The sequence below is a fragment of the Dipteris shenzhenensis genome, chromosome 9, assembly GCF_047967505.1.
Source record: "Dipteris shenzhenensis isolate YYH24624 ecotype China chromosome 9, Dip_SZ_1.0, whole genome shotgun sequence".
Lineage (NCBI taxonomy): Eukaryota > Viridiplantae > Streptophyta > Polypodiopsida > Gleicheniales > Dipteridaceae > Dipteris > Dipteris shenzhenensis.
The window spans coordinates 38,715,433-38,787,177 of record NC_141604.1 but is presented as its reverse complement, the minus strand read 5'-3'; the positions used below and the strand labels follow the sequence as shown (position 1 = coordinate 38,787,177).

At 44.8% G+C, this 71,745-nt stretch overlaps 2 protein-coding genes across 6 annotated transcripts; one reads left to right on the top strand and one right to left on the bottom strand.

Moving 5' to 3' along the window:
- Positions 1-13,553: 13,553 nt before the first annotated feature.
- Positions 13,554-42,489, bottom strand: LOC147898611 (PGR5-like protein 1B, chloroplastic). Of its 2 annotated transcripts, XR_015541495.1 has the most exons (12): positions 42,163-42,489; positions 30,885-31,003; positions 30,570-30,666; positions 30,327-30,427; positions 30,094-30,150; positions 29,889-29,965; positions 29,670-29,721; positions 14,755-14,865; positions 14,550-14,647; positions 14,182-14,272; positions 13,740-14,032; positions 13,554-13,673 (listed from the first exon to the last, which is right to left on the bottom strand). XR_015541495.1 is itself a non-coding variant. In XM_087378883.1 (11 exons), the coding sequence occupies exons 1-11, from the start codon at positions 42,398-42,400 to the stop codon at positions 13,985-13,987; spliced, it is 1,089 nt and encodes a 362-aa protein (XP_087235009.1). In that variant the 5' UTR covers positions 42,401-42,489; the 3' UTR covers positions 13,554-13,984. The 2 variants fall into 2 exon arrangements, 1 of the variants encoding a protein (XP_087235009.1); XM_087378883.1 differs by having other exon boundaries at positions 13,554-14,032.
- An 11,314-nt stretch (positions 42,490-53,803) lies between these two features.
- Positions 53,804-70,356, top strand: LOC147898610 (transcription factor E2FB-like). 4 transcript variants are annotated; one of them, XM_087378890.1, is made up of 14 exons: positions 53,804-54,153; positions 66,159-66,333; positions 66,457-66,513; positions 66,639-66,724; positions 66,840-66,928; positions 67,067-67,121; positions 67,524-67,576; positions 67,685-67,735; positions 67,845-67,896; positions 68,093-68,158; positions 68,298-68,374; positions 69,067-69,289; positions 69,376-69,442; positions 69,559-70,356. In XM_087378890.1, the coding sequence occupies exons 2-14, from the start codon at positions 66,159-66,161 to the stop codon at positions 69,684-69,686; spliced, it is 1,179 nt and encodes a 392-aa protein (XP_087235016.1). In that variant the 5' UTR covers positions 53,804-54,153; the 3' UTR covers positions 69,687-70,356. The 4 variants fall into 4 exon arrangements, with proteins under 4 accessions (XP_087235016.1, XP_087235018.1, XP_087235017.1 ...); XM_087378892.1 differs by having other exon boundaries at positions 66,144-66,333; positions 66,846-66,928; XM_087378891.1 differs by having other exon boundaries at positions 66,144-66,333; positions 67,848-67,896.
- Positions 70,357-71,745: the final 1,389 nt, after the last annotated feature.

Sequence of the window (71,745 nt, the reverse complement as noted above, 5' to 3'; positions counted from 1 at the left end):
ATTTTTTATCTTGTATTGAGTTCCTTTGGTGATATATATTTCTTCTTCAGCTATCATTAGTCTTCAGTGTGGTTTTATTTGTCTCCAAAAACTTTCTTTATATGGTATCAGAGCAAGGTGTGCCTATCGACACCTGAGCCTTGACCTGGAAAGCTTGGAAGATAGATCATCAACTGAAGATGTCTTCTCCTTCTTCCCCGAAGCGATCTCAGCCCGAATTGACCTCTATTCAACCACCACCCTCGTCATATGTCGAGAGAGAGTCTGCAAGGATCGAAGGTGATGAATACCTCTCCAAACTCTTTAAAGAATTTGCTGAATTTCAGAAATGGAAGAAACTTGAAGCAGGTACCCGCACACCTCGTGCTTCTTCTTCTCCACATTTTCCTCCGATACGTGAACAAGGACCTCTATTCAACTCGGAAGAAGCTGAGCAACATCTCAAGTTCAGTGCCAACGAAGAACAAGTATACCCTGACGAAAGAGGACAGGCTAGCATGAGGACAATGGGTTATTCGACAATGCCTATCCCACAAGAATCAGTGCAAGGTATGTTGCCCTATTCCCTTGGTGCAACTCCGTCCGTTATGAAAGGCATAGGAACAAGTAATCACGAGGACACTGATCCATACATGCATGTGAACACTCAGAGACAAGAAAGGAGAAATGCGTCAGACAATGAGTTTGCTTTTAGTTCTCATTCTTCCTTCCCTCCCATCCCTCTCATATCTTCTGCTGCCATCTTTCCTCCAGTGGCTTCTCATCCTCCATCTTCTCCCATGCCACTGGGCTCCTATAGTTTATTTCCCTCTATTTCTCCTGCTGCCCCTTTTTCCCCTCTCATGTCGTATCCCACCTCTCATGTTTATCCCTCCCCCTCATGGCCTTCTCCGAATCCTTTTGTTCCTCCGGTGGTGCCGCCTCTCCCTCCTTCTCACTCCGCTCCTGTTCTAAGTCCTCTCATGCATCCACCGGTTGCTTCTCCCTATCATTCCCTTTCTTCCTCTCACCCTGTCTCTGCAACAGCCAAACATGCTTTTACTGATATGACTCGTTTTAACAGGTCTAATTATACCACATGGTCAAATCTCATGCGCCATGTGCTTGATTCTCAAGACCTATGGGAACTCGTTCAAGGTACTGAACCACAACCCGATCCTCATGTTTATCCTTATCAGGTAGTTCGCTTGTAACGACAGCGTAATGCCACTGCCATTGTCAAAATCATGCAAGGTCTTTTGCCTGAATTTCACTCTCAATTACAGCATTTTGACCTTGCCTCTGAGCGATGGGCACATCTCACTGACCGCTATGCAGCCCGAGATCATACTCGTCGCATCAATCTTGACCACGATTTCTAACAATTTCAGATCACTGCTGACGATGATCTCAAGGTCAAACTGGCAGACTACTGACGGTTAATTGCTGAATTTGCCACAACTGGTCCTCCCAAATCCGAGGATGACCAAGTTACTTTCTTTTTGAGCAAACTCCCGACCAAGTATTTTAGTTTTATGCTGCAAATCATTTCTCAACCCTCCCTTCCTACTTTTTATGAGTTCGAATGTCAACTCTTGCATTATGCTCGTCTCTACTCTCAGGTCCACCAAAAACATAGTGTTCCTGCTTCAAAGAGGGCTCTTCTCTCCGGGATTCAAAAAGATCAACTCAGATCCAGGAAGCCCTCTCCCACTCCTGACTCCAATAACTCCTTTGGTATTAAACCCGCCTGGCACAACCTTCCCAAAAAGAACCGGTTTTGTCAGCATTGCCAGAAAGTTGGGCATGTTGATGACGAATGTCACTCCAAAGCCAAAGGCATTCTCCCACAGCCCCCCACCACCACTCCTCTACCACCTCGTTGGCACCCTAGGAGTGGTCCTCCTCCACCTAACACTGGCCTTTGGAGACCACAAGGCCATGTCACTAATCATTTCACCCCATCCCCTCCTTTCATCACTCCCGAAGGCCTGTCTGACTGGTCCACTGGAGATTCTCTAGACTTCACTTCTCAAGCGTTGATCCATATCACCGAGCTTGACTCCTCCCCATCCATATCTGGATCAGCATTTCATACTATTCCATGTGGCCCTAAAGCCCCTTGGATTGTGGATAGTGGAGCCACTCATCACATGACCCCTCATCATGATCTCTTCATTTCTCGCCAATCGGCAACAGGGGGAGTCCGTTGTGGCAATAACTCTGTCGCTCCTATTCGTGGCGTTGGTTCAATCACATTTGATATACCGATAAAGGCCCCAATCTTGCTCAGTTGGATCAAGTGTTTTATGTCATCCAATTAGGGGTCAATCTTCTTTCCGTCCATCAACTTTGCCTCCTTGGCCGCGCGGTTCTATTTACAAAGATGCATGTCGAAATCATAGATGAGACATCAAGACTCCTTTTAGCTCGAGGCGAAGCCCAACCTCATGGTCTGTACCTCATAACAATTTCTTGAGACTCCCTCCAATAGCGGCTCTGAGTTTCATCGGCTTCATGGTCTTGCTACCCTGAAAGATCCAACTGACACAGAACGATTGTGGCATTATCGTCTGGAACATTTGTCCTATGACTCTTTATATGAAATGTCTCGAGATCATCTGGTTGATGGCCTACCTAAATTATCGCGAGCCAAAGATATTTGCCGTCCATGCCAATTAGGCAAACAAAGCCGAACTCCTTTTCCTTCTCATTCCACTTCTCGAGCCAGTGAGATATTGCGTCTAATCCACCTCGACATTAGTAGCAAATCTCATGTTCCTTCATTGAAGGGCTCACAATATTTCTTCTTAATTGTGGATTATTACTCTCGATATCAATGGGTGTTCTTCATGAAAGAGAAATCTGTTACTTCTTCCTTCTTTGCTACTTGGGCTCGATTGGTCATGAATCAAATTGGGAAGCTTATTGGGATTGCCCGTAGTGATAATGGTGGTGAATTCATTTCCCATGAATTCACTCACTTCCTTCACGAGCATGGTATCCAATGCCATCTTACATCTCCCAATTCACCCTCCCAAAATGCTCGTGTCGAACCGAGACAGCACACAGACATGAACATGGTAGGTTCCATGCTTTTTGCGGCCAAGTTGCCTGAACGTCTCTCGCCAGAAGCTGTGAATACTTCTGTCTATCTCCTTAATCGTTGCCCTACTCAACCCATCCTGAACATGACGCCTTTTGAGGCCTTCTATGGCTATCGACCCTCTATTTCTCTCGTGCTGAACTTCTACTTCTCGTTGGCTACTTAGCGGAAGCCAAAGCTTATCGCTTATTTGATCCCTCCTCGCACAAACAAAGTTTTGGTTCGCCGTGATGTGGTCTTCGATGAAAGAGATGTTCTAAAAAATTCCTCTATTCTCCCTGCTAATGACGCACCTACTCCCGTTCCCTCCGAAACCTCTTTCTCTCCCCCCGAAACTTCTTTCTCTCCATCCATTGCTTCTCCCGTTCCTCGATCCTCTTCTCACGACCCGCTGCCACACTGGTATCGACAAACTATGAAGGATTCCGGGATTGTTCCCTTAGAACTTCCTCCTCCCGATCCTCGACGCTCTACCCGGATAGCTTCTTCCACTACCACTGCCTCCATTTTTACCACAGCCTATATCATACATTCTGAACCTGCCACTTGGCAGCAGGCAGTTCAACATCCTGAGTGGCATCATGCCATGGAACAGGAGCTTGAGAGCATTGATGGCAATGAGACCTAGATTTTGGTCGATCGACCCTGTCACAAAAAGATCATAGGAACAAAGTGGATCTTCCGAACAAAACTCAAAGCAGATGGAACACTGGACAAGTACAAATCTTGCTTAGTAGTGCAAGAATTTCGCCAAAAACATGGTATCGATTATGAGGAAACCTTTGCACCTACTGCTCAATTAACATCATTTCGCCTTCTCCTCATCCTAGCCGCTCATCACAACTGGTCTATCTATCAAATGGATGTCAAGAGTGCCTTTCTCAATGGCTACCTCGATGAGGAAGTCTATGTGGCTCCCCCACCAGGTTTTTCTCCTCCTGGCCATGAAAATAAGGTATTGTGTCTCCGCAAAGCTCTTTATGGGCTTAAACAAGCACCTCGGTCCTGGTTCCACCGAATAGACACCTTCCTCAAAACTAATGGGTTTCATTCCACTCCTTTTGATCCAAATTTATATATACATCAATCTTTAGAGGGGGTCTGCTTTATCTTACTTTACATGGATGATCTTTTGCTTTTGCACTCTACCACCACCACACTTCAATTCATTAAAACACAACTCAGCACCACATTCGAGATGACCGATCTCGGTCCTCTCTCCTATTTCTTGGGCATGGAAGTTGTTCAGCATTCTGGTGGTATCTTTGTTTCTCAATAGAAATATGCTCTTCAACTCCTTGATCAAATCATTCCCCACGAGCCTAAGCTAGCTGCCACTCCCTTGGATCCCACAGTCAAGCTCTCAAAAGACTTGGAGTCTCCTCCCTTTGATGAACATCTCTATCGTCAGGTTGTTGGCAAGCTGCTCTGGCTCATTCACACTCGCCCGGATCTTTCTTACTCAGTTTCTATTCTCAGTCAATACTTTAATGAACCCAAGCACACTCATTGGCATGCATGTATTCGTATCTTGCGGTTCATACGTGGTACTTAACTCTTATGGTTTAGATTTCAGACCAGGACTAACACTACATGGATACACTGATTCCGACTGGGCTGGCGACTCGGACAATCGCCATTCTCATGGCGGCTACATTTTCTCGTTCGGCTCGGCACCTATTTCTTGGTCCAGCCATAAACAAGAAACTGTTGCTGGATCTTCTACTGAGGCTGAATACCGAGCCTTGTATGATTGTACCACAGAGGCCATATATCTCCGGCAGTTTCTGGCAGAGCTACACTTTCCTTGTACTGAACCAACGGTCCTCTACGTCGACAACAAAAGTGCCATCGCTCTCATCGGCAATCCCATTTTCTCCAACCGCACCAAACATGTTGGCGTATACTTTCATTTTACTCGCGAGCAAGTGGAATTGGGTACTATTTGATTGATATATGTTCCAACTACCGATAATCATGCTGACATTCTTACCAAGCCAGTTAACTGACCTATTCTTGAGCATCTTAGCCCACGGCTTGGGATTGGTGTACCGCCTCCTTCTCCTTAGCAGTATTTGTATACTTGTGCTTAAGGAAGTGAACAAATCCCCTGTGACGGCACTCCTTAAGTACCTCTCTTTTTACTTTCTAACTGTACCATCACTACTGGGCATTTAGCGAAGATGAAAACCTACTTTGTAGGCATCTCCATCTAAATGAAAACCCTCTTGTAAAAAAAAAACAAAAGGCTGATGAAGAAGATAGATCACCCCTGGAACCATTTTTTACCCCTGGAACAATTCTACCTTAGACATTGAGAGGGGGTGTTAAAACAGGCAATCTCCAAATGCAGAGGCCAGGGCCAAACAACTGGCTAGAAAGGCCAAAACTGGCAAATCTCCAAACACCAAGGTCAGGGCCAAATAAATGGCCAAAAAGGCCACATCTGGCCGACCAGAACTGGCTGACCAGAACTGGCCAACCTAACCGACCAGATAGGTCAGGCCTATAAAAGACTGTAGCCCCCTAGCTATTTAACTCACCTTTTCTAGAACAGGCTGCTGCATACCTGCGCTCCAGTATTGCTACTGCTGCCTCTGTTTCCTCAGCCTCCACTCCTGCATCCTCTCCAGCTTCCTCTGCCTCCACTCCTGCATCCTCTCCAGCATCCTCTGCCTCCACTCCTGCTTCCGCTTCAACATCTCTGCCTCATCTGCCTCAGCTTCAGCATCTCTGCCTCCTCTACTTCAGCTCCATCATCCTCTCCTGCTGCTGCTCCAGATCAGCATCGTCTTATATCTCTATTGCTGCTGTATTATTTTCTCCAGATCTGCAGCAAACCTTTGCTCTTCTGGCAATAGGTTACTGACCCAGATCTGGTTCAGTTCCAGCTAGTGGAGCTAGTGCAGAGCCCACTTCAGTTGGCTGTTCTTGAGGACTGTTGTTTGCTCCCTCCACAGTTTCTTTCTCAGATATTTCTTATCTTGTATTGAGTTCCTTTGGTGATATATATTTCTTCTTCAACTATCATTAGTCTCTAGTGTTGTTTTATTTGTCTCCAAGAACTTTCTTTATAGGTGGCATTCCAGGCTCTCACAAAGAGCAATGAAAAATTGAAGGTAGAACATACTGCCTTGCAGCTGCAATAAGAGGAGGATGAGAAGTTGCTTGATATGGCCGAGCAAGAATTAATCACCGCAAAGAGAGAAATCGAACCCCCACTGGCAGTGAATCAGAGACTTGGAAGCCACTCCAGCGCACTGACAAACACAGCTTCGAGACCACAAGGCTCTAGGCTGAGATTGGGGAGCTTTGGGAGCTCAATCAAGATTTTGAAGACCACCTCCACATACTCAAGAGGATCAAGAGGATGCTCCAAGTGCTGCATGATGAGCATCTTGGCAAATAGCCACAAAGGGACCCAACAGCAAAGATGACTAAGCGCATCAGGGAGGATCAGCCTTGGGCACCCCCTCTGCAAGACGAACCCTAGGGAGGACTACTCATACATCCAGGTCAAAGACACTGGCCTCCCAACGAGCTCCAACTCCAGGTGCTACAAGGGCTCATTGTGCGTAATATGTTTCTAGAGCCTCAACAACTACCCATGCCTTGTTAATGCTAGATGAGCTAGAGACCACCGAGCAAGTGTCCCACTGAAAGGGGTCTCGATTGCCAATAGATTTCTCATCCACAAGTACCTCAAAGCCCCCTCGTCCTTTTGCAAAGCCCTGTCTCCTCCCTTAGAAGTTTGTCCCATGGCTCTATATATGTCGTTAGATATTCTGCGCGTCATTCTTGGCAAAGAGGACCTCTGGGTCACCTACCAGACCCTAGATGTGGCTGTTGAAACTCCCTTCCGAGCCCCAATTTTGTACCAACCGCCAGCCCGCATCATCCCTTTAGAATATCTACCAACAGATTTTTCTTTTTATCGCCGGTCTGCACACGAGTTTGAGAAGCAGGTGATGACCAAGGCAGCCAACCAGTGGGCAACATACAAGATGGAGTGTCAAGCTCTCATGCACATCATCTTGTTCTTACTACACCCGACTGCCTTACCTCTGTCGTAGTATTTTGGGTCCCTACTTTTGGTTAAAAAGCTTACTAGAGATGGCCATGACTCAGAAAATAGGACTGCGGTGGCCGCATTTTGTACAGTGTGCCAATCGCCAATTACTAAGTTTTTTGAGCTACAGGTGCAACAGAAGCGGTATAAATATAAGTTTGCACACTTAGAAATCACAAACCTAGACGTGGTCTAGGTGATAGAATAGTGAAAGGAAGAGTGGTGCCTCCACTCGGATGAAGTTCCCATCAATATTAATGCCTTACATCTGTGGCCGCTAGCTCCAATACCCAATCATCTCAATCGTCTTCATATATATCTTTTGGACCAGGATGCCCCAGACCCTCCTCACTTCAACCACCACCCTCGGTGACCTTGCCAAGCCCGGCACCTTGAAAATGTAGAAGGTACATTCAACGATACCCCGAGCCTCACAAGTCATCCAATTTTGAGGATCGCTTGTCACCATTACTCTGTGAAGAGATCAACATCCATAGGGACATTGATGAAGCTGGCTAATGTGAAATGTTGACCCTTGGTCAACATGCAACGTGACCTAGACGCTTGGCAACCAGGCACCTTTATTGGCCCAACGAGCAACCAAGCACCAAGTGGAGGATCTCTGAGCGGCAAGTGCAGGCAATAGGTCACTAGCAATGTGGTCCAATAAGATTTAGTGGTTTAGAAAGGTTATTAGGTAGGATCTTAGCAGGCTGGTTCCTGGAACCGCCAAGTAGAACGGGAACAATCTATAAGAGTCATGATGTATTAGGGAGACCGGCTACCTTAAATGACTATTTTATTAATCAAATACAACAATGCTTGGTGGTCCACATAGAAGATAAATTGATTGCCAAGTAAATAATGCCGGAACTTCTGTACACTATAGACCATGTCAAGTGCCTTTGTCTTGGTGAAACTATAGTTGGACTTGCCTTGGGTCATTAGTCTGCTTGCATAGTAAACTGGGTAAACTAGTTTACCCTCTATTGTGCCAAGATAATTCCAATTTCGTGACCAAATGCATTACATGGACATGAAAGATCACATCCCATCTGAGTTGACGAAGGAGAGGCGTCTTAGTGGCCCACTTCTTCAAGTCATGGAAGGTTGTAGCTAACTCCTCGGTCCACTAGAACATGGTATCCTTCTTGGTTGGAAGGTGCATTTCCGCAACCCAAAAGGCATGACTTTTGTGGCATAAGCGCCCCATTCCTTGATGAATGCCATTTCTGATTGAACTTCAAGAGCAATGGATATCTGGTTATAGCCATTCTTTCCATTCATGAATGAGTACATCTCATGTTTTGCAACTTGGTCCAAGATCTCGTTTGTAAATGGAATTGGAAATAGATCCGAGCCCCAGCACTGTTTCGGCATTAAGCTTTCAATAATCCACACAAACTTTGAGCTTGCCATTTTTCTTTGGTACCACAACCATTGGGAATAGCCAATCACTCCGATCAATGGCATAAGCAAACCCTGCATGAACCAACTTATCTAGACCTATTTGGCATATTTGGGATTCATTCAATATCGTTGTTGTCGAACAAGCTTGGCATCTAGAACGAGGGGTATTTGGTGCTGACAAATTGTTGGTGGCACTCCATGTAAGTCTATATAACACCCTGCAAACGCATCCTTATATTGTAGGAATAAATCCTTAAGCGCTTACAGCTGATCTCCAGTTAAAGTGTGTACTTACCATTGTCCGAAGATCATCCTCACTTCCCAGATTAAGTTCTTGTGTTGGCTCTGGAATTAGATAGTCCAAATCAATCCAAGTAATAGTGACTTGCTACTCGGCAAGTTCTCTTTTATCAACCATGTCCTTAGTGAAATTGCTTGGATAGCAATGCTGCTCTTCTTCTTGAGCTCGACGGTAACTTGGAAGACATCAATCTCGCATATTAGTAGTGATTTGCATCTCCATCGATCGAGTCTCAATGTGTTGCAAAAATTGGTTTGGTATTCCCAAGTTTATTGGACGACAACTACTAGTATCATACTTGGATTTCAGCATCGCCATTTTGACAAGCATCAAAGTTGAGCCTCGATCATGCATTACCTTTGCACTTTTAAGCCAAGATCGACCTAACAAGGTTAGGTACCCATTCTCTTCCATGGGTATGGCTAATAGACTTACTGTATAATAGACGTAGTGTAATAGACTTACAGTGTATGACTAATAGACTTACTGTGTAATGAATTCCACCAATTGTAATTACAGCATTGTAGCATACTTTTTGGCTCAACCGGTCATTGATATCTTGAACGGTGATGGTTTTAAGATGAACTCCAGATCCTCCATCTACAATAACACCACAAACAATCTGCTTCTTATTTTCCACTGAGATAACCGGTACTTGGTCATCTACCACCGGGGTCCACTTCCTGTCTTTCAAGGCTATCTTTGAGCATTTTAAGATGCTCTTGCCACAGTTTGCATTCGGCTTGGGTATGATTATCACTACAGCAAAAACATTTACCAGGACCTTTATCCTTATCATTCCTTTATTGTTGCTTTGCTCGGGTCTGGGTAGCAGTCCTTTGGGCTTGGGGTCCGTTGTAATTTGGTTCACATCTGCAACCTGTTTCTTGGCAAACCAACACTCGGTCTCATCATGGCCCCACTCGGTACATACATTGCAATACTTTGTGTGGCAGTCTTCTTCTGTATGTCCCTTCCTTCTTGGAACACTTGTTGCGCCACTTTCCGCTAGAGCTTGGCTTTTCCTGGTAACCCATCTCCTTCAAAGCCTTTTTTACAGTAGACTTAAGCTTGTTCTTCTTTAGTGAATCAGCCTCATTATCACTATTATTCTTCTTTTTCTTCGGCTTGGGACTTGGCTCCACCACTTTTCAAAGCCACTGCCCGGTTAAGCAAGTCTTCATATGCCTTGGTAGGATTTACAATTTTCGGGGACCGGATATCTACCTAGGACCTGCCAGAAGCTAAGCACGCATGGACTTGTCATCGAGCACGTGCTAAGCTGATTGATCAAAGGCCCGCACTCTTAGGACAAAACTCCTGTATGGAGTCGCCTTCCTTCTGTTTGACCTCACTCAATTTGGAACGTACATCCTCATCATCGATTTCCTCTCTGAAACGCTTCAAGAAGGCTTCCGTCATACACTCTCAAACCAATTGGGAATTGATTATACCACCTCTGAGCTATTTTTACCAAGGTGCAGGGGAACTAATTCATATAATCGTCCTTGGTCTTGGCCCCATTAACAAGAAGCTTTGCAAAGTGAATCTACGGGTCTTCCTCATCTGTTCCCTTGTAATTATAAAACTTTACCTTGATTGGTGGAGACACTTTGGGCTTTACAACCACTGGCTGTGGCTCTGGTTCTGGTTCTGGTTCTGGTTCCTTAGGAAGGTCTTCATCTTTCTCGTACTATTGATGAGATAGACCTCTGTGTCAAATATGAACATGCCAATAGACCGGTGGAAACAAATCCTCGCGTCGATCTCGCCTTCCACCCACTGGTATTGTAGGCGGGACTGGATGGCATGGTGTTCTTCTAGCTCGAACACGCACTGGGGAAGGTATTGGGCTTGGTGCTCGTCGCCGAAATCCTAGTATAATAGGGCTTTGGAGTCCTTTGCTTGGGTACTGCAGCCTGGTATGACTCTCGACTTGTCTTGTCAAAACCATGTCCCACTTCCTGGTCGGAAGTCCACCTATTGCTACAGTCACGTTCTCATTCTGTCTCTGACTTGCGATGGACAGAACCCTTTTGTCATTCTCGGTTCGAAGCTTGTCCTGCCTCTGCTCTAGTCGCTACATTTTAGAGCCTTCGGCTTGACCTGAGTATGGGTTGTCCGAACTCCATGGAGACTTTTTGTGGATGACGGATCAAATTCTTCCATCCACCACCTGAAGGTTGCTTCTTGATTGAAGACTTCAGGCTTAGACAGCTTCCCATAACCGGTTCACTCTTGGTATCAATGTAATAACCAAAAGCTGCTCCTCTTGGTCCACGACCGGTGCTTCGTCTAGATTGTCGAGAGTTTGCAGCTACACCATGCCGACTTGCCTGCTCATCCATACCCGGTTCAGAATTCATTGCAGCCTCTTTGTCTCCTAAGTCTTGTCACCCTCTGTGGCCTCGCCACAGGTATTGCTCTCCCCTGGCCGCGTATAGTTGTCTTCTCTCTGCACGTGAATCAGACATCTTCAATCGCCTAGATTATACGAAGGGCTGCCTAGGGGCACTCCTCGGTCCAAAAATTAGTCCTCAAACACGTCTATAAGTTTCTGAAATCGACAACCGACACTCAGAGAGATCTTTTGAAATATTGTGCTCGACCAAGTAACAACCTTAGCGCGTCGTCGCTGGTCAGCATAAACTATTTCTTGGAGGTTTTGTCTGTAACAGGACTTGATACTCACACAAGACACTTGCGAGCCGTCTTCCTAATACATCATGACTCTTATAGACCGGTTCCCGTTCTACCATGTGGTTCTAGCAACCGACCTGCTAAGATGCTACCCGGGAACCTTTCTAGACCACTTACTCGAATTGGACCACAATGCTCATGACCTGCTGCCTGCCCTTGCCGCTCGGAGATCCGCCGCTTGTTGCTTTGTTGTTCGTTGGGCCAATCAATTAACACATTCATGCATACATCATCAAGAAAAATGAATTTCAACAATTGTAGAAGCATAGTCTTCAAGTGCCCAATTTCGTGTCGTTTGGGTCGTGTTCCATGTTGATCAGGGGTCATCAAGCACAATCGAGAGTTTCATTCATTTAATCTTAATAAATATGTTCATTTTTTAGCACTTGAACTACATGCACAACTCTGAATCTTGGCTATCATTGCTACATGGAAGCATCAAGGTGATGATGCTTTTTGGCACTCAGCATACCCCTTGAAGGCTGTCAAGGGGGTTCAATCCTTGCTAAGGCCTTTGGAAGTGCAATACATCCACCACAAATCCAACCCCTCATTGACTATCACTTTCAATATGATGCTTTTGAGGGAGAACTTACTAAAATACTACTGCAAAAACATACTATTCATGACGGCATAGGTGGAGACTACATACCTCTCTTTTCTGCATTCACAGAGAATGCACACATTCACAGCTGGTGCTGCTCGAGTTAGCTTGTAGCTACAACACCACCTTTTCCATGGAAAAGAGTTTTCACCAGTTCTCTTCCTCAAAAGATGAGGCAAATAGCAATTTCGACATTCTCCTGCCTAGCTTACCACTAGGTTGGTTAGGACTAGGCTATCACTTACATGTGAATGAACAAAGATGGTCACCAGAAAATCTTCAATCAAAGAAGAAAATTCAAAAGACCCAAACATTCCTTCCAAACAGTCCTGCACACTTGATGCAAGGAATACTAAAAAAAGAGGTTTTCTCACACTGCACATTGAAACCAGAGTATCATCCACCTCAAAAGTATGGCTTTTGTTAGAACCAAACAATTGCCATCCTTCTGCACGCATAAAGAAAATACAGACTTTTTTATCTAGTTTGTCCTTCACTTGCGATCTCTTTCATCTTTAATACTCATTTTCTCAAATAATCTGCCTTGAGAAATAGAGAGCGAGAGAGAGAGAGAGAGAGAGAGAGAGAGAGAGAGCTAAGTCTCTTGTATTCTCATTGTTCTTATGACAGCCTTTTGCATAGAATCTATAGAGCTACTTCTTGGAAAAACTCGATCCACCCTATTGTTGTACAACCTCTCAATGTTCTTGCAGTTCTTTCTTTTCCTCACTTGATGCTTCTAGCTTTATTGTGGCATATCCTGCTTTGTTTAGGAGTCTAAGTGTTTCTTTCCTTGGGTACTCCGGTTGTGATTTCTTTCTTCTTCAAAACTCCATATTTCTTTCATTGAGTGTAAGCCATATGCTTCTTCTTGGCTTGTACCACAGCATTAATGTACAAACGTAGCATCATGAGAGAGTAACAACAGAAACTTACTGCCAGAATTTCTCACTAGACGATAGTTACCAGCCAGATTGAACCTTCGTAAGCCCATCATGCATGACAGACACTGGCTCTATAACATCCAGCCCAGAGAAAAAACCCTTTTAAGTCAAAGCTGATGGACCACACAATGCCAAGAGTACAAGGAGTTACCACTATACCAATCCACTGCAACTTATACAGACAACCAGACATAAATTTAATTTCAAAAGTCCATGATGAATAACATGGGTTTTTACAGTTCAACCCTCTCATTAAAACTTATTTAAATTAATGATCTTTGGACAACACCAGTTGTGCCAGATAGCATGCACGGCCAGACCAAGCATGACAAATCTAAGCTCCTAAGAAGCACGAGATTTTTTGTTTTATGGTTTATCCCGAGAGAGTACAAGGCTCAACTGCTAATCTAACATAAGTGTAAAGGGGGAGCACCTGGAAAGATCTGAAAAACAATATGGTAATTATTGTTGGAAGTTTACCTTTGTGCTATATTCTTCAATTACAGTAGGCATATGGCATCTGATACGAAGATACCAAGGCTACAACTTTTGCATGTCATCTCTTAGGAACAAAACCAAGGTTTGTCACCTATAAAAGTTCACTCATTCTATGCTGTTACAGCGACTCCACATTAACATCCTGTACCTCGACATCGGTCAATCAGTGGTCCCATATGGTACACATCAAAACTCTTTCCCCATCTGGACATTGATCACCATTGGTCTTGTGTTGAATATGTCGCATAAGGTGGTTCCCAATAGCATGTGGCAGCAATTAGGATATTTCATTCAACAATGTCCCTCACCTTTACTTATTTAAGCACTACTGCTGTCAGAAGTTTAGAGATAGTCTTGCACTACTTGAAGGAGCTCAGTTGACACTCACACGTGGTGCAGCAGCCTTTTTGGTCTTTGGCTCCTATTCACAGAGGCATAATCTGTTATGTTAGGTACCAAGAAGTACCAGTGCACTCAAAAACATTTATATCCAGCTATGCAGATGAGGCTCCCAAAGGTTTTAAGCCAGAAAAAATGATACAATCAACAAAGTGTAGTGATTGAATTTACATTAGGCCCCTTGGATCCCTTTCCTTCGGAAGGTGTGCTTTCTAGAGTAATCAACCGTGTATTCAAATCAAATTTCAGTATCGAAGTACATCTGCAGCATCAAGTATTGACACCAATCAAGTTCTTCTGTGATTAAATGTAATGTTCCGTGCAGGTACCAAACAAATGTGCCTGCAACTGTATGCAGACGAAACAAAAATCTTGAACAAATTGTAATCATGGCATGCATGCATATTGATCTAGAACGTTGTCCTAGCAAAAAAACGAATTGTGAAAAACAAGAGCTCCAGCTCTAATCTTAAGAGAAGCTGATACCAAATACACTTTATGTATAGATATTAGTAGCAAAGGGCAACCAGTCCACTTACTTCTCACACTTCACCTCATTAGTGTCACCTCCACTTGGTATCGTCAAGATAGTTCCAAAAAAAGAGTTGTTTGATGCCCCACAATTAGGGCATGGACCCTACAACAAAGGATTTCAGAGGAGATAATAGTAAAACACTTAAGAAATAGAGTAAGCAAATAATTGGAGGGGAGACGGGGGTAGTACAAACATGCCAACATTGTTACCTTAAGGATGAGAAAGTCCTTCAAGATAACATTGGTAAGACTTTGTGCAATGACGTATGTAACAGGTAACACCACAAACCACGTGACTAAAAAGCTGTATGGCTCTGGCAACTGCACACGAGTCCAAGCTGTGAGCACAGTTTCAAGTGAAAACACAAAAGAGAATTCATGAATGCATAGAAATACCAATGCATACTCAAGGACCTATGCTAGGACAAAACAAAACAAGAGAACCCATGTCCCTCCACACCACTTGAGATGAGCAAGTTCTAGGGGAGATGCATGTCATTGTACTCCAGAGTGTCATCCAATCCATTTTAGTTTTAAAAAGAATCATATTATTTTTCATTTAACACAACTCAAATCTCAGAAAACACTCTCTTCCACTGAGACCTTGAATGAAACATTAGGTGAAAACTTTCAAACTTGAATCCTTGGATCTACATTGTGGATAAGTAACCTTGAAAAATCCTAGGGATCAGAAGCTAAGGTCAGCGCCCTGCAACTGAAGCTCCTCAGATCTATACTAAAACCAACTGACTTGTTCCCACTTGATTTTGACTCTCAAAGCCAAACACTACCCCCCCAAGGAGAGCCTAACCTCTCTAGGCTCTTGCTAAGCCCTCCACGAACAAGGTTTGGGAGAGTAGGAAGGCCTCCCCTGTGCGCCCCCCTACAAGAACCTGGCTGAAGCTGCATGAGTAAAGGGCAGAAATTGCCCACACCAATGGTCTGAAAAGGCCAGCCTCCACATGGTGGAGGGCCCTCCAAGAAAGCCCAATCCAGCATGTCGTACGCCTTCTCAAAATCCAGTAAGAGGATAGCAAGAGGCTAGGCCTTCTCTCAAGCCTAATCCACTAACTCCCAAAAAGGGAAGACGTTGTCCAAGATGCTCCTCTCTTGAACAAAACCTATTTGTGTGTTGTGGATGATGTCACAAAGGTGTGAACAAAGCCTCAAGTTCATGACGAGACTAGTGTGATCAGCATCATTGGCAGATGTCACCTCGGCCCCCCCTTTTTGGATCAGGCTGATCTAGCCGTGCCTGAAAGAGAAACTATCCAACAATCATATTTGGAAGACACTATGAGCTGTCTCAAAAGCAATCATGTCTGGAAAACATTACCAGCTGTCTCCAAAAGTGCTCTCTGTTGTTGACGAGTGGGCGCATACACCTTGAGGATCCCTACCCTGGTATCCCCCATCCTCAGTCCCATCCACACTACACGTCTTGCTATGAACCCATTCTAATCATACACCAAAGCTAGGGCTGATCCCATTGAAATGTAAACCCCCTGCTGCCCCTTCCAGGTAGAAGGCAAGTATGTTAGTGGATGTTCACGACTGAAAACATGTGCTCTTGGAGCATGAGAATATCATTGACTGCCCAACAAAGGCTGTATGCAACTCTGGCTGTGGTGCTACAGCTGTTGGCACTCTATTTTTTTGTTTAGGGGCCTTTGGGTTTTTTGTTTTCTTGGATTTTATGTTTTTGTGGTGGGTTTTTCCCTAAAACTCACTTGGACAAAGCCACCATCGTGCACAACCCCTTTGCTTGGCAAACCAACCACAAAGGGGTTAAGTCGCTTATGACCCTAGTAGGGTACAATTCCACTCAATGCCGTGGGACCGTCCCGCAAAAGAACCCATAGGGGTTCGAGCTAGCAGTTCACCTCCTGGCTGTAGGCTCAATACATCGAGCCACCACTGAGCCCGATGTCTAGACCACTGTGAGAGATAGCCAACCTCGAGGTCAAGACATGAGTCCCATACCACACACCCTTTCCTCTAGCGACCACTCCCAAGCCAAGAGATCTATGTCCAATGGAGGCTCCAACTCCTCAAACCTCGAATATTAAGCCCTGACTCGTACTTATAGGCCTAGCACTAGCTATCTTTAGCAGTAACCCCTAAACTTAGACTGCACCCATTACTTTACTGGGGGCATGCTTTTCCTCATAAGCTCTGCTAATCAGGAACATAAAATCAAAGAGAATTGGAGTCTAATATCCTCTGTTGTCACCGCTAAGTGGGTGGAGTAGGACTGGGATCATCAAGGCGAAAGGGTCAAGGCCCTAGGCGCAACTCTCGTGGGAGTGACTGGCCTGGGCAGGGCTTGTGGCCTGGCAATTGGACCAGAGGAACCGAGTCTAGGAAAGATAGTGAATCAAGTCCTGAAGAGGAGGAACTCAATGAAGCCTGGGCGCTCTGAGATAGAGGGGGGAGGGAGGGGCGGGGATTTACATTTTTTAAAAATCGTTGCAGGCTTGGAGAGGTGGTTTGCAGGTTTAGTAGTCATGGCAGAATGGTGAAAATCGATGGCAAAGGCCCTAAAACAGGCCAAAAACTAGGCTGGTAGCAGTCCTAAAAACGGGCATCTAAGCCCTTAACTGGCTGTCAAAAGAGCCCCTCAAGGGAATGGGGGCAGCAAGATCAGGAGTGAATAAGGCGGAAAGGTGTAAGAGCCCCTTGTGAGAAGGAAGCTGATGGAAAAATGGAGGAAGACACAGCCCAAAACGGGTTGGCACAGGCCCAAAAACAGGTTGAGCAACAGGCCCAAGCGGGCTGTGAAAGGAGGGAGCCAGAAAAGGAAGGGTGGTGAATAGAACAGAGGGGAGCCGGATGGGAAGAGAGGTGGGAAGGGAGGATGGGACTAGCAGGGAGGAGGCAGAGCTGGCAGCAGGGTGGCTGAATAGAAAAGTTATTCCTTTACCCGTTGTGCTGCTTCCTCTTGTTGCTGTTTGGGAAGATGATACAAAGCCCCTTGTTGATGGCCTTGCTGCCAGGCTCCAAGACTATGGCATGGTCAACATCTCTCTTGGGAGATACAAAGAGGTCATATGAGAAAGAACATAGTAAATTCTGAAAGTATCAACATAAGATCCTAAAGTTGTGGAAGTAGGATGCCCAAGTGGCTGCCCATGTGTCAACCTACATGCTGCCCACATGGCATCCCTTGTGATGGGCCAGATCCATAGTGATCTACCCTCATGGGGCATGCATGCCTTGTTGGGGTAAAGGCACATTGCCAACCCTTCATTAAAGATAGGACACCTATGACTGTCTTAAGACAGTCATAGGGTAAACCTAATCCTAATAAAACACAACTGAGTTTGTGGTGTGGCTCATCATTCTTCACACCCGCACTTGAGTGTCACTCTCTCTCACTCTCACTCTCTTGCTCTTCTTCCCCCTTCACTCCCTTTCAACTGGTATCAGAGCCTACCTAGCCTACCTAGCCTCCTCTCCCTAGCCTACCCAACCATTTCCGTACCAGAAAAGTACAGCAGGCACACAAAATTTTTTGCAAGAGGAATAGTACTGAAGCACTCTGTTTTGTGCGTGGTACATGCATGTACGCGCAAGTACGGAAGTACATGAAGCGTTCCTGATGCATTCCTGAAGCATTTCAGCTGTATACTGTGCATCTGTTGAGGTACAGCAGGTACTCTCGTGTCCCTCACGTTTGAGGTGACTTGTGCCACAATGGTGGTGTTTGCGCAGTTACTTGTCATTCAGGAAGGTCAGATGCTTGTTTTGCAGAGGCTTCTATGCATTTACTGAGTGCAATTCTCAGTTTTGGGTGACCATTTCAAAGGGCTTTTGCCTGGATGTGTTTGCAGTATATGCCTTGAGGCAGTGTGTAGCCAGGGAGCACACATTTGCTTTGTTTCCGCAGTGCATCTGGTGACATTTGTTGCAGGTCACATTCTTTGTACGCACTTTGAAAATCTCAGTTGAGCCACGCTTGGTCAGGGCGCATCGAGTTTACTCGGTCCCTAACTGCCCATCGTTGACAGTGCTCAAAAGATTTTCTTCTTGGTGTTTGTACGTTGTGATTTGTGTTGTTACTGAGTACACAGGGGCAGTATTTGCATTACACTGGTGGATAATTTTTGTCAGAGAGATTTTCATATTGCATGCTACCTCACTGTTGAGGTGCCCTTCACTTGGTTCAGGTGTCAGATCAAGGGGCTTTTGCCCAGACCTTGTTTCATAGCACTTGGGTTACCGACAGAGATCTTCAGATGCATTTTCTCCCCTTGGTATAAGGGTGATTGCTTGGGATTTATCCCATTTACTGTTGCAGGTTTTGTGACAGGCTGAAGTGTCATTTTTTTTTTGGTGTTTGCCAAGTGGTTTATGCATATTAACTCAGTGCAATACCTCATCTGAGGTGGGAGAAGTGATCAGTACAGACAGTACAGCAGGGTTTTCAGACAGTACAGCAGGGTTTACAGCAGTGTTTGTGCTTTGTCAGATGATTATGCACTGTTAAGCACTTGTTGAGCAGCTGCAGCAGTCTGAACTTACTGTCTTTATCAGTCTGAACTTACTATCTTTATGCCTCTTTGAGCACAGTACAGTGTGTCAAGAGGTACAGTATTTGCAGGGTCATTTACTGTTTTGCTGCAGATTTTTTTTTCTGACAGTAAAAAACAGCACCATTGAAAGTGCTTCTGGCTCTTGAATAGAGCAGGTTCTTCTGAGAAATCAGAATTTTTATTCAGTCTTTTTTTTACTTCCAGGGAGTCAGGTACTTTCCTCATCTGATATGGCATCAGGGGGAAGTGATTCTTCAATTCTGAACATAAAGAAACTGGAAGGAGCACACAACAATGCATTATGGGCAGAACAGTGCTTGAATGTACTTCTGTTAAAGAAGATTGCTAAGCCCATAAGGGTGAAGGGTGTCAAGCCATCTGACATGGCAGCAGATGACTGGGAAGAGCTTGATTTGTCCGCAAGGGCAGCTATCATGCTCACTATTTCAGACACTCTTGTGTTCAATGTACAGGCTGAAAAGACCTCTTATGGCCTATGGCAAAGGCTAGAAGAATTGTATGCCCAAAAGAGCTCAACCAGTAAGGTTTATTGGTTGAAGAAGCTGGTTGATCTTCGCATGAAGGAAGGTACAGCTATGACCTCACACTTGAGTGAGTTCAATGCCATCTTTACACAGCTGATTGCACAGGGGTTGAACCTTGATGAGGAGTTCAAGGCTACTTTTTTGTTGTGTACCCTCCCCAAGAGTTGGGACACTTTCAAGACCACCCTGTCTAATTCAAATGTCACTCTTATATATGCTGATGTAGAGAGCTCTCTCCTCATGGAGGAGATGAGCAGGAAGAATAATGCGGGCAGCAAGTCTTCAAATGCTTTGCAGGTACAAGATAGAGGCAGGACTCAGCAGAAGGGGAGATCTGCTAGTAAGTCCAAATCCCGCAGTCAGTCCCGTGGCAAAAAGGACATTGAATGCTTTTATTGTGGCAAGAAGGGACATGTGAAGTCTAAATGCTTCAAGTTCATTCGGGATCAGAAAGCCAAGAAGGCTGAAATAAAGGATGCAGGAAATGCAAGCAAAGGCAAAGGCAAGGCCAAGGCAGATGACTTGGATGCAGTGAATGTTGCAGCAGAGGACAGTGACAGTGACATACATGATGTTTTATGCTCTTCTGTTGTAATAGCACATGCTTTGGTTATTGATGGCCATGACATGCACACCTGGCTCTTGGATTCAGGTGCTTCTTTTCATGTTACTCCTCATAGGGAGTGGTTTACTTCCTACACAGGTACTCATGGAGTTGTTCATCTTGGGAACAACTATGCATGTCAGATTGCAGGGATTGGCAGTATACAGATAGTATTTCCTGATGGACGCACATTCATGCTTGATGGTGTCCGCCATGTGCCGCAAATCAAGAAAAATCTGATTAGCACTGGCTTACTGGATGACAGTGGTTACCACACCACATTTGGGGATTCCAAATGGGTGATTACTGATGGCCATACTGTAGTGGCTGAGGGTTTTAAGAGTGATACCTTGTATCCTCTTTATGTTTCCAGTGTGGGTAATCATGTTGTTGCCATAACCGAGCTGCCAAAGGTTTCATTGTGGCATAGCCGGTTGGGACACATGTCTGTTAAAGGAATGCAAGAACTGTCACGTTTGGGTTATCTGCCGCCTCTTTCTTTTTCAGATTTGCCTACTTGTGATCATTGTATATTTGGCAAGCATTATGTGACTCCTCATAAGAGGAGAACTCCCCAGAATAGAGCACCACTTGATCTAGTGCACACTGATTTGTGTGAGATGCCACAGTTATCACTAGGGGGTGCAAAATATTTTATTACTTTCATTGATGATGCCACACGCAAAGTGTGGGTCTATTTCTTGAAGCATAAGGGAGATGCCTTAGATGCTTTCAAGAAGTTTGTCGCTCACGTAGAGAATCGGACAGGTCGTAGGCTGAAATGCCTCAAATCCGATAATGGGCGTGAGTATGTGTCACATGCTTTTGTGCAGTTTTGCCAAGCTAAGGGCATCAAACAGGAACTCACAGCCCCTCATAATGCATCTCAAAATGGTGCAATTGAGCGGATGAATCGAACTATTCAGGAAAAGGTTCGATGTATGTTGTCTTATGCTGCATTACCCCATGGCTTTTGGGCAGAAGCCGTGCAAACAGCAGTTCACATTATTAACAGGTCGCCAAACAAGACTTTGGAGTTGAAAGTGCCAGAGGAGGTGTGGTCTGGCAAGCCACCCTCATATAAGCACTTGCGTGTATTTGGCTGCGAGTGCTTTGCTCATGTACGCAAAGACCTACGCACCAAACTGGATCCAAAGTCTATCAGATGCATCTTTATGGGTTATGGTGACGAGGGTGAAATGGGGTACAGGTTATGGGATCCCGTTAAACAGAAGATTATACGCAGCAATGATGTCATCTTTAAAGAAGATAGTGTACACAAGGAACCCGTGCAACCTGTGGAATACAGGAGGGTTATTTATGATGATGTTGGACAGCAAAGAATGCCCATTTATATGCAGCAGCAGCCTGCTGCAGATAACCCTGTTCAAGAGGGTATACAGGCTGAAAATCAGCCAGATAATTTTGCCAATGATGCACCACTGGATATGCCAGCAGATGAGGCTGTAGAACAGCCAGATATGGTGGTACAGCCACCCGTCATGCATGAAGAACAGGCTGGACAGCAGCCTAATCCGGAACATTTTGTTAGAAGGAGCACCCGTGTACAACGGCCTCCTGCCAGGTTTGTTCCAGGAGCCAATAATGTGGCTGATTTTATCATGCTGACAGATTGTGGTGAGCCTTCCAGCTTCAAGGAAGCTATGGGAAGGCCAGAGAAAAAGAAGTGGGAGAAAGCCATGCAGTCAGAAATGGTCTCCCTACTTCAGAATGATACATGGGACTTGGTGCAGTTACCTGCAGGCAGAAAGGTTTTGCCATGCAAGTGGGTTTACAAAGTCAAAGTTGATTCAAATGCTTTACCTAGGTATAAGGCCAGATTGGTTGCCAAGGGATTTAAGCAGGAGAAGGGCATTGACTTTGATGAGATCTTTTCCCCTGTAGTCAAGATGACTACTTTGAGAGCAGTGTTAGCTCTTGTTGCTCATGACGACATGGATTTATGTCAGATGGATGTGAAAACAGCTTTTCTTCACGGAGATCTCCATGATGAGATCTATATGAGTCAGCCAGAGGGATATGCTGTTAAAGGGAAAGAGCAGCTTGTGTGTAAGCTCAAAAGGAGCTTGTATGGACTCAAGCAGGCACCAAGAGAATGGTACAAGAAGTTTGATGCCTTCATGCAGTCCCAAGGGTATCATAGGTGTGAGACCGATCATTGCTTGTACACCAAACGGGCAAAGGATGGCAGTTTGATGCTACTCATTCTATATGTGGATGACATGCTTATTGCCAGTAAATCTCAGCATGAGATTGGTACTTTGAAGAAACAACTGCATAAGTCTTTTGACATGAAAGACTTGGGTGATGCAAATCATATTCTTGGCATGCGTATTACTCGTGACAGGTCCAAGGGACTTTTGTTTCTGTCACAGAAAGAGTACATTGACAAATTACTGCAGAGGTTTAAAATGGAGGGGGGGAAGTCCATTAGTACCCCGTTGCCTCCACATTTAAAACTCAGCAGTAAGGACAGCCCCAGATCAGATGATGATACGGCTGAAATGGCCAAGGTTCCGTATGCGTCTGCAGTTGGATCTTTGATGTATGCCATGGTTGCCACTCGTCCGGATATTGCTTTTGCGGTGGGAGTCATCAGCAGGTACATGGCAAATCCAGGCAAGCGGCATTGGGAAGCAATGAAAGGTGTCTTGAGGTATCTCAAGGGTACCAAAGACTTGTGCATATGCTATGGTAGGCAAGATGCATTGGTGCATGGTTTTACAGATTCAGACTATGCAGGGAATGCAGATAACCGGAAGTCTACTACCGGTTATATTTTCACATTTGCAGGAGGTGCTATATCATGGGTGTCTCGGTTGCAGAAATGCGTTGCACTGTCAACCACAGAAGCTGAATATGTTGCAGCCACTGAGGCCTGCAAGGAAGCAATATGGCTTACTCGGCTGGTGGGAGATTTGGGCATTACAGGAGATATGCCAGTTTTGCATTGTGATAGTCAGAGTGCTATCATGTTGGCAAAGAATCCGGTCTTTCATCAGAAGACCAAGCACATAGAAGTGAAATATCATTTCATCAGGGAGGTACTGGAAGACAAGCGACTTGAGCTTGTGAAAGTGCATACTAATGATAATCCTGCAGATTTGCTCACTAAGAGCTTGCCTACAGAGCGGTTTGCACATTGCCGCCACATCATGGGATTAGGATGAGACCATTCTTACTTTATGGTCTTGTATACAGTAACTGTATATTGCTGTAATTTTTATTCTTTTCTCTCCTTTAGGCACATTGGCCTTTAGGTGGGAGGTTGTTGGGATAAAGGCACATTGCCAACCCTTCATTAAAGATAGGACACCTATGACTGTCTTAAGACAGTCATAGGGTAAACCTAATCCTAATAAAACACAACTGAGTTTGTGGTGTGGCTCATCATTCTTCACACCCGCACTTGAGTGTCACTCTCTCTCACTCTCACTCTCTTGCTCTTCTTCCCCCTTCACTCCCTTTCATGCCTCATGCAAATCATGCCCACATGGTGTGTACTGTCTCGTGCCCCCAAACTATCCACGTTTAACGTCCCCAACAGCTTGAAAGCTTCTATTACAATATGGAATCCTTGAGAACATCCCTAGGCATGGGAGAACTTGAAAGCGCTCTCAAAAGCGAATCTTTTATGGAACTCTATCATTGGGAAGGGTTCACAAATAACTAGGAGCTTGATAAGAGTATGGAGGCAACTTTGCTAAGTTCACTAGGACAAGCCCACAATTCAGTGTCAAAATAGAGAGGCGACCGTTGATCTGCCGTTAAAAGTTTGAAGGTCCCACTGTTGGAATGGTCACCTCCCCATCTGTAAGCCCCCATATGAGGAAAGCATGGGGGAGGTAGACCTGGAGATATTGGGGCTGTCACATGGGCAGCACATGAGCTGCCATGTGGGCAGCTGTCAAAGCAAAAGGCAGAGGCCATGGACCTGCAGAAGAGGCAGCAGATGAGCAGGCTGGAGGCAGCCATGTGGCAAACTGTCTGGCAGAGGATATGGGCAGGCTCGGGGCCTGCATCAGGCCTGACAGACTGCTTGGCGCAATAAATGGGCAGGCATAAAGGCCTGCAATAGGCGCAGGAAGAAGGGGCAAAGGCAGCATCCCAAAAGGGGACCTTGTATAGGGATGGTTGGACCAGCCAACCATGTCGGCCAGCAAGCAGACTGGTCGGCCAGGATGAGGCTGGCTGGTCGGTCCATTCAAGGGGGCCTTGTGCCCTCCATGCCCTCATTCTATATCATCTTCTGGAGCAGCAAAAGACAGGCAGACAGGAGCAGCAGGAGACCTACTCTTGGAGCCTATTCCCTGAGGACCAAGAGGAGAAGGAAGAGCTGCAGACTGAGCTTGGAGGGTTGCCTACCTAGGCTGACATTCAGGGCAGCAAGGCTGAGGAGAGGATCACTCTAGACAGAGAGTCTACATTTGCTCGAGGTGGAGCACGCAGGCTCAGAGATCTGAAGTGCTTGGCATCTAGTAGGAGAACCTTTTGGTATTGTATCTGAAATAATCCTCCCTCGTAAAATACAGCAGAGACACTCTCATTTCTTTATGCAATCGCTAGCTCTCTCGTGGAACCTCACGCTCATAATTTACTGCAGAAACACTCATAAGACCTCTCTCTCTCTCTCTCTCTCTCTCTCTCTCTCTCTCCACACAGCTAGGGCCCAGGACAACATGTCGGGCTGGACCCCCCCGAAGGTATTTTATTTCTTGAAGAGAGAAATCTATTACAAGAGTTCAGCGTAGAGCTGCCTGATACATATCCAAAACGTGAATTAATGAATCATTACATGAGCTCTCAGGCTCCCTTTCTTGGCAACGAGCCACTTGTCAATTTCTACATTACTTTCCTAGCTACATGCCACTAAGGGCAACTCTGCAGTCTTCGAAGCACTTGGTCACGCGAACCGCCTCCTAGACTCTGATTAGGCTCCCATAGCACTTAGGAAAATAACTCTTCCTGGTACCTGCAACAATTAATTAAAGCGCACCACCATGGCACCCATTAGTTGTTGGCGCTTTGCATGCAAATAACACACTGTGGACTAATTCTAGTCACGATGGGCGTCCCCACTAAACACATGTGTACACATAACAAATATAAAAATATATATTTATTCTCTAGTTGACCGAAGTCAACGCTCTTGATCATAATTAAGGAGCTTTGACCAAGGGTCGATGTGCCTTAATTATAGCAAGGTCTCTCCAACCGAAGTTGGCACAACTCTCCAACCGAAGTTGGCACATCTTGGTTAACAATGGTTAACCCTCTTGGCGCATGCCAAGTCTCGTTGACCGAAGTCAACACTCTCCGACTCTGTAGTTCTCTGGTTAACCGTAGTTAACCCTCTTGGTAATAAACCAAGTCTCCTCGACCGAGGTCAGGTTTACTTGACCATAGTCAATTATCTTTAACCATTAAAAGAACTCTTTGACCATAATTAACACATATAAAACTCTTAAATTATGATCAAATAAATGGTCAACTATACTTTGACTTAGGATATTTACATTGTGGTGACATCCCCTCGGCTTCTATTCAGTTGACCTCAACTGAAAAGCTTCCTTGTAAACATCCAAAAGCTGTGGATGATCGGATAACATGTCTTCGTCCATCCACTTGGCATCTAATGCCGTATAATTCTTGAATTTTACAAGATACATGTAAAACTCCTTGCCCTTAGGGCCTTTGCGTACAGTATGGTACACAATTTGCTCTGGCTGAAGGACCTCCTCCAGCTCATCCACTTCTAGAAGGTGGATCCTCTGACACTGGCTCTACAAATGTGTTCAGTGAGACGCCCACTGTGACTAGAATTAGTCCACAGTGTATTATTTGCATGCAAAGCGCTAACAATTAATGGGTGCCATGGTGGTGCACTTTAATTAATTGTTGCAGGTACCCAGAAGAGTTATTTTCCTAAGCGCTACGGGAGCCTAATCAGAGTCTAGGAGGCGGTTCGCGTGACCAAGTGCTTCGAAGACTCCAGAGTTGCCCTTAGTGGCATGTAACTAGGAAAGTAATGTAGAAATTCACAAGTGGCTTCTTGCCAAGAAAGGGAGCCTGAGAGCTCATGTAATGATTCATTCATTCACGTTTTGGATATGTATCAGGCAGCTCTACGCTGAACTCTTGTAACAGATTCTCTCTTCAAGAAATAAAATACCGTCGCGGGGATCCAGCCCGACATGTTGTCCTGGGCCCTAGCTCTGTGTGTGTGTAGAGAGAGAGAGAGAGAGAGAGAGAGAGAGAGAGAGAGAGCTCTTATGAGTGTTTCTGCAGTAAATCATGAGCGTGAGGTTCCACGAGAGAGCTAGCGATTGCATAAAGAAATGAGAGTGTCTCTGCTGTATTTTACGAGGGAGGATTATTTCATTGGTATCAGAGCGTAGGCTCATGGCCTTCTTAGGCTGTGACAATTCAGCAAGGGAGCAGAAGGAATCACCGTTAATTCACCGAGGGATAACTGTCATAGCGTAAATGCTGTGTGAGAAGCTCTCATCGCAAAGAGTGATGAAGCCACTAACGATGGTGTGGACCCGAGAGGTGCTAGTTGGTAGGCATGGAGCTTCATGACAGAGACTAACGTAACGTGGACGGAGCGCTGGAGGATAGCTCAACTTAATCATGCGCCAAATAGGGAGGTTCTCAAGCGGCGTAAGAGCAAACGGGGCACCCTTTCTCTGGATTGTGTGGGTGGTCCCGTCATACATTTGCGCAGCAATTGGCGAGGCCTTAATGCGAGCATACATGGTGTAGGTCCGTGGCTCGACGGAAGGTTCATTCACAGAGGCCAACTACATTGAGCGTTGACGGGAGCGCTGCTGAGAGGTTTTTTTTTTTCTCTCTCTCTCTCGTCGGACGAGAAGGCATGATGCGCGAAGCTCTAGAGAATTCTGCCATGCCGCAAGCGCGATGCGCGACACGCATCAGTCAACCAAGGTTTGGAACCTTAGGCTCCTGTTGATGTGGCATATGACACGTGGCAGAGGTCTTGCAAGGTGCTGATGTGGCACACGTGTGTAATCTGACATGTGGCAGGTGACATGGCAGACACGTGTGGATGCTGACGTGGCAGCTAGCTCAGTGGATTACGTGGCAGGACATGTGGCAGCTGACCTGGAGTGCCAGCTAGACAGGTGGCTGAGGTGGTAGACCCGAGGTTAAGCTAATCCCAACTCAATTAGTTTAACTCTCGTTTAGTTAGTCTGGCCTAACTTGACTTAACCAGTCTAGTCTGGTCACTGTGACCAGTCCAATATTATCACTCTTCCGCTGATACGCACACTATGTGAGCTCTTGGGCAATATTATCACTCTTCCGCTGTGCGTACCCTCTGTTGGGTAATTTCTAACATGGTATCAAAGCCCAAGTAGGAGGCTCACAGGTGTGGGAGGCTGAAGGCAGGGACCTTGCTGAAGCACGACCTTGATTCACAAGCTCTTGGGAATCGACTTCCACAACTCGAGGACAGTGCCCTTTCGAGAACGAAGGTGACTCAGGTTCAATCATGTGCGTTTAGAGTTCTGGGCTACTGAAATTTGAGTTTGGTTGACTTTGCTGTGTGGTATAACAACAGAGATGTCACCCGCTACAGCCTCTTCAACCCTTGCTCTCCCTTCCTCCTCTCCCAGTTTTCTCTCATTCATTATCCCTAACTTCAGAGAGTCTGGGAGACTGGAGGGGACCAACTACCTGATCTGGAAAGTGAAGATCCGGAGTCATTTAGTGGCTCGGAAGCTATGGAAACTGATAACAAGAGTAGAGGAGAAGCCGGAGGACATGGTGGACAGGCAAGGGAAGATACTCATGGCAATAGACAAAGAGGAGCTCAAAGCTTGGGAAGACAGAGATGTCCATGCCCTAGCGTTAATCATAGGGACTACGGCGGACTCTGTTCTTCCACATATCCAAATGGCCGAGACATCAATAGAGTCGTGGGTCACTCTAAAGGATCTGTACGAGACGGACAACACCTCCCGGATTTTGCTTCTTCAGCATCAACTCTACAATCTTGATATGGAAGGGGCAAAGGCAGCAGCCCAAAAGGGGCTGCCAAAGGCCCTTATATAGGGCTAGTTGGACCAGCCAACCAGGTCGGCCAGCAAGCAGACTGGTCGGCCAGGATGAGGCTGGCTGGTCAGTCCATTCAAGGGGGCCTTGTGCCCTATAAAAGGAGGGCTTCCATGCCCTCATTCTATTTCATCTTCTGGAGCAGCAAAAGACAGGCAGACAGAAGCAGCAGGAGACCTACTCTTGGAGCCTATTCCCGGAGGACCAAGAGGAGAAGAGAGAGAGAGAGAGAGAATGGACAAGTATGGAAGCAAGAGAAATGAGTGTGCGTGCGTGCGTGTGTGTGTGTGTTTGTGTGTGTGTGTCTGTGTCTATGTCTTCTTTTATGATTGCCTATATGTTCATCAATTAGATTATACTGTCTACTTGCCCTACAATGAAAGTTTCTGACCTTGTATTTGCTGACCTCAACTTTGGAGACAGCCTCTTGGTAATATAAAGACACATTATGTTCACCAAAAAAAAAAGTATGTCTATGTCTTGCTGTCCCACTTTGGACAGCTATGAATGTACATTTTCCTGAATGAAATCTCTTTTCTACCCCCTCCCATCAAAAAAAGGTGTGTGTGTTCACTATTGGCCGCTCGGCGTATGCTTCCTCAGTCTTCCCTACTAGTTCACATCCGAGGGAGACTGTGCTACATCTGTTTTGGACCTGTCCTACTGCTCGAGATTTTCTTTTCATGCTGAGGGCGGATCTTCATGCTTATTTTCCTGGGATTACTTTTGGCAGACAGTTCTGATTGTTTGGTCGATATGCTTCTAGACAAGACTATGCTCACTGCTTTTCTTGGAGTTGCTTTTGGGCTCTATGGTCCTTATATCATGCCCATAACATTCGACTGTATGGGCATTTGTTCTGTTTATGTTTTTCATTTCTTTCGTTTGCTTAGGTCTCTCTAGGATGCGCATTTTCTTGGAGACCTTCTCTGGCACACTAGGAAGTTTTCTATCAGTGTTTCTAGTCTTCTGTAGTAGCTGTTCCGTTTTGTGGCAGCTATGATATATATTCTTCTTAATGAAATGGTTCTTTCACCCCAAAAAAAATCCATGTGTTTTGAAGCTAGAGATGAGTGAGACAAAACATACAGTGTTGTTCTGTATTTCCCTCCACACATCTCTTTTTTCCTCCCCCTTTAAACAGAACTGCAAGGTTAATAAGCTTAATCTCTCTATATTTTTCCCTTTATAGAAACTATGACAGATGTTCAATAGAACAAGAAACAATGTGAACTTCTTAAATGCATTCGCAGTCATGGTCCTATGAGCACAAACAGAAGCTTTCTCATTGAGAGCTACCACAACCAAAAGAGACTTTAACTTATCAATGTAGATTTTTACCTCAAGTAGATATGTTATCTCAAATCCTGTGATATCATCAAGGAAAAACACCCTGCTCCAGAAAAACAATGAGATCATTATGACAGACCATATAACAGAGTATGCACCACTAGACTAGATACTTCATCACTGCAAAATGTTCAGGCCTGGAAGAATTTGCACGAAGTACACCTAACTCCAAGCTGTATTATAAACTTTGCAATATTTTGAAGATCTTACAAGGTAAGAGCTATGAGAGCAGCCGGGACATTCAGCAAGAACATCTTCAAGTAATCAACTGAAGAGTCACTATACACCTGCAAATAAGTTGAGAAATAATTCAATTCTTCAAGGCTACATTCTTTTGTTTTGCAAATGAGCAATAAAAAGACAAAAGTCCCTTGAGCTGACAGAACCAAGAATGAGACAGTGTTGGACAACATACCTTCTTGCTGCGTAAGCTACATCGCGGCCCTTCAAGTGCCACTTTGCTGCCTGTTTTCTGCAAGAAGACCAAGAAGATTATAGCTGCCAAAATCATCCAGTTTTTGTAACCATATATGAATCAGTAAAACTATGACTGTTAAACATATGGAAAAAAGCAAAAAATCTCCTCCTATCTGCTTCAGTTAATAATTATACATTATTATGCCTGACCAGTCTAGGAAAAATCTTAACCTTCAGCTTAAGCTTTAAAGCATCATATTCTGCATCTGACATATTAGGTTTCCCAGCCGCGTAAGCAAGAGAGGCTTCCAGAAACTTCTGTTCATCAGAACCTGAAGACAACAAATTCTCCCATTAGCAGTAATACATGATCCAAACACTCATATAGCTGTTATTCTGGGCTGTCAGTTACACTGCTTGGAGCGAACTGTGCATAAGAAACACAAAGTAAAAAGCTGGGGCAATTAAACGTACTTAAGATCACAACACTGCTGCCCTCCCAGAGGAGCTCTTCCTTTAGATTGTCAAACTCTTCATTGGACATGATAGGTTGCTTGTCATTGTAAAAGGACTGCCAGAGGCTGAACGTCAGGTTTTATGGAAGGAAAATAAAATCCAGACTTCACAACATCCAAAATGAAAAAACCTTTAAAGGTGAATTCCCAGGGCAAAAAGGGTTGATTTCAACTTGCATGTAGCTTAAACTCAAATGGAGAAGAAATAATTGCATGTGTGGTAGTATGATTTCATCAGATCTGGTCTTAATTGTGCAAAACGGTCAGCATAGACCTGAAGAGCTTCCAAGAATTCTTGCTCGAGTTCACCCAATGAACGCTTATCAGCTTTTTGGTCAATGCTGCAATACGGTAGAATCTTGTTGTCACTTACGTCCTCCTCAGCAACTGGGCCTGCACACACAATTAGCCTTTATTGCTCAGGAATTCCAAAGCTATACAAACTTCAGCTGAAAAGTGAACCCGACCGAGCCAACTCAAACTGTAAAAAGCATCTACCAACATAAGAGTCTAGTTTGACTGATTAAATAAGGTCATAGAGCCTCTGATAAGCGTTACCGAGCTTGAAACTCCATAGGTTATCTTTCATCATTTAGAAAGATAAATGTCTTTGCATGGAAGCAAAGAAGAACCTAAATCACATCTTGAGTGTAGCATTAATGACCTTTCGCTGTGGTCTGTGATTGCCAGATATTACAGGAAAGCTTAAAGACTCAAGGTGAGTGTCCTTACAAAGTTATGAGAAGTGCCCTTAAAAGGTTATGACAAGTGATGACCCCTATCTCCAAATTCTGTGGACTTTATGGAGTCTAATATCTATATGCCACCTGTTGCCAATTAATGTTAGAGAATGGATGTTAATCATTTGCATATTTTAAGGAAACAACCCTCACAAACCACACTACATGGACAGTGGGGTGCTGCCCACTAGCACTGGATCTGAGGCCACCCTATTGCCCTAATCTGCTGCTCTCTTATTCCGCTGCGTGCCTCTGATGAGGCCTTCAGTGGCTATGGGAGGAGACCAAAACTCTGCCTGACTGTCCCATATCTGTTCCGCTAACTGGATGAGCCCTACAGGAGTGCTAAGGTCTACTGCTGCTGCTGGTGCCTCTATCCCACCTGCCAAACCTTTATCTGTGTCTTCTCTGGTGCCCTTGTGCAGTTCTGAATTATGGAACAGATGGTGGACTGCTGCACCCTTGCTACTACCTTCTCATAATCCTTCTAGTGCTTGGGAATGCTGCACTACTGAAGTGCCTGAAGCAGTCTGCGATGGTGCTCTCCAAGTACAATGACCACCCCCAAGGGAACCCTGCAAATGGGCTGACTGGGCACCTGTACTGGCAACCCAACACAGTTCAGGCCGACCCAGTCTGTGGACTGGCCGACCAGACCAGCCCTTGGGAGTCCTGTAAGACTTCCGCATGGCTGCACCTGCCGTGCCCAAGTCCAGGGCTGACAGCACCTTGTATCCTTCCAATGGGGCCTCCAATTTGCTGCAGGCCTGCCCTAAATCAGAACCCATGTATGGCCAAGGAAGGGCCAACACCATGGCTATCTGTACAATGACAGATCTGCCCTAAAGGGTGGGTCAGATGAGGGTGGTGGCAAAGGAGCTTGGAGGGAGGAAACCACCGCTATGTGGTGTTAGATGAGACGGACAGAAGCGCGAGCCCATCTAGGTATTCGTAGTTCCAGCCCTGCCAAATTCCGGCATTGGTTCTGCAACTCTTGATCAGGGCTTGGCCAAGGAGGGGGGGTCCAACAATTTTGTGCCAGGTGGACAAACACCCCTTTTGCAAGTCGGGCATCTGCCTGGTCTGAACCCAGCCTAAGTAAGCCTAGTAAGGATGTCTGCATGCTGCCAATGTGGCAGCCTGTGTTGGGCCCACATGCAGCATCTCTTTCCCTCCATTTTCCCCCTATCATGCTACAAATATCACTCCATATGCTCTCCTCATTTGGGGGCTTACAAACCGGGAGCTGACCCTAATTCTCTGACACTTCTCTGATCTGCTGCTCTACTTGCAGCTGTCAAGTGTCTTCGTGTTAATGTTAGTGTTAGTGTTTGTGTTAGTGTTTTTTGTGCATGTGTGCACACGTGAAGTTCTTTCATTAAAGAAGCAAGGCAAATTTCATGAGCCAAAACATGGAGGACGTAACATTCACAAGGGAAGAAGGGATAGGCAAAAGGAACTGAAAGGAAAGGTGACACTTGAGTGCAAAACAACAGAAGTACAGCACATGACACCTTTATAACAGTACATAAATGTCTGACAAATCTTGACCCACTCAAACAAAAGGAGTTCAAGATACTAAAACAGCAACATGCAACATTTCCCACACAACATCATCTAGAGCACACATACAGGATGCAAATTTCATGGGCTATCTTTAGTCCACGCCAGCTAGCAGCAGCAGCAGCGCCGCAAGTCGCCTCATCAGCGCTAGCCCATGAGCAGCACCCTCCTCGTCAGCACCAACGCAACAGCCAGAGCAGGAGCTTTTAGCAAGACTCACGCTGCAGCATTTGGGCTGAGCCCCCGACCCAACCCTGGGGGTTAGTCACAGCAGGGGGGGTGCCCAATATACATGCAGGCCACCATGAATGGGGAAGCTAGGACGCCCGTGGCTTTCCCCAAGGTCAAGACTTTTACCTCGACCCAGACCAAAGCTCATACTCCTCAGTCGTGGCCCTCCCTTCGCCCCCCTCCCTTACGTAATAGAAGACGCCTTCCCCATATGCCAAGAACTATCTACAGCAGAAGAGAATGGTAAGCATGATAGACCCACAAGAGCACATTTATTACCTACAGCAGGAAATCCGTGAGCTCAAGCTCAGACTTGCAGCTCTAGAGAGGAAAACAAATGCATGGGAAGGACAAGGAAAACAGGAAATCATTCAAGAAGTATTGCAGATACACAATACAGCAGCACCTACACCACAGATGGTGACAAGTCCACGACTTAACTCAGCTCCAATCAGTGAAACAGGAAATTACAGCAACATTGGATACTAAAGTCAACACATCGGATGTATATGAAGAAGTACAAGAACAGGAAAAGAGGGTGACTAATGCACGAATCATATGCATAGGGGGGCTACCAGAGGGCTGGTTTGAAGGAAGTCAAAAGGGAAAGCTGGAAAATATCATAGAAAGAACCCCACAAATAGAGTGGGATGCTGAAGATGTAATTGCTGTCCTACAAGAGGGGACACAAGCCAAATTATGCTTTCAGAACAAAATGAAAAGAAGCAAGATTCTCAAGCAAACCAATAAGTTGAAAGGTACTAAAATATGGATAGCAGAGGAGCTCACCCCAACTCAGCTCAAACTGAAGGCCACTGAATTGACTAAAGTGAAGAATGCTCGAAAGGAAGGAAAATGGGCTGTTTACAGAGATGGAAAAGTACTAATCAGAGAGTTCAAATCCAAACCTAAAGACTCTCAGTCTTAAACTGATGCAATGCAGGCCAATCATCTTTTGTAGTAGACCATAGTTAACCTATAATAACTTTATGAGTGCTAGACACACTCCCAAGAGACTCTCAGTCTATAACTGATGTTTGGTGTTTACCTTTTTGGTGTGTGTTTTGTCACATAGGCCCGTGAGGCCTCCCAAGTACGTTAAATCTCTCTCTCTCTCTCTCTCTCTCTCTCTCTCTCTCTCTCGGGATCATCACTCTAAGTTCCAAATATGCATGTTATTTGTAAGGATGGCCACTCGAATACCAATGAGCTACTGCGAATCTCCCTGCTGCTCCTGCTCACCCTGGCCCTCACCTCCGCCCCATCCTGCCCTCATCCCGCCCCCCCCCCACCCCCCACACCCCACTCAGCCTCTGTCCTCTCCCTGGCCCCCTTTCGCCACCTCTCAATCGCTTCCTTTCTCACTCCCCCCACCCCACTTCCTCTTTCATGCTCCTCCCCCAACTACACCCTTCCCTCGCCTCTCCTCCGCTTGGCAGACGTTGTGCGCCTTTCCTGCCCTGGTCCGGCACAGCCATGAGGCTGTCCTGCAGGCAGTTTTCGGGTGTTGGAGTCCCCCCCCCCCCAAGCCCCCCGGGCTGTTATTGCTGTGGTCAAGACAAAGGTTCCTGCTCCCCCTGGAGTTGCTGGTAGAGTTTCTAGGAATTTTCTCCTCTTCCCAGCTGCTTCTCTTGTGGAGGTAGCCTTTTCTATCTCTCTAGTTGAAATCCAGTGAGGCTGCCAGGTGGGAAGATGGAAGCAAGCTGAGGCCACCCCTCCGTTTCCCTTCCCTCCTCTCTACCTCTTTCTATCCCTTCCCGCTAGCAGCCTCGACTCAAGGTGATTGTTGAGTGCTGCCCAAAGACCCTACCAGAGGAGATCTTCATCGAACACTAGATGGGGGAGAGCTTTCGGTAAGGGGATGAGGTTTCTAGCCTCCTTGGTCAGTGCCAACATTGCGGATGGGACACCTTGCGAGGGCCTACCCTCAGGGGGTAGGTGGGCAACCGCCTCGGGTGGAGCTTCCAAGGGGGCTTGGATGGTGGACCAAGGTGGACCAGAAGAAGCCAAACAAGAGAGCCACAAGAAACGCAGACGCCATGCCTTTCACCATCAATAGCAGGCAAGTACAAGCCCTTCTCTAGCTCCCCCTTCCCAGAGGAAGCAAACAGAGAGACCCCCCCGGATGTCCCCAGACACCTAAGGGAGAGATCTGCTTTGACCTCCCTGAAGCTCAAAGATGCTTCTCAGAGGCAGGACACAAGAGATCCCTCTTAGCTTACCCCCCCTCCCACTGTTCCCGTACACTCCACCCCCTCTTAGCCCCTCCCCCCCTTTTTTTGTCACCATAGTGGAGTTGGTGATCACCTTGACATCCCGCCCTCCTCTCCCCCCTCCACCCTCTTTCCTCTTGCCTCCCCTCCCCAACTGCCTCCACCACAGTAGAGTTAGTGATCACCCTGACCATGAGCCCTCTGCCCATGCAGTCTCCACACCCTCTTCCCCCTCAACCTGCAGTCCTCCCCCACCCCCTACTTCAGCAGACTCTCTTGGTCCCTCCTCCATAGCCCAGCCTCCCGCGTGTCCCAGCATCCCTTGGTGCCTAGAACATCTAGCATGGCACAACTTCAGCTTCTTGTTCTCAGTCCCAGCCCAGCCCTCCTCGATTCTCAAGACACAGCTTCTACAGAGCTGACAGAGGCAGCCTTTTCTTCTCTCAAACACAAGGACTCTCCCCACCCAAGAGGACAGCCCATCCCAAGGGAGTTCTAGAGGCTTGGGCCTTGGGACTACCTTGATATCTCGAATGATTACCCCTTGCCATGGAGATTTCAGTCCTGATCCTGCAGCCCCTAAAGGAAGGCTCCACTAGAGCAAGTGGTGGCCCCTTCTGTCCTTTTTGGGGTTTCAACATAGCATCCACAGGAAAGGAGCCATGGCCCCTTCTCTTTGATCTTATGATGGGGGAGTGATGTTCCAAATGATGGAAGAGTAGCTAGGACACCATGGGAGGGAGTTGTGGATTTCCCATGGTCACGGTCCAGCTGGGTCCCCATGAGCTACACCATGGTGAATGGAGACCTCCTTTCTATTGCAGCTGGGCCCTCAAGGTAGGCATTGAGCCAATCATGCCTTTGACGTGCCGTCCACGAATGCGGACTACTCCCCATCCAAACCCCCACCAAAGTCACATAAATCCACGATCATCATCACACAAGCTTCCACTCGTAGGAGGGCCTTGTTTGCCACCCTCCTCCACCCCATGAGCTGGTGAGTTGGAACATGCACGGCCTTCATGATCGGGCACGTCAGCAACCCATAGCAGATCATCCTTCACCAGGAGTTCCAATGAGATTTGGTGGGTCATTCTATAAACATTCTCATGATTCAAGAGCATGTGTTTTCGGCCTCAGATATCAGACAACAGCATAGCCCAAGGGTGAGGATCGAAAAATTTGGTCACAAGCAAAGGCAAAGCGGGGAAAGGTGTGCATCTCAGATTTCCAGCCCTTGGCCGCGGATGTTTTTTATCATGGTGAGCTCATCAATAGACAAGTGGTCATAGACTGGCTTGAGGATGGCATAGTCCAGGATTGGGATTCTGAATGTGCCAACCTGTCAACAACAGAGCCTCGCTTTTGCGAGATGGCTCACAAAGCCCCTCCCGGACGTAAACTCATGGGTTGTTGCTGAAGACTTCAACAATCTAGATTTCAAGGAGGACAAGTAGGGAGGAGCCTCTATTTCTGCAATGCCCCTTCAAAGCGCACTACTTGGAAGCAGTTTGTCTCCATGGTCAGCGGCGCCAGAGATCCGTAGTGGGAGGCAGAGTTCTCCAAACTCTTGAGCAGCCTCTTCTCTAGTTTCGGCCAAAGGTGGCATGACGGCTTACGCAAGTGTCTTGACAAATTCTATGTTGGGACAAAGAGCAAGAGCCACAGGTATCTCAGCCGGGACAACTATGTCAAATCATTCCGCTCCACCTAGAGCAGCCCCATCGTGGACTCCCACAGAAGGGGGTGTGGATCTCTATTGCCTTCCTACATGAGGAGGAGGAGGTGCAGCAGGCCATAGTAGAGGTCTGGCAAAGCCGGCCATGCCCTCGCCCACAATGGCTGGGATAGTTGGGCAATAGTAACGATCCAAAGTAGTAGTGAGAAGCTACAATCATAGGCACTGCAAAGGTTGCATGCCCTTCATCATGGGGAGAGAGCTCTAAGACACGACTTGGCTTCCATAGAGAGACTTAGGGAGCAATACAAAAGCACATGCCTTGACCTTTAGGCCACAGAGATTTGCAAAGTAGAGTTCTCTCATTGCTCCTCTAGGGCACACTATGGAGTTGTGTCTCCATCTTGTTCACACCATCCACGATGCTTGGACAGGTTCAATCTAGGAGTGCAGTGTCCTACACATCATCTTTACCTTTTGGGAGGCAATGAATTGGGCACTATCGCATCTCTTGGATTTCGAGAAGGATTATGGCAGAGTGGAGTGGCCTTCTTGGAGGGCACTATGACTACTCAAAGCATTGGATCTAGGGAGTTGCGGACTTGTAATGGAGAGTGCCAATCAGATGCTTATTGGGGACCACATAGGGAGGCCTCTCTCTCTCTTGCTCAGTGCAACAGGGCTGCCCTCTAACTCCTTTTCTTTACCTCTTTGTAGAGGCTTTGGGTTGCTTTCTACGTGCTTAATTGACTGGCCTCACAAGAATGTGCTTATCGATCCGCAGGGAGGACAAGCTTATAGATTCGAACTTTGCAACTTTGCATACGACATGGCCCTTTTTGTGGAGACATGGCACAGAGCCTAGAGGAAATTAGAGGTGCCATGGTAGCAAAGCGTTACAAGGCAAGGATCAACAGGACAAACTAGTAGGCTTTCTTACAACAACTAAGGAGGTTCTTAAGATCATGGACCCCTTAGGGGGCTCGTCTTGGCTGTCAAGTGGGCATTGACATTTCGACAGAGCAGCAAATCACCCCCATGCCAGAATGTATGGCGCAAACTTTTGTATTGGATTTGCCAAACTCTCCCTAGCAGGATAAGCCCTTGTGACCAACTAGGTCATTTTGGCCATAGCCTGGTACAAAGCCTCGTGCTAGTGCTTTCATAGAGGATGCACGGGACAGCTCAAGTACTTCTTGGTGTGCAACTTCTTGTGGACACGATCAAATGGCACAAGGAACACTAGAGCTAGTGTCACCTTGCAAACGGCAATCCTTCCTTAGGTAGAGGGAAGACTTGGCATCATTGACCCACAGATGCAGTGCACAAACCTCTCGGGCAAGCTTAGTAGTGCGTTGACACACTCTAGGCTCGGAGCTCTGGAAGCTTTAACCTCAACAAGGGCTTCTCAGGAATGCCCTTCGCATAGGTGGCCAATGGTAACAATCTCATCGGTGTATGTTCTCAAAGGCCACCCTTCATGGGAAGGGCTCACCCTTGATCACGAGTCTGCATACGGTGTTCCAGCGACGGCTGTCAGAAGGTGTCATTTGAGTTGTTGAGAGGAGTTTGGGCGCCAGCCCCTCCTTTGGCACTCTAAGAATTGGGATCAGGAGCGCCTCGTGCTAGGGCAAGGGGGGACAAACATGGGCTGGGTGCAGTGGGACAGTGGCACGGTAAGTTCTTTCGCAACTTGGAGTCGTCTTTCCACTGAGGTGAGAAAGCCCTCTGTCACAGGAGGGGGGCAAGCACGCAGATGCTAGAGACAGACTCTGCATCCCTGGGACTCTCAAACCCCCCGCATTGGTTTGGACAGTTCTCCAAGATAGGGGTGCCCCTGAGGATTCAATACTTCAATGAGCCCTTAGATCCTTCCGCTCCAAGAATTACGGAATAGGGCTAGGAGGATTCTCTAGCCAGTGTTCGATGGAGATCCAAGGACGGATGGGACCCTAGACATGCTTCAATGGCAGAGAATCATAGTCATGGGCTTCTTAGGCAAGGAGTGAATTATAGATCTAGCACCAGTCACTTCAAAGCATAGTGCCCGGAAACGCCGCAAGGAGTGAATTATAGATCTAGCGCCAATCACTTCGGAGCATAGTGCCCGGAAACGGCGTTTCCGGGCACCCGAAGCGGTTCACCATTTTTGTGCCGAATTTGAAAACAAAAACGGCTTTTTGGACAGGCCCAAAAAAAAAAGCTATAGAAGCAAAAGTACCAGCACGCGCGCACACACACACACACGCCTCAACCACCAAGTAAGGAGTTAGAACCCCATCGAGGGGTAGGACAGTCTTTGCTCTCCCTCTCCAGCCTCTCCTCTTTCTCTCCTCTCATCCTACAAACCCCCTCTCAGCCCGCTGCCCCTTCTCCTTGCATATCCTCCTTGGTCTCCTCACAACCCTTGCCCTCTCCTCTCCTCCTTGCTCTCCTCAGGGTTGCCCTATTCTCCTTGCTCTCCTCAGCCCTTGCCCTCTCCTCTCCTCCTTGTCCTCCTCTCAGGCCTTGTTGTATGACATATGTATTAATAATAATTACATATATAATAGATTTTTTTATTAACCTTAAAAACCCGAAATTCTATTTCCACCGTTTCTTTTGGTGCCCAAAACTCCGAAACACCGTTTCCCACCTGTTTCTATTTCCCATTTCCGAAACTCGTAGGAACTATGCTTCGGAGCACGGTGTAACGATGGGTCCTCTACTTGTGGAAGGGCCAACCCCTTCAGAAGGGGTATAGTGGGATCTTGGCAAGTTGTTTTGACCGTCCAGAGTAGGGCACTAAATGTGCCCTTTTTCTCATACACAACACGTATCGATTGTTGCCTATGGCGAGAGGCACCTGCTTGGACCCCTTTAAGAAAGCGACATTGGATTGAGCAGCAAGTGCCCTGGGAGGTCATTTTCAGATTTTGGCTTCGCTTATGGGCTAGCCCTCAACCATGGAAGATTACTACTTCCAAATGGTTGCCCATGGGGGTCTGCCCATTACCACCTGGCTGGAGCAGATCGAAGGTGCCATTGCTGCACAGAGGGAGACCTTGAGACAAATCCTGTACTGTCTATGGAGCTGCCCAACAACGTAGAGAATTTGGGCAAGGGACCCTTCAGATATTGGCTTGGATGCAGAGGTACAATGGGATTTTACTTGGGGTATGGCAGCTTGGTTGATAGAGGGGGGACACCTTCTCCGTTGACATCATCATCTCAGCTTATAGGATCAATCATTAAGGGACATAGTGTCTTCCTTATCGTGGTATAGGATGTGGCTCCCCCTTCTTAATAGCATCCTATTTCTTCCCCAAAGGACAATGTTTAGGAGATGGTATCTTGTGCCCTCGCTTGAAACATCTGGGTCATGTGTTGTACCTTGGTGATGAGAGACCACTAGGTACCCCCGGCAGCTACCCTCATTGCCATCTAGTAGGACATCATCTATACCGTACGCTCCATTTGGGAGCAGGGGACGTCTGGATCTAGGACGATGACCGCTGAGAGGCGGGCACGTTTCTGCAAGGCTTGGCTTGTAAATATTCACAAAACGAGGTATTCACTTGATGGATAGTCCCCGACCCCTTTTTACTATCCCCTGTTTCAAAGATTCCCTAGGCAATGAATTGGATTCTTTGAAGACAGGTTGGTTGACTGCCAGTTTTATCGTTATTTTCCCACGATCAGTGCCTCACGGATTGCTAGTCTATATTGCTGGTTTTTTCAAGCATTAATAGAAAGTTCTATTCTCTAGGGTAAAAAAAGTTCCAAATATGCTAGGTCAATAGGAATCTGGATACAAGAACTGTGAGCATCCACCGCACCATCGTTGCTTCATTTAGGCCGTTTAACACAGCCTAAGAGTGCACTAATGAAAATTGGACTAATGAAATGCATGCAAGGCGATTTGTGGAGCTTCAGTTGGATTGCATGCTCCACCTTTGCACGTTCCTGCACCACTTGTCGTGAGGAGTCCAAAGACCTCACTTCCACCTTGGGAAGCCCCACACCTCTGCTAGAAGAGGGAAGAGACCTAAAGAGCTCTTCCCCGAGCTCCCTTTAGCTGCCCTATCCTTCCCCCTTGCTGTTCCCACTATCTTCTAGCTGTTCCAGCTGCGCTCATCCTTAAGCCTCGCGCTGTTGACTGCCCATTCTAGGAGCCCCTGTTCTGTTTTGAAACATCACTGAGCAAACTAGATGCTGTGAGCAAGTTGACGTTACAGATATTAACCCAGAACATAAGGAGGCCACGTATGTGGCGATGGCCGCTAGTGAAAAGCAGCCCATCAAATCGAGATGTTGTATAATTCGATTGTGACGCCTTTCAAGTCAAGCAATGCACCCGCAGCCTTTGAGAGAAACGTGTTGATAACTTCTCGGTAAAATCGGGATCTGGTACAATTGGTACGATGGAGCATATAAGATCGTGGAAACAAAAAAACTTGGCTGGATATCATCCCTCCATAAAGATGGATTCCTTACGCTACGAAGCTGTTGTCTCTTGGCTTACGATTCGAAAAGTGACAAATAATAAACACTTTGAAGGAATGCTTTTGAAATATGCGACCAACATTATGCCCAGCCTTCATCCATCCAAACATTGGCTTCGACGAGCACTCGAGGGAAGATACATCTTCTCAATATCGGGGTCCTCTTGTTGTTATCACTCTCGATAAGTTGAGTTCCACCATAATCTGTCGTCCCCGAAAACGCCCTGTCAAAACCGTCGCTAGGCGGGTTCTATAGACCGCGTCGGATTGCACAGAATCGTCGCATAAACCCATGATCAAGTTAAATACGTGATTTATCCTTAAGACCGCAGCAAGCGAATAAATCGTCGTTCGACGTCAAATGACGAGCACTCCATGCCACATTCCTCTTCCTGCTAGCGAAATGGTAGCCGATCTCCGTCATGTTTGTTGAATATAACAGCAATACGTCTCCCTATGAGAACCTGTATCGGAATGAAGCGGGCGTACAAAAGCTCTCTGAGCTAAAATTTGAAAAGCCACGACCATCAGGTATTTACTCATTTCCCAGGGGGGCGACTTCAAATAGGATTGAAAGCTCACTCAATGCTACAATGTGCAAGCGAAAGAGTCAGGTGCAAAGGATGAAATGAGGGGGAAGTACCTGGACTGTCGAGAGCGTTGAAGGCAAGGAAGTTGTGCGAGGGGTGCGGAATCCGTCGATGAAAGAGCGAGAATGAGCGAATGGCGAGGTGAGGAGCAATGGGGGAGGAGGGAAGGCAAGGGAGGCAATTGTGATTGGAAGGGGAAGAGGAGGAGGAGGAGGAGGAGGAGGAAGAATGGTGGAGAGGCAAGAAGGGCGGAGAGAATGCAATCCTTTTGGAAAGGCATTGGAGACCCATTTGCAATTACACACCCAAATGAATGGACTCTTTGTATGAATCAACAACAAGGAGCTTCTTCAACACATTGAGATGAGATAAGCCAGAGAGCTCACCCAACCTTCATTTTCTCCTTTCATCCTCCTCCTCTTATATTAACGTATCCACTCCATTTGATTGAGTGGTCACGAGATCACACAACCCATTGCTCATCCCTCTCCACTCCCTTTATGCCACCTCCATATCTCACCCCCCTTTGGATTTTATCCAACTTCACTTCCACACCTTCACCACCCCCCACTGCTCCCTCGCTCGCCTCGTTGCTTCGCCCGTTGTATCCCCTCCTGCACACAGTCACCAGGCAAGCACTGTGTTGCAGCAACTGCACACAACACCGAACCCGTGCTCGCTAGCCTCCACGCTTCCAGTCTGCATATTCATCCCCTTTACACACAGAAACCAAGTGGGCATTTGCAACTACAGGAATTTATTACAATGCTCTACCCATACCCGCCACTGCCTCTCACCAGCACTAATGGGTGCTTGGGCACCCTATAATTTTCATAGCCAATACATTTTGGCGAATTGTCTGCCACACAAGCTTGCCCACACTCGAGCACTCAGTCTATAAAGGCCTTCACTTGGTAATGTGTGATAGCACTGAGTCATTTGATTGTGACCTAGGGACCCACATCCCTCCCCTTACTTGGGGAGTAGGCTCTTAAGAAAAACTACAGAGTATTCTAGAATCTATGAACCCTATGGCAAGGTTCCTATGATTTTTCAAGTTTCCAAGTCAAAAGTGACCTAGTGGTTTGAACACCTGTGTTCCAATGAGATTCACGTGTGTAGAAAAGCCATCACATTCACCATTGTCTTGTACCTCTCTTTAATTTTATCTTCACCAACAAAGCATAACTTTGCTCCATGCAAACAAGACTTCTCAATTTGCCATAAGAGCAAGTCAATTGGTGGCCCTTCCCTTTTTTTTTTGGCTTATGGTCTATCTATGCTACCCCTTCTTTCCTCACTAGCACCCTCCATGTTTCAACTTACTCTTATTCCCACTCAATGCTACAACTTGCCCATGCAAGAACTCTCTTATTTACAAATTGAAGGACCCCCTTCCATCTTATTTATGAGGATAAGAATTTAAAAGCCTTATCTAATTTTTTCACAACATCTTCAAATAGTCGAGTGGGTAATGGATGAAATGGGTTCAAGGCCCCACTTTGAAATAAATTTTAAAGGTATCCCTTTGATCTTAGCTCAATTTAGGTGCTCCACCTGTTCACGTACTAAATAGATTGAAATTCTCAATTTAAAATAACTTTTTAATTACGTTTCTCCTTAGATAGGATGGAATAATTTGTTGAGATTAAGGGCCTTTAGAATAGGTAGATGGGATGTATAGATTAAAAAACTAATGGATGAATTAAGTGAATAGGTCCACCTAATTGATAAAATAAGAGAAAATAATTTTAAGAAGATAAAATAAAATCCTTCATTAATAAAGGAGAGGAGGGTGAAAAGGGAGTAAGAGCAAATAAGCAAATAGAACAACACCATTAATTAGAGAGGTGGTAGTGGAGGACCCCTTGGCATACATTATATAAAGGCATATCATAGCTTTAAAGGCCTCCTTAATAAAAAACTTAAACCTTCAATTAGCCCAAGCCTAAACACAATTACAACATTTGTTTGGGATAATACAAAATTTGATACTTTTACCCACAATTTCGGGCTCATACAAATTTAATACTTTTACCCACAACTCCTAATAGGAATAAAACTTTAAAAAAACAACATACTACTAAAGCCCTAATGACATGGTGGGAAGGAGCAACAAGGTTAACGTACGTGGTGTTGGAAGGTTTGAGAGTTGGGTTGAGGGAGTCGTGAGAGCTGTGAGCTTCATCCAGTGCAGGCGCCCCACATCTCCTACTACAACCCGTATGCGAGCAGCACCCTAAAGAGACGTTGGAGTAGTGACTCATTCCTATTGTGCAAAGAGACTATGAGCAAAGAAAGTGGGTGCAATGATAGTCCCTCGAAAGGGTAGTCTGATCATAGGATTGTTTCATCGAAAGAGACGGTGGATGAGAATGGCAACAAGACGCGATCTCTTATGCCAAGGTGCTTGCGAAAAAGCTTCAAGCCAGTTACTCCCCTTTAGAGAATGATGATGCTTGACATATCCTCTAGGTTGAGGTTGCACATTGCATTGAGGGAATTGGCTAGAAGAGACTGTTGGTACGAGTTCGAAAGGAGGCAGCCATGCATGCTTCAAATCGGTGTCATCAAGCTTGAGCTTGAATGCCTGTCCAAGGGGAGGGCTTTATCTGTTTTGCGTGAGGTCAATCCCCACCTTGGAAGAGCTCCAACAATTTCTTGTCTATGAATGTGATGTCCTTGCATCAACATATGTGGCTAAGTTCTTGGGTAGGGGCTTTTTTTTGTTAGATGCATCTCGGAGCTCCTTAAGAATGACATCTTGGGCAAGTCGTGCGTCTTTCCTGGAGCCTTAGTGCTCGTCATTCCATGAGTGCGTCCTTTAATGTGGATGAGTTTTTGTATCACGATTTCCTAGTGTGGGTTGATTTTCCAAATCTCCCACACTAGTTGGGAGATTCGGTTGAATGTTTGGCTACCACCCTTGGCAATGTGTTGTTCATTCTGCCTTCTATTTTCACTCTCCTGTCAGATGGAAACATGCATGGATTCTCTAGGACAAAGCTCATATCATCCCTTATTTCATTAAGGTTACCTTTCTGGATGGTCTGTCGATTGCCCAATATGTGAAATTTGGACCCTTCCCTGACTCTTGTTTTATTTGAAGGTTTTGCAAGGGGAGTGCCGTGATCATGCTACAAATATGGTGTTGGCTCGAGGTAACAAAGTTCCTAATCTGGTGGTGCTACCAATGAAGGATGGACAAGGCAATAAGCTAGTTCTAGCATGCGGCATGCCTTATATCGTGTCGCCTTAGGTGGAGCATGGAATGAACCTTCTCAGGCCTGTGGAGGGGACATCACGTCCTAATGAGCATTGGAAGCTCATTGGAAAAAAATGTAAGGTTATTGTACTAGATGATGGGAGTGATCATACAAATTGGGTGAGTGGCAAGAGCTTCAAGTGCATTAAAAATCCAGCAGGGCTGTGCAAAATAACTCCCCTGATGCCGAAGGAAGCTCTAAAACTCGTGGTCAAAAAGTTGTTGAGACAAACAATGACCTCAAAGAGGTGGAGATGCCAAAGGAAATTCACAAAAAGAGGGTGCATGAGGATCATTCAAAGGGGGAAGATAGTAGACTGTCTATGTTGGGATATTTGTGATCAAGGGCTTGCTCTAAGGTGCATGTGTGCTATGAGGTGTCTACACAGGTGGTGATGCCATACAAGGCTCCCACTTGAGGAGATGCCAAAGATTTAGGAAGTCCATATGATATAGGGATGATTGCCTTTGATGATGGAGAGGTGCCTATGATCTAGGACACCCTCTCTCCCACTCTGTAAATAAGAGGCTTCTCTCTCACAATTGCTTTTTTTAACTATTTATGTTGACAAAACTAACATACCATGACTTAAAATGAAGAAAATATTATAGCAAAAATTTGACATAAGCGCCCTTAAACTTGTCAGTTGTTTTCTCATTAGAACTTAAAGTACTAGTTTCAACTATGGACATCATGGCATGGTGTGTACCATAACAAAGGCTTCCTTGGATGCCCATAGGTTGTACAAGTATCTTCTACACAATCACCCACTCAACTTCATCATCATTTAACAAATTATCTTAGAGTATTGAAGAGAAGCTTTTAAGCCCCATTACCTTACACGCAAAAGCTTGAAGCATTCATCTAATAAGGCTACCAAGGGAGACCACAATAATCACATATAGATGCGGCAACCAAACACCTACAACAACTTAGTTTCCATAGTACAAATATGATCAATGTTCTATCATAATGAAATAGAAAACAAACTAAACCCACGCTTGTATAGTTATTTTGGAATCCCATTACTTAACCCACCTCTTTCCTTAAAGAATTATAATATCATATGTTGTATGGATGATTTTATAATTCAAGCTTATAGCCTACAGGATGTATTGCACAAAGCATGCTTCACTCCATGAATGCAACAAGGAATACAGTAGGAAAGATAACAAGGGAGCTTGCAATAGAAAAGGTGGAGGGGTGTTTGTACTCTCACATTGTCTCTCGCCCTCTTCATCGATCACTTTTGGAGCATTTGCACATGGTTTAAACCAACAGGGTACATATTTTTTATTTAATTAATCCTTTTTCGATGCCCAATTGACATTATAAAGCATAATACAAGTGGTATCTTTGCATATCTCCCATTGATATATTTATGATGCTATTGAACTCTCTATTTACTCTTAACATCAATAAGTAGGACTTGTGACACTTGTTTCCCATCATGGACTAACTCATTGTCGTTTAGGTTGGACGGTGGCAAGTATCGCAAATCCTCTCTTTGGAGTAAAGTTGGAGTTTAACCATAACCTTGATCAATTTTTGTAGTTCTTTTTTAAGGAATGTTAGCTTGAGCTCATCTCTTTCCAAGAAAAAGAAGGAAATTTTGTACAAACACCTATTGTAATTCACACAGATGTATACATATATACACATATGCATACATATATATATACATATATGCATATATGTATGTGCATATATACATACATATACATGTGTGTGTGTGTGTTCAAGTCCTAGAAAATCGCTCCTAGAAAGAAAAGCAAAGGAAGTATCCGAGTGCATTACACACACATAGTGTGCATGTGCATACACATACACTCTCTCACATCCTCGCATTTGCACCTCACCCGCACCCACACCCACACCCACACACACGCACGTGTCTGCATACACACACATAAACATACATACATGTGTGTGTGTGCATGTGTGCATGCATGTGTGTGTGTGTGTGTGTGTGTGTGTGTGTGTGTGTGTGTGTGTGTGTGTGTGCATGCAGCTTTCCTATTTTAAAAAATCCTTAAAATATATTCATATATAACCTTCTTCATATCCAATCTAATTTAAGTGGGGTCTTAAGAATGGTGTAAATACTAAGGTCTAAAAAGGACCCTCAAAGGCCTAAGGGGGGAAGTAAAGAAGAGAGTGATTACACCAATTGAAAAGAATTGAAAAATGTATAAATTGGTAGAAAATATAGGAGGGGAGGGAGGAAAAAACAAGGGAGGAGGGAAGTAAAGAGGAGAGGATTAATGAGGATTCCCCTCTATTTATGAGGACATCGCTCTATTTATGAGGGGGGGGGCATGCCCTCCTATTTATGAGGAAGGTTTAAATATTTTTTACCAAACTTCTTTCATAATATCTTCATGTAGCTTAATGGAAAGATGCTATGAGTGGGTAAAGGATGTCTTGAGTTTAGGATCTCTTTTACCTTAGCACAATTGGGCTATCTCTACATTTTGATGGAAGAAATCAATTGAATTTCTCTATTGAAAAATAAAGGTATGCCTTAGGTCAAATTTATGCATGGAATAAATTATTAAGATTAAGGGCCTTTAGGATAGGTAAATGGTGTTAGCTATGGAAACTATATCCCCAAATAGAAGTGCAACATGCTCAAATCACTCATCTCAAATGAGAAATGTAATTCAGCCTTGAATGCTGAAATGGATTGATCATACTAGAGATGAATGACTACATATGAATTTTTGGTCATCTTACTTTACGTTGATGACATGCTACTCATAGGACCCTGTGCTTGTGTTCATGATGTCATCCTAGGATGGACGGCTCTTGAAGTGGGAACACATTCTTCGATTGACCATATCGACCTTCCATAGGTGCTTGGTGTTCCTCTTTATCTATTCCTCATGGTTCTACTTTTGCGTGGCCTTGTGTATACATGATGGCCTTGTGTACATGATGGCGTTCCTCTCGATCTATTCCTCATGGTTCCGGTTTTGCTTGGCCTTGTGTATGTGGTGGCGTGGGACTATATAATCTGTATCTTGGCAATGGAGCAGAAGGGCTTGACGCTTGATGCCCTGGTATTGCTCTCCATCATGTACCTTGACTAGCTTCTCTATCTAATCCATGCCCTTGACCGTGGTCCCATTTCTGCTCCACCTTTCTCTCATGGGCCGGTCTTCTTTGCTATTCCCGATCTGAAGCACGCCTTGCTTCTATTCCAAACATGTGTCCTTCTTGCCGAGACTCATACACATGGCTCAATCTTGGGACTTGTTCATTAGATTCTTCAGGAATGAGACTCTCTGTGGAAGACTGCTCAAGTTCTTCTAGCCAATGCCTGAAGGTTGAATCATGGTCAAAACCTTTGGGTTGATTTGAATGCCTTCATGGAACCGATTCACTCCTAGTATTGGTGTAGTAGTCTGAAGCCAACACTTTCTATCCATGGCTAGGTCTTCTTCTACTTTAGCTCTTTGGTGCATCCTCTTGACTCTCACAATTGTCCATCTGTAGCTTGGAATTCATTGTTGCAGTTCTCTAGCCTTGTTCATGCCAATCTCTTTGTCCACGACTCAGGTGCTCCTCTCTCTTGGCCGCGTGCTCCTCTCTCCTGGCTGCGTATCTTTGTCTTCACTTCGAGTGCATATATTAGACATCTTGTAATGCCTGGATGATACATAAGGATGCATGGGAATGCTCCTTAGTATAGCCACTAGTCGTCAATTAGGTGTGCATAATTCAAAACTCAATAGACGACACTCCTAGATATCCTCTAAAATGGTGTGCATGACCAAGTAACTGCCGTACTTTGTCACTTGTCACCATAAATTGATGCTTGGATGGTTTCATGCTCTTGGCTCCCTCCACTGAATTATCCACTCAAAGTCTAGCATGACAATCCCTAGTAGGATTGCTAAATGTTGACACTGAGTTCTGCTCACCCCTCAAAACTCAATATCTCAGTGCCTGGAGATTGGTGCATGCACAATACTTAGTCGAAAGATGCTTTCTCTTGCATTCCAGGAGATCCTTGGCAAACATTCCTACTGGGTGCTCAGTTGCAAAGTTACGTGAAAAACTAATGGGAGGGAAGGGTCTGTGTGGGCGATACCATATGAAGATGGGTGGAGAAGTTTGAGGTTATTACAAGCGAGGGCATAACCAATATGTAAAAGACACATTATTAATGGAAAGGTCAGAGCCACCACTCACATAGGCAATAGAGCATGAGGAATGTCCCTACTTCATTAAAATGAATCACTTTATAGTTCAAAGGTCCCCTTCTACCTAGTAGGCCTATTGACCGCCTTCCTATTTCCCACCTGAGAACCTCTTTGGACCACTAACTCCTACTAGATCATCTACTTGGTGACTTGATGTCTTCAAATTATCCACAATTTCCATTGATATTGACTAGCTTGAAAAAACTTTCTCATCCACAACATGTTTCATATGTGGATATCATATAAGGCTGGCCAAATGTCTACCTTCATACTCAAGTCAAAGTTTGTTGTTGCTTTGAAATGTCGCACAATTGTCAATGTGAAGTGTTGTATGTTCCTTTTAGGCCATTTTGGTCGAACACAACACGACTTATTGTCACTTAATAGAGCTACATTAGCTCTTTCGATCGAGGTGCTAACATTATTAGGAATGACTCTAGATTCCATGGACAATTATCATTATATACATGCATGCTTAGTGAATCAATCTTACTATATGGAAAATGAGAATATTGCCTTTGGCAAACCTTCCAGCACTCATGTGTCCAACGCGAGAGAGAGAGAGAGAGAGAGAGAGAGAGAGAGAGAGAGAGAGAGAGTTTCCAATTTGTCAAAATGAAGTTATATCTTTACTTCATTAAAAAGCTTTGAAACAAACATAATACCATTTTGCCTATAAGAAGCACATTGAGCATAAACATATTATGACCAAATGGAAGGGCCTTTACTCAAGAGAATATGAAACAATATGATAAGTAGGTCACCAATCGCAAGGTTTTTAATTGTGTTGAACAATCCTATATATATGGCAAAGGCTCAAAATCATGTACCACTGTTATATCTAGCAAAATGAACTCTACTAGTGTGTCAACTATTGGAACTAACAAACTTGCAACCATCTAGAAAACATGATAGTACGATTCACTTAATGGCTATTACATAGTTAAAAGCCTAGTATGCAATTAAAAGCCTAGTGTGCAATTTAAAAAAAAGTTACGGCTAGAGGTTAGTCAGCTTTTCAATATATTCATGAAGTCATGTATACCTTGATATGTTACAGGTTAGTCATATATCAATGATGTCATATGTATGGTGATAGGCTATCTACTAATTCCTTATGACGAGTCATCTACCCCTTTTGTGGGCTACATGTTTAAATAGCCAATGGAATCCTTAATAAGCATCACCATTGATTTTTCGTATTGCTTTAATGCAGTAGGTGAAGAAAGACTACTTATGGTTTTTAAATAACTAATAGTTGGCCTAATATGCATTAGAATTGGCATTTATACTACTTTCATGCTGGATGAAGTAATAGTATCATGTCTATGATATATGGTTACTGTAAGTTCATCAAGTTCTACCATATGTTGGTAAAACAAAGAATCTAAGAAGTACATTGAAAGTATTTATGCTAGCTAGGAAAGTCAATTTTGAGAATTGTTTTTGCAGGGCTTACAACAAGTATCTTTCCCATGTAAATAAATGTAGCAAATAAATATAAGATGAGAATGTAAATACTTTCACAATGCATAAGAGAATATGCATAAACCTTCATGAAGATATGCGAACATAGAATATGACAATTATTTTGCATATACCATATGTGTTGCATTTTGAAATAGCTTTTATTATATATAGCATATTACAAAAAGCCTATGGTCATCTTTTTGCATCTACTATAAGTGCTGGATTTTGAAATAGCTTTTATTATATATAGCATACTACAAAAGCTTTTTGTAAATACATATGGTGAACTTTAAGCATCTAGAAATTTCAGACATCTGGGTATCTTTCAAACATGTGAATTGTTTTCAATGAGCCAACATAATCATAACATTGCCACTTTTTGGATGACATATTTAGCCACAAGCATTTATGTTTCTTGAGAATTGACAAGATTTTTAGAGAATGATGCTCATATTTGCTCTATACATAGTTGCTTCTTTTTGAATGCTCTGTCAAAGATTCTACCTAGATAAGTTTTCAAAATATCTTCTTAATAATTACACGATTTTCTATTAAAAAATAAAAATATATTACTTGTTTCAAAGACTACGATTCATTTGCCAAACGTTTCCTTTGTTGTCTTATGTAACAAATCGAAGGCAGATGATGGTTCACTTGCATGCCTCAAGGACTTTGTTGTCCTCATTGCAACAAGATAGAATGTGCCCATAAATAAATATTGCCTATCCATCTACCTCATGTTCACAAATGGATATGCATGAAAGAGTACAAGGATCAAATTGATGATAACACATACAATGGTTTGTCTATCACTCACTCGTCTTTTTTCTTTTGAAAATTTAAAGTTTTAAAGGTTTTACATGGCTAAGAAATGGGCTAAGGCTGTGACACATGTAGCCAAAATAGTAATGTATTGTTTATTGTCTACCCTCTTCCAAAACGTCATGCAACACTTGATTGCGTGTGAGTCATGCATGTGCCTCATTGGCTTGAAGAAGCATATAAAGACGTCATGATGTGCTATCACAATGCTCATATATATAGCACTACTAGAAGCATCTCAAGGCAAGATTGATCATAAGATCAATTTTGAGAATGTCAATATGCAACTTTTGGGTCACTCTTTTTGATGTGTTGGGAGTCCATATCATTTCTCAAAAATAGGACAAATGTTAACTTCATAGGCTTTCTTCCTTTGTTCCTCACTCATAGAAAAGGCACCTTGAAATGAATAGTAAATGTGTGCTCTCTTTATTTCCTATCTTCATGAAATGTGTTAAAAATGACATCACACACACACACACACACACACACACACACACACACACACACACACACACACACACACACACACACACACACGAAAGTAGAAGTGAAAGGCCAATCTTCTCGTGGATAAATGACTTCCCTACAACCTTGTTTGTTTGAGTTTTGATTAGAGGGTAGGATTTATACTACAATAAAGCTTCAAATATATTGTCTAATTGCTTTGTATAATCTTTATAAAACTAAAAATAACACTTTTTCAATTTAGAAAGTGAGGGCACCTATGTGATGCTCTTGTCTTAAAAGAAGCTCAGTTTAAAGAAGAACTAAAAAAAAAAAAAAACCCACATACCCACTCACCCACCCCTAGCGAGGGGCACCCGCCCTAGGCCTATGTAGCAAGTAGTTGAATGCGGGATAGGAAGGCATCCTACGATTGATCTGTTGCATGGCATGTGATTGAATATTATAGATTTTTATTGCAAGTACAATGGGTATGCTTCTTGAACATTAACCTGAAGGGGATTTTTTAATGAAAAGAGGAGCAAGTAATTCGAGTGACATAAAAAATGAGCAAGAAGAAAGACATTGAATAGATAAAAATGAGCAAGAAGAAAGACATCGAACAGTAGTAAAGGTAAGAGAGAAATGTTAGTCTAAATAGGTCGAGAACGAAAGGTCTATTAGAGTGTGTGAAATGCCAATCCTCGGGGGGAGTGAAGTGAGAAGGGTCGGTGGGTTAAGAAAGCGAAGCGTGAGGAGGAGGGAGAAACAGAGTCTCGATAACTAAGAAAGGAAGAGAATAAGAAATAAAAATAAGAAAATAAAAAGAAAGGTGCCTAATGAATACAAATCTCGAAAAAAAAGAAAAAGAAAAAGAGAGAGCGCAATAGATTTTTAAATATTTTGTCCAAATTTTTTTTTTCGGAGAAGAGGCGCGAGACGCAAACTTTCAAACACGCGAAGAATGGAGGAGCGAAAAAGGGGTCGGGTGAGGTGGCGGCCACGTGGAGGGAGGGCGATGACGTGGCGGGATAAGAGAGGGAAAAGGCGGGCGGACCCGAAGGGACAGGGTGGGGAGACAGGGGCGAGGGATGACGTGGACGACAAGTGGAGGGGTGGAGGTGACGAAGGAGCTGACCTGGAGGGGGTGCGGGGGGAAGCCCGGGAATTTTTGGCTCTCTGTTTGCTTCGTCTCCGCCATAGCCGAGCTTGCGACGAACAGCGCTCCGCCATAGCCGAGCTTGCCAAACACAGCAGAGCCAAAGCACCTTCTTCCTCATCCTTTCTTGCCTCTTCCTCTGCTCCCCAATTCTTCCTTCGCTTGCTCTCAGCTCTGCCATTTCTGGGTTCTCCCCCTTCCCCTTCCCCTTCCCCTGCTTCCCCTTCCCCTTCCCCTCCCCCTCTTCCCCTTCCCCTTCCCCTGCCCACTTTGTCTCTCCCCCCCATCTTCCGCCCCCCGCCCCCCCCCCCCCCCCCTCTCCTTCCCCCTTCCCAATTGCCCTGCCCATCTCCCCATATATTCCGTTTCGCCTCTCCCCTTAGCACATCCGCCCTCAGCTCCCCCTCTCTTCACCTCATGTGGCCGCATTTCGGCTCAATTGGAACCTCCAGTTGCACCTCCCGATGACCCAGTTTGTGGTGCAAAATGGTGGCTCTACCCATCACTTGCTGAGACGTTCCCTGCCCGTACGGAGTGGACCTCACTCTCTTTGCTTCGTCTCACCCCACGCGAGGTATCGTTTCCCTGCGCGAGGCATTTGGGCTCCTCGGAGTGGGGGCGGCAGCGGGCAACCGGCATGATGCTGAGATCTTTCTTACCACATCATCGTTAGTATGTGGGACTTCCTTGTCTTCGTAATTCTGGTGTCCGTTCTTCTGCTACTCACCCTCGAGCTTTTTGCAAACTAGACCTTACCCTCACCCTGAATGAGTTGGGTACAAGGTCTGGTTCAGTGAGTCCTAATTTTACATTTTCGGCACAGTTCAACAAAGTCAACATTTACAACTTGATCGCCAGCTTACTGATTTCCATGCTACACAGTTTCATTAGCTAAGGATACGATTCAATTATCACGACAGTATTATTGATGAGTCATTTCACTCAAGACAAATGTTGTATTTGGAGTGAATCCAATTAAATTCGTGATGCCAATCAGACGTTGCTTGTATGAACGAACTGTTTACGGTTTTTGAAAATGTTACTAAAGTTAGAGGATTTTCAATTCATTCAGGCATCTGCTCGTGTTGGGCATTTACTAGTTTCTGCTTCCAGGTAAGAGTTACAAATTATCCTTAGTGATATGATCATCGAATGACGAACATCTGTAGAGCCTTTATTTCTAGGGTATAACATTGGGGCCTTGATACTGAGGGGCCAGGGCAAACTTTCCGTGCTGTGCTTCAGGGACACGATAAAAGGGTAGCTGTCCACGCCCTCATATAGGTGTTTTTACAAGCAGTCAGTATTATTACTTGCACGTCTGTGACTATGATATAAAAAATATTTACCTGTGATTACTTCGAGGATGGCATTCATCACAATTTTCTTGGTGAATATTAATTGATATCATTCAATTGGCGTCTAAGACACTTCGATTTTGATTCCAACTCTAGAAGAGCTCTAGCACGCAGTGAGTATTACTTAAGATATCATTTGACTGGACTATAGGGTATCTCAATTTTGCTACGAACTACTAAAGGTGTCTTGATTCGTCTTTCAGCTAAAGAAAACTTTAAATACTGCACGAATTCTCATCTGTTTATTGTTAGCTTCAGACTACTAAAGTGCCTGGATTTTGCCTCCAAGTAAATACATTTGTAATGCCTTTTCATGGAGCTTGCAAAAATATTGGTAGTTTCCGGGCAACTGTATTGCAATTTGCAACACAAACAGTTCAATTGCCTATAAAATTTTGCTGGGTCAATCTCCAGCTTCAATTATCTGTGCACAACCAACTGTGAGAACTGCTCTAAATTTTCAGATTATGTATGCACCTGTTGTGGTCTTACTGGTATGCTATAGGTCCTTGGTTGGAATTTAGGAATAAGGCTGGCCAAGTTCAATGGAGAGCGTGGGGCATTTGTGATAATGCTGTCACAGTGATTTGCCACCATATGTATTTGTAAATGATCTGAACAAGAGATATGGAACGTTTGTATCTCCCTTCATTCTTGATCAATACATATGCCATTGATTGACTTGACACACGAGGATTCTGTCAAGGATTAGAGAAAAAGGGCTAGGAGACGAACTGAAAGTCTGTGCACGTTTTAGGGCCTTGTGTAGCTTCTAATTTGATGGCTCAGAGGTAGAGTATTTCCAATGCCATGCAGTGCAAAAAGCTTTCTGAGTTTAGGTGGGGGAAAGAGCCCAAAACGTATGCTTATCGTTCCAAATTATCTGCTGGAGCAGCCGCTGTCCTACAGTTTTTCACAGCTATAGGTGGTACAATGGGGTGTGCATGCCTTAGAAAGCAGATTCCAATTGTGCTGCAAGAAATCATACCACTACCACGCAGATGACAGCTAAGGATTAGAAAGTCCAAATCAATGGGATGGTTGAAGTAGGAGTAAGCATTACATGAAAACTGGGAGGAGTTCCTCAGGCTGGAAGGAAAGACAGCATACTGGGGGCATCTTTGAATGTAAGCTTGTTGCTTTCAGAGATCCTTCTCCTTGTGCAATTGCTCGACAAGGGCTGCATGTAGTGCTTGCTGCGGTAAAATTAATCCAAATATTTTACCGATGGGCTAGTACTGGCATAATGAGCTGATGGACTACTGATTGGTTGATGCACAATGATGGGGATCACAGACATAATTATTTGCTATTTCAATACAAAAGATAAATATACACTACTGTAGTGGTCATTGCCAGGGCCAAGTCTCAGGCAGGTTTACGAACCTGCCTCTTGACTCTATATGGTCCATAAAGTCTGTGTGCAACCTGAGCATTAGTACTATTCTTCAAGGAGACATGCTAATGCTTAGACAAGGATAGAGCTCCTCTCCTCCTCCTTTAGCTTATTGGCTTTGGCATATGGCTTCATCCTTGCTTGTGCCTTGATGAGCCTTTACAAGGGAAATGAATTAGGTTATCCACTCTATTTTGTTGAAGAGATATGCATTTTTCAACAAAGTCAACCACATCCTTCCATACTGGTTTTCAAAAAAATCCTGTTTTACTTTACCATGTCTATTGAGCCTAACACGCACTGCCAAAGAAAAAGTGTGCGACTCTTCCAACACAAGTTTTTTAAAGGTGGAATAAGGATTAAGGAGGGAAAGAAGAAAGGGAAGTATATGGCCGAGAATGCTGGGCGCAAGCCTCAATATTGTTAAGACTCAATTTTGTAGGCCTCCATCACCCAACAGTGCACAAGGGCAATTTCAACACACACGAGGAGGTTGACTTATAAGTAGCTTGTGTAAGATGTATTTTCCTTCCCTCCGTGTTGACCCCTTGACCCTAGAAAGCTCACTTGGCACCTTGAAAAGTGTCCTCTGTTATGCACTTCCCTAATGTGCCTCTTTTGTAACCCCTCTATAGGACTCACTCACATTGTTATGTTCATCAGTTGCCATAAAGATAAACATAAACATAGCTTAGCATTTCCGTGCATAGAGAAAAGCTCAAGGACTCCCTAGTTCTTTTGTACCCCTCATCAAGGACCTCGACAAATGCTAGTCTTAGACCATTAGTTTGACACTATAACCTGCAAATCAAAAGAGAACCTATGGGTTAACAGTTTTGTTACTAGCATTTGGATGGATAGGTTAACAGATGCTGCAATTTGCTGACAAGGCAGCCAGTTTTGTTACTGCAACCAGGGGTTGACTGTGGTGCATGTGACAATCCCCTCTTCTGAACTTGTTGCTAGGTGGATACCGTGCAATGTTTTGTCTTGGCGGCCTGAACTGCTCCTTTGTGGCCTATGACTTTAGAGAATAGGAATGGACCCACGTAGCTTGTGTCTGACTCGCCCTTGGAATAGGGCTCACCAAGGGGTCGCGGCATATGACAAAAGATCTTGGGTGAGACTATGTATCACAATGCACCCTAGTGCAGGGGTGCATGTGACATTCCCTCCTACTTAAATTCAAGATGATGATAGCTGCTAAGGGATTGAGTGAATTCACCAAGTGAAATTGATTATGATGACCACCAACTGTTGCTCAAAACTTGACTGTCCTCCGAAAGAAATGGTGAATAATAGTTTGGCAATGGGACTGATCTGACACTGCTCGAAATGGCGGAGCAACGAGTCCTCTGCTATGAGAGCATGTCAGCTCAATAAAAACTCTTGAGAACTGGTACTGCCACGAAGATTGGAAGTCAAATTGCTGTGGCCAGTTATCCCACCATGCGATTACTGCGAAATCCTGATCTAGGGTGGTATGGCACTCAGATAGGCACCTGAAAATATGAATTGCATGTTGTCCTCGTGAACTCCTGAGGACTGATTGGGTTGCCCATACGGAGGCACTACACTTCGGGAGGCTAATGGCATGAAAACTAGCTACCAACTACTGGCATGCACCCTCACCCTTGCGGAAGAACCACCCACAGAGACTTGCTGGTGATACTCCTGGAACTGCTGAGGTGATGGCGAAGCCACTGAGGCTAGACAACCAAAATTCAAACTTGAAAGCCAAGAAACTTCAGAATATTCACATGCACTCTTGGAAGTTGAGGTATTGCTGTCTGCATGACATATGTGAGAGAAAGTTGGTATACACTTTCCTCCTTTGCTGGAGTGATAATTGCTCGAGGGTAAGAGCTGTGTCACCCTCTTGGAACTTGGAACTGTGGATGTAAATGTCTCCCGAAGAACTTCAGTGATGTCGAGAGTTGCTGAAATTGTGGCTGTGTCCCAATGGGACTGAGATGGCGGGGACTGATAAGCATTCCTCTATGACTTAAGAGAATGTTGCCCGTAGGAATGGAAGAGCTGCTGAGCACCCCTCTACTGAATCTACTAAGTGGGATGTTGCTTTAAAGGATTGAGACGTATGGGACGACTGAGTATACCTTGAATGAAGTAGCAACATCTCCAAAGAACTGAGAGGCTGCATCTCCAAAGAACGGAGAGATGGAAGGAATGGATACTCGTCTAAAAGATGAAGAACAATGACTCCTGAGAAATCGTCAATCTCGATACTGCGGATAGCTACACCTGCTACTCAAGCTGCGAGGGTACTTCCTCCAGCTAGGCCTGAAACTGGTCTGGCAGATTGTTGAGACGCCCCCTCCTGCTAAGCGTCAAGGCTGGAAACTGAGCCCACTAGTCTTGAACACTCTTGATGAGATAGTGAAAGGTGAGGCATCTCGACGAAAGCCAATGTGGCCAATTGACCTCCAAGGGAGGAAGACCCATAGGAATGACTACAGCTGATGAAGAGGCATGATGGGTGGAAGACCCATTACACCCATCTGCTGAGTCTAGGGTATTCCCCTTGGTGGAAGCCCCAAGAGAACTCACTGTGGGAACTAGGCAACCCCCTCAGGGGTGGTGGACCCAAGAGGTTCATTTACTGCAACTGCTGAATGGTCTAAGATGTCTCTGAGGATGGAAGACCCATCACACAAGACTGTGAAAAATGTACGCTCCCCTGATAAATCTGATCTAGCTGACTGAGCTCCTTGCGTGGAAGACCCACCGGAAGTTGCTGGACGAGCAGAAAACCCATCCGAACTAATTGTATTGACTGAATGATCCCCTCTAGTGGAACTCCAATAGAATAGGCTGTTGAAACTAGATGATCCCTATGGGTGGTAGACCCAAGAGACTCATCATTTTGGCTTGTCAATTGAGTGGAGTTGGCCCCAAGGATGGAAGACCCTTGAGAGTTGGCTGTGGAAATGGTTGAAGAACCCTATGGGTGGAGGTGCCTGAGGAACTGCATGACAACTAATGTGGAAACTAAATGGTCCCCAATGTCTGAACTGTTGCAGAATAGTCCACTGAACTGTGCTCTGAGATGGAAGATTCTTGAGTAGATGAAGAATTGTCTATGGGTATCGCAGAAGGATAGTCCACTACAGTGTGCTCTAGGTGGAAGATCCCTGAGCGGATGATGGACTCACACTAGTAGCTGCTGATCGGGAGAGGAACTGTGAGCAGGCTGCGAGAAATTGCTGATGTTATAAAAGCATCTCTCTCGGTCTCGCCTTCACAGTACCTAATGTTGCCAAGTTGGCACAACATTTGGCCCGATGTTGGCACAACGTTTGGCCTGATGCGTGGCCGTCTCAAGGCGTTTCTGTTCCAACAAATCCTCCTTTGTCTTTGTATCCTGCTCATGCAAGAGCTGGAGGTGCCGATCCTGCTCAAGAAGGCGATCTTGCTCCCTAAATGCTCGCATGAGAGCTGCTATGCTGGATGGGTCCATGAGGGAAGACCGGTAGACGAGCTTCACGGGTGGATCGTGTTGAGTTGGGAGTTTGTGTGACATAGCAGGTGTCGTGCCCTATGGTCCCTACAGTGTTCGGTAGAATCACAGTATTAGAAGATGCCTTAACGAAAAAATAATGACTCAGCAATTACAGGCTAACATAGGGCAATCCGTTCAATGTTGCCCACAAAAAGTTGCAAACAACAATGTTCACTGTCAAAAGCACCACTATCCAACGATCTGATGTAGAAATATGTCAATCAAAACTCAGCCCACTTTCAAATCGCAGCAAGAGTATTGTCCCAGGCGATCCCTTATAATATTGTAACTGCTAGAGAGTCCCTAGAGCAAGTCACAATTTTCCTGGAGCCAACCCTGTTCACAAACGTCAAACCAATCTTTGCCCGGTGCCCTGAGAATTGCAAAAGTGAGCTCAATATATGTTTTGTGCCCTCAAAACTGTAAATTGTCAGCTTTTGTTGCCTATGATTTTGTAGCAGCCAAGGATGCAAGACTTGAGTCAAAGCTATATGGCTGAGCCAAAGTCGTCGCAAGAAAGACCCTTGTTGGCTTCCCGAAGATTTTGAAATTGTGACAGGAGTTTGGAAATAGGTGCCAGATACTCCAATTCTGGGTTCAGCAAAGCAGTGAGAGTTGGATTCCAACTGTCTGGAATTCAAATTGCTGTTCTAGAAGCACACTGACAACAACTGGACATTGATGATTTGGGGCTCTAGATGCATGTGAGAGGTGCACAAACAGGCTCTAATAATAGGTAGAGAAGAAAGGATCTGGGGCATCTAGAAGGGCCTAGAAGGCTTTATGAGACTGATAGAAGCAAGATGGGCTGGTGGGAGTGATTAGATGGCTCTAGCAAAGTCGTCGTTGTGCAAGAAGACTCTTGGGAGAAAGGAAATAGACTAAGCTAAAAATCCACACACAATTAGAAAGTAGAAAGCATATAGTTACAAAGTCCAAAGCTTTGAATAAATAAAAAACCTAAAAAGCTAAAACATGTTTAACAAAACCTCATGTCATATGCACCCCTACACTAGGGACCATTGTGACACACAGTCTGACCCATTTTTCGTATGCTGTGACCCTGTTGTGAGCCCTTGTCTAGGGACGAGTTAGGCATGAGCTACGGGGGTCCATTCCCAATTCCCAAAGTCACAAGCCACGGCGGAGTAGTTCGGGTCGCCAGGGCAAAGCATTGCGAGGTATCCACCTAGCAACAAGTTCAGAAGAGGGGAATGCCACATGCTCTAGGGTTAAGCCCAGGTCACAGTGACAATTGGCTTCCTGGTGAGCAAATCACTGCATATTTGGCAAGTTTGGGGGATCCCAAAGGGCAGCACCAGGTATAGTAAGTGGGCTGGGGGACGGTGCCTTTTATAGGCAGCCTCAACCCCCTCCAGGTTGGCCCCTAAGGCTGATCAAACAGTCCGACCAGCCCAGCCAACCCTTTTGGCTGGTCGGCCAATTAGGGCTGGTTGGGTCGGCCAAAAGAGGCCCTTTCAGCCCCTATAGAAAGAGGGATTTGCCGCTCATTAGCACTCAATCCCAGCCTCGAGCTGCCCCTTTCAACCATCCTATGGGTGAGATTTGGGTGTTTTTTTTCCACAGCATAGCTCCATCTCCTGCATGTCGTAGTTAGGGGAGTGGTCTCAGCGTAGTTTTGTATGCTGATTTGGCAATCATGTAGAAATAAAGTAGTGTACACTGTATCAGCTTGCGGCAGTAGTCCATATTTAGCGTATAGTTTGGCACAAATCTGCCCCAAATACACTCATTTCAGTTAGTACCATCAAGATACACAGTTCCAACTAGATCAAGGAGGAGTTGCTTAGTTTTTCCTGTAGATCTCTGGTGTCTTTCATGCTTGAGTTCTTCCTTGTATGTTCATCTAATTTTTGCACAGCTAGTCCTCGCATGTTACATTGGTATCGGAGCAGTATGGTTCCTTTTGATCTGAAGTAGTTTGAAGGGAGTGCTGGTAGCAAAGCAGAGGAGAAGCATGCTTGGGAAATTTTGTAATTTTGCCCCTACCTGGGAGTAGTGGTAGTACCATACTCCATTATCCTCTCCCTCCCTTCCTTGACTATGCATCGTTCCGGTTTCTATTGGAATAGGGATGCCTTGAGGCAGCCGTGCATTGATCCAGACGTCGTGTTGACTTGACAACATACGAGGTCCAGCGTAGACGAGACCGAGAGCATCTACTTTTACAACTTCCCCATCCGTAGTTAGTGTGAGTCCATCATCCGCTCAAGGGTCTTCCACCCTAGAGCATAATATGGTGGACTATTCTTTTGCAGTACCCACCACAAGCAGTTCCTTATCAACAAGCCATCCTCTATCTGCCCAGGAGTCTTTCATCTTCGAGCACAGTTCAACGGACTATTCTACATCAGCTTATACAGTGGCTTCCCTTGGGTCTATCAGCCCGGGGGACCATTTAGTTTCCACAGTAGCTACATGCAGTTCCTTAAGGTGTTCCACCCATGGGGTTATTGCAACCACCTCCACAGCCAGTTCTTAGGGCTCTTCCATCCTTGGGGCCAGCTCTACTTAGTCAGCACGTCCAAATGATGAGCCTCTAGGGTCTACCACCCATGGGGATCATCCAGCTTCAGCAACTTATTCTCTTGGGGTTCCCATCTGAGGGGATCATTCAGTTTGTGCAGTATGTGAATGGGTCTTTTACTCGTCTTGCAGCTTTATCATGTCCAGTTGGTTCCTCTGGGTCTTCCACCTCGGGGGCTTAGTCAACTGGATCAGCTTTAGCGGAGGAGAAGATGGTTTTGACAGCGATGAGTGATGGGTCTTCCACCTTGGAGACATCTCAGACCCATCAGCAATTGCCATAGATGGGTCCACGACCCGAGGGTGTTGTCTATTCCCCATAATTAGTTCTGTTGGCGCTTCCACCCAAGGGGACACTCTAGATGCTGTAGATAGGTGTGATGGGTCTTCCACCTATCAAGCCTCTTCATTAGCTACGATCATTTTCTATGGGCTTCCACCCTCAGAGCTTAGTTGGTCACATCAAGCATGACTCACATTTCATCTTCTCATTAGGAGTGTTCAAGACTAGTGGGTTCATTTTCCAGTCCCATTGATCATGAGGCTCAAGTGGAGAGAGCGTCTCAAGAGTTTGCCAGATTATTGTCAGGCCTAGCAGGAGGGAATACCCTCATAGCTGCAGTAGTAGGTGTAGCTATCAGCGAGACAGAGTTTGATGATTCCTCGGCAGTCCGTCATTGAGTTCCCTCCGAAGCTCCCTTTCCTCAGTTCTTTAGGGAGGCAAGAGTTGCAATATCAATCAGCAGAGAGATTGACGACGCATTCCCATTATCGTGTCCTTCACTTTGGGAGGCTAGTCATATAGCTCCCTCTTCATCAAATCCCGAGCCACCTGCAGTAGCAGTGACCAGTGTCTACACTGGCAGTTCCCTTGGTGATGACAGTAGTTCGATTGATTCATCAGAGGCGTGCTCATCAGTCTTAGTCCTTCTGGGGGATAGGTTCAGTTCAGGAAGAAACTATGCCATCTATCTCTTAGTTCCTTTGAGAGACATATCAGTCAATCATTATAATCGTGGTGTTCTCTATAGTCCTAGGCATCTCACCGGCCTTTCAGGTAGCATCCCATTCAGGAGATTCATTGCCTAGCAGCTCCTCTGTTCCTTCGGGGAGCAGTACAGTCTACTCCTTGGAGGGGTGCTTTGTAGTGCCAATCGCCCCTCGGCTCCTTGGGGAGACATCCACAATTCCACTCTTGCGGAGTTTCTCAGAGAGTCAGCTATAATTTCACCAGCCCCCGACATCACTCAGGTTCTTCGAGAGACATTCACATACACAGTTCCAGACTCTAGGAGGGTGGCAGAGTGTTTACCCTCAGTAGTTATCACCCAAGTAGAGGAGGCAGGGGCATTCCAGCTTTCCCTCACCACAGTCATGCAAACAACGGTACCACAGTGTCTAGGAGTGCATGTGAGTATTCTGGAGTTTCCAGGTTTTCAGTTTTGGTTGCCTAGCCTCAATGGCTTTGTCATCCCCAAACAGTTCATGGAGTAGCACAAGCATTTCTGTGGGTGGATCTTCCGTAGTGGGGAGGGTGCATGCCAACAATTGGTAGCCAGTTTCATGCCATTAGTTGTCCAGTGTGTTGTGCCTCCGCATCAGCAGCCCAATCAGTCCTCATCAGATCACGGCGACAGCATGCAGCTCATATTTCCAGAAGCCTATCCGAGTGCCATACCACCCATGGATCAAGGAGTTTGGAGTAGTAGTGTGGTGGGAAGGTCGGCTTCTAGTCTTTGCTACAGGACCGGTTTTGAGGAGTTTTTTTTGAGCCGCTGTATTATCATAACAGAGCAGTAGCTCCTCAGCCTCTTGGAGCGGTATGTGATTAATCCCAGTGCCAGATTGTTATTCCCCAGTGCTTTGGGAGGGTAGTCAAGTTTCGAGCTGCAGTTGGTGGTGATCATGATCACATTCATTTAGCAGATTCACTCAATCCCTCAGTAGCTACCATCATTCAGAAGTTAAGCAAGAGGGAATGCCACATGCACCCCTACACGAGGAAGCATTGTGACACAGTTTGACCCATTTGTTGTATGCTGTGACCCCATTGTGAGCCCTAGTCTAGGGACGAGTTAGGCATGAGCTACGGGGGGTCCAATTCCAATTCACAGAGTCATGAGCCACGGCAGAGTAGGTCGGGTTGCCAGCGCAAAGCGTTGCGAGGTATCCACCTAGCAACAAGTTCAAAAGAGGGGAGTGTCACATGCACCAAAGGTCAAGCCTAGGTTGCAGTGACAATTGGCTGCCTGGTCAGCAAATAGCAGCATATTTGGCAAGTTTTGGAGCTCCCAAAGGGCAGCACCAGGTGTAGCAAGTGGGCTAGGGGAGCCTGGAGGCTTCCTTTTATAGGAAGCCTCAACCCCCTCCAGGTTGGCCCCTAGGGCAGATCAAACAGTCCGACCAGCCAACCAGCTGACTGGCTGGTCAGCCATTTGGGGCTGGTTGGGTCGGCCAAAAGAGGCCCTTCCAGCCCCTATATAAAGAGGGCTTTGCCCCTCATTTCAGCACTCAGCCGCAGCCTCCAGCAGCCCCTTTCAGCCATCCTATGGGCGAGGTTTGGGTGTCCTATTTCTGCAGCATAGCTCCATGTCCTGCATGTCACAGTCAGGGGAGTGGTCTCAGCGCAGCTTTGTATGCCAATTTGGCAATCATTTATAAATAAAGCAGTGCACTATAGTTAGGTAGATCTCTGGTGTCTTTCATGCTTGAGTTTTTCCTTTATGTTCATCTAATTTCTGCACAGCTAGTCCCCGCATGTTACACTTCAATTAACTAGTTAGAATTAATTTGTGATTGAATTAAGCCAACCTAATGCAGGTATTCCACCAATGCTTTAGGGACAATTTTAGAACCCAATGCAGGTGTTCTGCCTAGATTACACCTGTGCAACCCCCCGCCCCCCCACACCACCCCCTCCCTTCCCCCCCCCCCCCCCCCCCCAAAACCAAAAAAAAGGAAAAAAAAAGACAACTCCTACCTATGCATATGAATAATCAAACAAGGCCTAGAACACCTAGGCTTTCTAGGCTCATAATTTGGGCTGAAAACTCATATTAACTTCAAATTTCCACAAACAGGCAGATCTCAACCTGATCTATCTCAGGTGGATATGTGTGATTAGGTACTTATTTGATTAGCTAGGTTAAACATTCAAAAGGATAAGTGGTTTTGTAGATCACTCAACGTACAAGGTATCATATGCGATTCGCTCTGTTCTTGTTAGGTCAAGTATCATTGCCAAACAGACCAAAGTTTGCCCCAAAGGTCAATATGAAGGTGAATCTATGATCAGGTAGAGGGAGACACGCTCAGTAGACTGAAAAGTCTACGAATAGTTGATAGACTTGTAATTTCCAGTGCATTGGATAAACCGAATGCAATAGCTTGTAGCATCTTGATACCTACGGTGATTGGCTGAGTGTTTAAAAGTGTCAGTTGTGCTGCCATACATGTAAGGTGCCACCATCATAGCAAAGAGGATGTAATGCTGATGATGATTTATGCATATGCTTTGCTGAAGTAGATGACCGGTCAGTTTGTGAAGTCTTGTAAAAAGAACTCACTCTATCAGTAAAGCATGTGCACAAAAAATGTTACTTAATGAGAGGAAATAGAAATGCGCATGCATGGATCATTTTTGAGTGGTTCAGGGCCATAGTTTTTGTTCATCTGATAGCAGATTGATGCTTCTGATGCTAACAAGCAGGGTAATGAATATCTCGTTGTTTTTTACCTGCTTGATCAATTTCGGTCACCAAAATTTCTAGACTTTACGGAGTAAAGATTAATTGTGGAGTTTCTATGGCGATTTGCCTGACAAATTTTCACATGCATGCAGTTAAAATTACTGAAGATGGATGAAGATCATAAGATGGAACCTTATCAGTGGCCATTAGGTCAAGGGTTTGCCAAGGCAGGTATTAGTCCACTGACCACCCCTGGCTCAGGGCCAGGGGGGCAAAGCATATGTGGTCCAAAGTTTTCAAGGCACATGAGAACTGCACCCCACACGCCTGAGTCAAAAAGAGGTGAGGTTCAGCCTCAGGAGCTTGATTCTGATGACTTCAAAGTTGAACCACATTGCATCCGTTCATTAACCTTTATTTGATAATCAGGACACTGATATTTACCACTATATGTTTTATGTACAGGATCACCTTCTATACATGCACCTACTGCTAGCACATGTCGCTATGACAGCTCTCTTGGTAATTATAGCTTTAACATTGTTCTGGACTTTGCACATGCAAATACTCTAAACTGAAAGGCTTCAGTTTTTAATGTGTTTTTCTTCGTGATCTTTGCATGTGCCTGAGATGATTCTTTTCATCAGGTTTGCTGACCAAAAAGTTTATAAACTTACTCAAGCAAGCAGAAGATGGAGTTCTTGATTTGAACAAAGCTGCTGACACCCTGCATGTAGGATTGTACTGTTGCTCCGATATACTTTTTGAGATGGCATTCTTTGCCATGTCCATTTTTTGTTTATTGCCCCTGAAGATAAAACCCTCAATTTTCAACCTTGCTATGTCAGGTGCAGAAGCGTAGAATTTATGATATTACAAATGTTCTTGAAGGAATCGGATTGATTGAGAAAAGATTGAAGAACAGGATTCACTGGAAGTAATGTCCTTGCTCCTTGTAGTCTTGGTTCCTCTTGCTGTGTTTTATCAATTGTCAAAATAAGTGTGTTTGCCTTCTTGCATGGTTCACATTGAGGTCTTAGAGATATAATGTATGCTTTACTTCACTCCCATACAGAGGCTTGGGTGCGTCAAAACCAGGAGACGCTATGGATGAAGCAGCTTTGCTGCAGGTGAGGCTTTTTCACCTTTTTGTGTCATGAGGGATTTTAAGTTGTTTTGACCCATGATTTCAATAAGGAATGTTTGCCAGTGTCATGCAAACAACTTTCTTGCTTAACTTCAGCTGGGGGCTCTTGGTAATGAATAGGTTTCTAGCTCTATAACATAAAAGCAACACAAAGTTTTCCGTCAATTAAAGTTTTGAGGCAGAGCCCAGACAAAATATTCCACTGGGGAAAACTGCAATGCTCTGGAAATTATCGTGCACATGCTCATGCTCAGTGGAATATCCTTCCAATGTCTTGGTGTAAATTATCTGGGAATACCCCTAGGTTGTAATGGTACGCAAATTTTATGGGGTGTAATTCTGATAGAACCTTTCCAAAATGGTTCCTTTCAATTCATGGTTGCAGGCAGAAGTGGAAGATTTATGTATGGAAGAAACAAGGTTGGATAATTGCATAGGGTGAGATATGTTGCTTTTGGCATCACGAGTTCACTCATTAAGGTTGTACTTCTATTTCCTCCATTGTCTTTTGTAGTACTGCTCTAACACCTGGGGATGCCGCCACAGAAGAATGCGGGAGAGGTTAAAAAATTTGAGTGAAGAAGAAACCAGCAAACAGTATCCTCCAGGCCTATTGTCTTTCCTTTTTCTGGAGTCGTAACTATATGAAAATATCTACCATTTTTTGGTCCAGTAAAGTTTGTACTTGACTTTTGGATTCACCCAGCAGATGGCTTTATGTCACCGAGGAAGACATTAAAAATTTACCTTGTTTTCAGGTGACTAAATCAAAATCCTAGGACACACTTGCTGCATCAAGTCTCTGAGATTGATATGGTCTATAAGAAAAAGGGTTCCTATGTAATATACTTATGATTTTCTTTTCGTAGCAGCTCAAAAGAAGAATGCATTAGGGTGTTATGCAAGTGTGTCAACCAAATGCTGCTATGCTAATCATGCTGTTTTATAGTTCAGAACGAGACTTTGATAGCTGTGAAGGCTCCACAGGGGACTACGCTGGAAGTCCCTGATCCAGATGAGGTATGCCATAGTTTTGTTGAAACTTTTGTCTGGGTATGCTCATGTTTAAAGCCTCTTTTGTGATGAACAGATTGTGCATTGGAAGGGTCTTTTGCCTGCTAATGCATAATTCAATGGTTACACTCTCACATCATTGCAGGCTGTGGAGTACCCACAACGACATTACCAGATACTCTTGCGAAGTACAAGAGGGCCTATTGATGTCTATCTTGTCAGGTATATTCTACTATCTGTCTTTGCAACTTTCAATCATGAATGAAGTAGGTTTTGGGTTTGCTGTATGTGTGTGTGCTCATAAAAACTCACCAATAAGCTGGTCCTTTTGTCCATTGTCTGTGCTGTGCTGCAAAAGGAGGTGGGAGGAGGATTCAGGTTTTTAGCTTGAACTAGTGTCACTGTTTCCTAGAATGATGTGACTGCAACAAGAGGACGAGAGAAAGAAGTAAAAATGTAAAATTAATTGATCTTATCACTATTGTTACCATCTCCTAAAGGAATTTGTTGCCCCAGATGGGGAAGAGAAGGCCAAGGTGAAAAGCAGCAAGAAAAAGGTACAGAAGCAGCAGGAGGGTGCATCATGTGGGTGTCTAGGAGAAGCCACATAGGCAGTTGCTGTTTTCCCTTTCTTTTAGACTTGACATTGTTAATTTTGTTATTCATTTGTTTTTTTGAGCGTTCTAAAATGCGAACTAGGAGATTTCTGCTTTCAAAATTTGTTGCTAGTTCAGTTTCACAATTCTGCCTATGCCAGTCACAATGAACAGAAGTAGGAGGTAAATGGTACAAAGATGCCAAAGGAGGTAGTTGGGTAACAATACTTACTGGCGTTGAAGACGTTAATATATACATGGTATTCAAATATATTGATATAGTTTTTTGTTTTGGGTGGTCTTTCTATCTTATGGCAGTCGCTATGAAGGAAAATTTGAGCAGATGAATGACACAGGAGTGCCAATGGAGATGGTCCACACGATAGCTCACCCCTCTCCAGTGAATAGCTCTACCCCAGTGCTTCAAGAAGCTGAGCACATGACAGAGACAAGCCATGGGGGACTATCATTAGGCACTGAAGCTGCTAGTCCTCAGGACTTCGTGGCTGGCATTATGAAGATTGCCCCATCCGATATAAATGTAAGAGCTCATATCTTGATGTTGGGATTTAAAAAATTAAAAATAAAGTATGCCTCAGTTGACGGTGTTGATGTTTACTGTTGCAGGCCAATCTCGACTACTGGCTCCTTTCTGACGTGGGTGTTGGCATCACTGACATGTGGAGAAGTGATTGTATCCTGCTTTTATTTTTTGTTAAAACCAATCTATGCTTTCGGTGATATAGCATGTTTATGTGGGCTTTCAAATTTGACGTTATAGCAACAGATGTGGATCTTGACCCAACAAAGCTACTAACACATTGTGGGATGATGTTGTAAAGCTCAACTCCAGTGAATTTGGGATAAGTGATGTTAGTTCACCTCATCCTCAAACCCCGTCTCCAAGTACAGCCATTGAAGTTGTTTCGATGAGTTGAAATGGTGGGCCTTTTTCTTCTTATTGCTCAGGAAAATTGTTCAGGCCCTCCCTGTGTTAAAGAGTCACAATGTGTCTTATGACTTGGCTAGTCAGTGCGTGAAGTTACGTGCTTCCACATCTAATCCATTGGAATTGATGAGGTGTGCTATAAATGGTAACTGCCCTGGAACAACTTCTACAATTCTTGTGCATACATGCTGTGCCAAAGGCATCCACCATTGCAGTGATAATGCTAGCAATAAATAACTGCCATGCACTTCAGAGAGAATTCGAAACATGTATATCCTATTCTTATGGCACCCAATATGGTCTCTGATTAGGGGATGTTAGTGATTCTTTTTTTGCTTAATGTTCACCTGGTATTTTAACTTGCTGGCCATTTGTCCCGGTGGTTGTCTTGCACATAAGATTGTGCCTGTAAGTACATGACCTTGAGGGATCGTGCGTATTTGCGAGGACATAATGTCTCCTGATAGTAATTGAGGTAGAGGTTGCAAGGAGAGTATAAACTGAGAAATGAAAGTAGTATGCATTTCTATGCCAATCCAGATGAGCATTGGTCATTTGAACCCTTCTGAACTGAGAGACTGGCTCAAATTTGAAGTTTGGATGAGGATTTAGTAGACATTTACAGAGCATCAGAGGTGCTGTCTCATAAAGAAGAACCATTGTTGATACCTATGAAGTTCTTGGCAATAAAATATATTAAGAGTGCCAGGTTGGTGTGAACGCTGGTTTTATGTATGTTACTAGCCCCAACTTCTCATTAGCATCATTATAGTTTTTCAAAGCCACCATGTGGAATTTTCTTGCTTTATTGTCTGTTCATGGTAGACGTACAAAATCCGTTCTAATAATCTCAGGAGCTACTGTTGGATCTGCTCTTGGAACATATAAGAGTGGTTGAGACTCGTACTGGTAAGTTCACTTTTTAAAGGATGAGTTAGTGGAGGGAAGCTGCTATTTAGCATGAATAAGGTTGGATAAGCTAAGCTTTTCTTATCTCACGTGCCTGTGTGTGACTGCATGCATGTGTGTGCATGTTTGTGTGGAGATTGAAACCCGTACTTGTAATTCACGTTTTAAAGGACAAACGAGTGGAGGGAAGCTACTGGATGAAGGAAAGCTTGACTTATCTCATGTGCCTGTGTGTGACTGCATGCATGTGTAAATAGATGCTTTACTGATGGAAAATGATGCTGACAAGAAGACATTTAAAACTATCTTCTGGTAGCAAAATGACATTTACTGCCATAAAGTTGTTGCTGACTACAACAAAAATCAGGTCGAAGAGTTATGCAAGACCTGTACCATTCTAAAGAATATCTTATCTAAGACCATGTTTCATCCATATATCCTATTGAAGAAGCTATCAGTTTCATTCAGTGAATGTATTGATTTTTGTAAACTAGATCATACTCTATGACATTTCCATGTAAAGACTCCGTAATTCTAAGATCAAAGTAGTAGTGTGCAGGTCAACATCCTTTGTGATATTCCAGATTGAATTATTGGGCTGATGGTAACTAATAAATAATGTTGACTTGGGTTTAAATATGTTTTCTCATTAAAGAGTTTAGAGAGCTTTTCTAAAAAATGGCCTTGAATGCTGAACCAACCTTATCGCAGTAAAGTAATGTGTGCATAGGGACTTCATTCAATTTAAGGGGAGGACTGTGTTCCTTTTGGAACACTCTGCAACATTGGGGTTTCTTTTGCAGCACTAAGCAAGAGTCTCCAAGTTCCTAGAGTTGTCATTCTATATTGCACGCCACCATGCTGTATTTGGAGCTCCAGTCGAACACAAACCGTAGCCATTTAACTTGAAGTAGCTTCTCCATTATGCAATACCCCCTGCTTACAGCAAGTGGAGTAATGTATGTTAACCCATCCAACAGATTTGTCAATCTTTGAAACAAAAGATTAGATCTTATAAATGTCCTAGAAGTCTTTTGCCTACACTTGCCAAGTTTTTGTGATAGAGACTTTGTAATAGGGTTCTATGGTTATCCACCTCTTGAAGAACCACCAAGGAAAATAAATGTTCTGCGCTCCAT

Coding starts and splice junctions, on each gene's coding strand:
- LOC147898611 (XM_087378883.1), bottom strand. CDS start 42,400: ATGGGTCTCCAATGCCTTTCCAAAAGGATTGCATTCTCTCCGCCCTTC. Junction 14,866..29,669: donor AGATAACATATCTACTTGAG/GTAAAAATCTAC, acceptor ACTCGTGTGCAG/TTGCCAGAGCCATACAGCTT. Junction 14,273..14,549: donor AATGAGGTGAAGTGTGAGAA/GTAAGTGGACTG, acceptor TTGATGCTGCAG/ATGTACTTCGATACTGAAAT.
- LOC147898610 (XM_087378890.1), top strand. CDS start 66,159: ATGGATGAAGATCATAAGATGGAACCTTATCAGTGGCCATTAGGTCAA. Junction 66,929..67,066: donor AAGAACAGGATTCACTGGAA/GTAATGTCCTTG, acceptor ACTCCCATACAG/AGGCTTGGGTGCGTCAAAAC. Junction 67,736..67,844: donor GAAGAAGAAACCAGCAAACA/GTATCCTCCAGG, acceptor GGATTCACCCAG/CAGATGGCTTTATGTCACCG.